Here is a 72,089-nt window from a genome sequence, read left to right on the forward strand (position 1 = left end):
ATGATAGATAGATGATTAGAACCCAGGAATGACTATAAACAAACTGATAAAATGCCCCAGTTTGACTAGAGTTGACCTTGAAGGATATAGCATAAAAATTAGGTCGAAATGAGTAGAAAGGTGATTTTAGACATGAAACAGTGAATTGAAGTAGATATGAAGTATGGAAATGATGAAGACATGAAGAAATGAAGATGCCCCAATGATGATTCAGAGATTAGACCTCAAAAGGTCAGCTAACTGCTTAGAAGAAAGTAGAATTTTAAAAGACAATTTTGACCATCAAGATGAACTTGAATTTGGATCTCGATCCTGAAAATGAATCTAGGATGTTGAAATTATTTAAGAGGTCAAAACTTTATATAATGTGATGATAAGATAGAAAAGAGATGAAGTGAAAGATTAAGAAGGTGAAAAGACATGAACAAGAAGAAAGTAAAGAAATATACGAAAGGAGTTAGCTGATATGTCCACAAAAAGATGAAGAGAGAGCTCTCTCCATATGAAAGAATGAAAGACTAAGCTAGAAAATGAACCTAAAATGCAAGCTAATATGAAAAGTGGTTTACCAACAAGAACTGTATAGCATTCAGACTCTTAATTTCATCATTGAGCATTTATTAGGGACATCATGAGATCATACAATCATCATTAGTATAACTATGAGGATATGAATATGATCGAGATTAGATAGGTATATGGAAATCCAATCTAAGCATCAAAGACATGTAAGTCAAGATAACTACGCGATTAGATTCCCTAAGTTTAATTTAGCAAGATTACACCTGTATCAAGGCATAAGTGCTAGGATAAACCCTGAGTGCGATCTTGCAAAATAGTCAAGGATGATACATTTGTAAGTCAAAATGTTGAATAGGACAAGCATAAATGCTCACAACACTATAGACAAACAAAGTATACCCACAAGCAGAAATCAAAAAAATATGTCACATGCCCCCAGTCTTCTAGTCAATGACATCTTCGAAAGACAATTAGGGAGGGAACACATGACAACACACAAAGTAGATAAAGGTCAGCATAACTCAATCGTTTAAGTGTTTAAAGTGTGTGTGTGTAAGTGACTTGGCCATTTCTTCAAGACTTGATTTTGATAGTGAGAAATATTGCGACATCGGAGACCGTAGGTAAACTATCTAAAAGTGTTAAAAAACACTTGATGTCAAGGTGGGGGAAGTGTTGAGAAACACTATTTTGTGAGTTGTCCAAGAAACCCTAATGCACAAGAATACCTCAATAGGCTAAGCAGTTGTGCCCCCAAGATGAGGACAAGAAACAATTCCAAGCTACGAAATGTGTAGCAAAATAGGTGATTGAGACTGATAGACAGAGGTGCAAGGGTCTCAAGTAGCACCTGTTTCTAGATTTTCACCACTTGACAGATTTTTTTAGGACTTTTTTCAATTTTTTGTATTTTTGTATTTTTGATTTTTTTGGTGATACATCAAAGTGTCTATTGCTAGGTTTTCACTAAGAAGATCTTTTTTTCAGGACATTTTCTAATTTTAAAGATTTTTTTCAGGATCATATATGATATTTTGGATTTTTTAGAATAATTTAGATATCACTAGTTCTCAAGCAAGATCACATCATTTTCTCCCAATGTCTAGCAAGGTATAGGACACGATGGAGAAACAAGCCGATAGATAAGCAAAGATGCATAAGAAAGGAATGTGAAGCAAGTGAAAGTGATCCTCAAGGACTGACTCCTCAAGAGTACCCAAGCTAGGGAAAGAGGTGAAATAGTCATATGAAGCATGTTTTGGATAAGCAATGGAAGTAATGAGAAAGATAGCATGTAGAATAAGCAGTGAAGCCAACAAGTGAGATAGCATGAAACATGTAGTCCAAAAGAGTAGACATGTCAAGAGACCTAAGAACCATTTTTATTTATCATGATCAAGACCAAGGGATCAACTAGATAGTATAGCAATGGGATAGAGCAATAATAATAAAGCTCAAGATAGAGGCTATGAGTGAATGGGAGAGCACAATAGAAACTCTCATGGATAAGATAGCCAATATGCAAAGATAGCTCAACATTGTCAAGATCAAAGAGAGAAGAGGGGATAGATGGATGGTGGAAGAATTATGCATGATGCCTGTTTGCCAGGTTTTCATCATGGTACTTATCTAAGGTGCCACAAGAAGTAGTTTTCACCATAGGATAAATTTATTTCTCTTCACTTTTGCTACCAAGGTGCCACAAGATGTGGTTTTCACTAAGGTGTGTTTTTATTTTTTTTATTTTTTCTATTTTTTCTTCTTCTTCTTTTTTGAATTTTTAGAAAGAGCTCAAGCTTTTTGAATTTAGATAGTGCTCCTATAGGAAAGATAAGCCATGATAAGCCAAGACCATAGAAAGGTATGCTCAAAGATGTTGGTAGGGTGATGAAAGGGAAATGGTAGTAGGAAGAATATATGGAGGATAAGAGTTCATGTATAGAAAGGAGGTGTAAGCTTTAGAGGATTTCATGTGGGTAGCTAAAATATTGGACAAGATCAACATTGACACACACCTTGAAGGGTATTGGAACAATGGAGGAATCATGGATGAAATAGCTTGAGATTTAGATGTATGAGGTGGTAGAAAAGATTTGGAAAAAAAGTGGAGTGGAAGGCTTTGGAATATTTTTAAGAAGATTTTTGGAAGAAGATGGAATAGAAGCCTTTGGAAGCTTGAATGTCAACTTTGAAGTATTTTCAATATTCAATTCTTTTAAAAGAGACTTGGGAATCCATATAGCTTTAGATTTTTTTTTCGATACTTTAAAACACATTTCTTCAATAATCGGTTTAGGAACCCACATTTGCTTTGATTTAGCTCTCTTAATAGTTGACCTTTGCGGTCTCGTTTGTGAATTCTCCTTCTTAGCATTAACATGTCGATTAGATGGGACATAGTGATCTTTATTTTTCAATGGATTCTTATGTTCATTCTCACTTCCAAAGGACTTGGGATTTGTGGATGAATAAGGCTGATATGACTGGTTTAGATGGATAGATGGGTGAAAATTCATCAAGGATGAGTGTCTTTGTTGATCTTGAGGTATGATGGGAGAGCTAGAAGTGGAAAGTGTAGGAGATGAAGGAACGTAAGGCCCCAATATGGATGGAAGGTTTGAAGGCTTTAGCTCTAATGGATGAGGACCAAGGATAGAATTAGGATATGCAAATGGATAGTGAGAAGGGATATCAACATCTTTAGAGTGAGCAACATGGTAAAAGCCATCAACAGACTCATGAGTAGCTTTGATAGGAACAACATTTTGAATAGAAGCACTTGAAGCTTGAGCACAATTTTGAAGTGGATGTGGAGAAGTAGAACATGAGGGGATCCTTTGATCTTGACAAGTAGCTTTGGATAGCATAGGAAGAGAACTTTTCTCATAATTTTTAGTAAGCTCAAGGGAGATAATGGAAGTGCTATCTTCATCATACTTAGGAGGTGGACAAGATATAGGATATGGAGGGGAAAAATCTTGAAAGAGATGAACGGGTGCTTGATCTTGATCTTTCTTGACATTTATAGCTTTTTCTTTTTGAGAGTCCTCTTGACATGGAGCCACTTCTAAGGACAAGGGAGAATGAAGAGTGAATGGAGTAGTGCTTGGATTAGGCATTGTAGTGCATGAAGGTTGAGGATGTTTAGGATTAGTAGCATGGAAAAGGTTTGCAGCCAAGTGAAGGTTAGCTTGATTTTATTTTAGAGGTAGCCCTTGAGGATACACGTAGTCTATGTCGAAAGCATTAGGTTCTTTATTTGATGGAGGCATGTTGGAAATATTTGAAGTGTTCGGAGATGCACGAGTGTTGGAAGAAGTGGAAGATGTAATAGAGCTGCTACTAGAAATAGGTTCATTAATGTAATCTTGCTCATGAAAAGTATCCTCATCGCATGAATCATTAGAGGTATCAATAATTCCATTATCAATAAGATCTTGGAATTTATGTTTTAGCTCAATGCAATCTAAAGTAGCATGCTCATTATGTTGATGATAAGCACAATAGATATCCAAGAATGGGTTTCCATATGAGCTAGACTTAGGTAACATGATGATCTTATTGCCAAAAAGTTTTTGCAAAGTGTCATCATAAGAATCTTCCAAGGGAGCAAAAGTTCTATTAGAAGTATGTCTAGAGTCCTTTTGTTGTTTCTTGAGTGAATGGTATGCATCCATGTCTTCATCATTATCTTGGTCAAAGATAGTTCAATCATGAAATTTTAGCATAGGCTCAAAGGAGGTATCACTTGCTTGTTCTCTAAAGAGGTCTTTAGATCTAGAAGATGAAGACATTTGATGTCTTGAAGTAGAGCATGTAGACCTAGAAGAAGAGGATGACCTCAAAGAAGGTGACTCACATGCATGTAAAGACCTTAAGGAAGATTCATGTAATGATGCAATCTTCTCCTCTAACCTTTTCTCAAGTTTAGACTTCATTTTTGTCATGCGCTTAGAGAGATGAAGGTAAGAAAGATCATTTGTCTCTTCTAGTTCTTTGTATTGCGCATATAGATCTTGAAACTCTTTAGTGACATGGAGGATATCATGATCATCTAGATTTGGTCGAGGTTTGGTAGCACAAGCTTTGAATTCCATAGTGGTAGACAGATAATCAAGCATGAAGGAGACTAGAGGAAGCTAATAAGGTGACACAAGATAACTTGATGTCCAAACTAGAGAGGTAGAGAGTTCACTTGCTGAGATAGTAGAGAGAGATTAAAGTGACTTGTCGAACAATATGTCCAAGAAACTTACGACATGAATGACTCAAGTCAATAGCTAGGCAAGATGCCCAAATAGCCAAATAGATAGAGCAAGCAGGGTGACAAGAGAAAAACTTTCCCAACCCAAGAGTGCAGTCAAGAAATCAAGGTAACCATTTCAGCCAAAGGATAACTAGCAAGTGGACATAGACCATGAAGACAAAAAGACCAAGACCACTAAAACCAAAGAGCCACTTTAATCATGTTCAAGAACTAGAGAAATAGAAAATAAAAATCAAATTATGAGACTCCTCTTAGCAAGCAACACAAGAAAAATGTTAAGACTTGATGCTTTGACTTGGTTGACAAAGTTTGACAATAATTGATAGCATAGCAAGTTTGATGTTCAAAACAATTTCTTTCCAAGAAAGATAGTGACACATGGAGTAGTCTTCAAACAATCAAGCAAGGGACAAAGCAACCTTGCATGATACAAGCATATGTGAGGTCTTAAAAGAAAGTCGTATAACTATCATCATGTGTATGTTCAAAAGATTTTCACAAGTATACCACATTTGAGAATACATCAAGCAATATCTACCTAAAGGACATGGTTCATTACTCAACAACTTGGCCCACGCTTGATGCTCCTTCACCTCACAGCAAGTGGTTGCCCACAAGTGATATTGGCTTTGTCATGAAAATGCCATAAGCATAACCAAGGGAACACATATGGTGAGTGTAAATCTTGAGGTGATCCGGGTAGTCCACTAGGATCAATCCTTGCACCAAGAAGTTGAGCGGCTAAAAAAGGTAGTTACTAACTTAGGGTGTTTATATAGGGCTTCCGTTCATAGTGTTCCTCTTGCTCCCAATTACAGGACACCTCACCTTGCGATGAGTAACCAATCTCAAGACCACAAGAGTACCTTAAGCATTCTTGCCTAGTGATCTCCATATGGTCGAAATCCCATAAGCGATCACACTAGGCGAATATAAACACTACGTCTACCAAGGTTTTATGTCCTTGATAGCCTTGAGTTTATAGTGGGTTGGAAGAGCCAGGTAATCTGCTTGTCCCCACTTGGGTCGTTCCTCTCAGGTTGTCCAAGAGGAGACCCTCTAAAAGATTCTAAACTACACAAAGAGTGGATCAACTTTTGGAAGTCAAAATTTTTGATTCACCACAAGGGTGAAGAGCATACTCTCTTATTCCAATCATTTTCTTCCAAACATGCCAAAAAGATTTAGTTGCCTCTTACTCTTGAAACCAAATGGTAAGTCAAGATTTCTAATTCACCACAAGGGTGAAGAACATACTCTCCTATCACCAAAAGATCCCAATTGTAAGTTTTAATGTGCCTAAAAATAAACAACTAGTATATGCCACACATGTAAAAGTAAAGAACAAGCAAAATTGGATGTTTATGTATTGGGCAGCCCTGCAAACAATCATTAGTAGCCCTTGTGCATTTGAAGCTTTGACATGCGTTCTTTTTATGCAATGTTTCAATTTTTTTCACAAGAATGGCAACCTGCAATCACAACTTCTCAGCACCACAAGTTAGTGTGAAATAACATTAAAAAAAAAAAAAAAAAAAAGTGGTTAGTTGCCTCAAATATCCAAGTTATCTTCCAATCAAGTGTATGCAAAGAAAGGGCAAACTGATCACAAATGCTCTCATTTTTACTCTTTGCTTTTGATCTAGTCAAAAGAAGAGACCCCTACTAAAAATTAGAGCTCTTTCCAAAAATGCAAGAAATTCAAAAAAATCTCTTTATTTGCTCCCTAGAGATCGATTTTGTCAAAACAGGACAAATTTATCAAATCAAGTTTTTGATCCCTAATATGACCTCAAAAGTCAAAACACAAAGAGAGTAACCCTCTTAGAATTCAAAAACCTTTCTGAAAATGTACGTTTTTATGAAAAATTCACTAATTTGCGATCAGAAACAACTTTTTATGAAAAACAAAGAAAAAATTATAACTCCCAAAAATCATGTCAAAATGCTCTGTAAATCGGATTGAGACATTTTGAACACATACCCAACTTGCAAAAAAAAATTCATAACCAAACTCCAAGCAGTTTAAAAGATATGATCAAATCTTTAAACCAAGTAAGTTTTTAGCCTTCAAACCAATCTACTTATGGGTTGGCCTTAAAACCAAAGTGATAATTCTACAAAAAGCACTTGATTAGATCTAATATGCTGCTGTAAAAAATCAAAGATAATAAATGAAAGCAAATGGAGTTAGAAACTTGATTCAAGCCCCACGGTGGGCGCAAAAAATGTACACTCGAAAGTGTTTCACTCTAAACCCTTCTATCCAAATGATTCCATGAGTTTGGAATGCTTGGATGTCGGCTTAGAGCTCCCTATCCACATAGTGCAAGAGAGTATATTTCAAGAATAAGAAGGCTCTCAGATGAGCCTTAGAGATACTCTTCTTGCTAGTAAACCATGCAATGGGAGGTTCCAAAGACAAGATGCAAGAATGCAAATGTCCCAAGGAGTTCCTCAAGAATGCAATGCAACTAAAGATTAAACTAGAATGAATATGAAAAGTGCAGCTATTCTAAGCATGGATGAGAGTGTTACAATCCAAATATTAAGCTATGTGAGATAGATTATTGCAAAATAAAAGCTAAACTAACATGCAACATGAATCTAAGATAAAATGCTATGGTATGAGAGAATGTAGACAAGAAATAGAAGTTCTCCACAAAGCTCCAAAGAAACCTGTTAGAAAACCTACAACATAACAATATTCAAAATGAGGATAGATCGAGGGGGAAAGCTCTCTCCTTTGTAAAGTTGTACGAATGGTAGAGATCAAGATGAAGATGGTGGATGATCAACGGTGGAATTTGAAAAGAGGAGTGATCCATGTGCACACACAAGTCAACCAATAGAATATAAGTTGACTTGTCATATAAGACAAAAGTCACAAAGCCTTTTCTTTTAATTGCAAAATAGAAAAAGGACTTTATGTGTGCACTTTAAGTGGGTTAGAAGAATGGGGTCTTTTATTTAATTAAAAGGGGACATGTTCTTTTAATCAAATAATAAACTTAGGATAGCATAGTCAAACTATAGGTTATAATCAAATAAATTGATTATTAGCAATTTGGTCTAGGTAAATGATTAAATTAATTTAGTCAAAATGTTGAAAAGGGGGCTAATAGTCTAGATGACTATTTTTAGGTGATTACAGGAGTCACGTCATTGTCTTCTTTGTTTCTGTATAATTTTAGTATATTCCAAAGAAACTTTGCGTATTTCAGCCAAAGAGTTAAGATGTAGAAGTTCTAACTCCAGTGCAGTTCTCAAAGTTTTATATTCAAATTCAATGGGGAGAATTGCTACTTTTCCATATAGGAGCTCAAATGGTGTGAATCCTATAGTAGTCTTCCATGTTGTTCTATAAGCCCAAATAACTTATTGTAATCTGTTGGTCCAATCCCTATGGTGTAGATGAACTGTTTTTGTTAAGATGTTCTCCAACTCACGATTTGTGACCTCTTCTTGTCCATTAGCTTGAGGGTGATAAGGACTTGATTTCTGGTGCCTAATGTTATATTGTTTCATCAATTCTTAGATTGGATTAGAGGTAAATCGTGCATCTTGGTCAGTGACTAGCTCTTTGGGTACACCATAGCGAGTAAAAATTTCTTCATACAAAAATTTTGCAACTTTTTTGTCATGAGCATGCTTCATGGCTTTGACTTCAACCCATTTTGTCAAGTAATTAGTGCACACAAGGATATAGGATTTCCCATTAGATGGAGGATCAATTGGACCAATGAAGTCCATGTCCCATTTGTCAAATGGTGTTAATGCCATCTGTGGGTTAAGAGGCATTTCATCTATTCTTGTTGGTTGGCCCATCCTTTGACACTTATCACACTTCTGTGTATAGTTGGCTACATCTTTGTAAAGCGTAGAACAATAATAACCAGTTGTCAAGATTTTCAAGGCTGTTCTTTTTGTTGCAAAGTGTCCTCCACATGGTTCATTATGACATGTATGTAGAATGTCATATGTCTCATCCTCTCTCTCACATCTTCTCATAACTTGATCAAGTCTAGTGTAAAACAAGAGATTATCTATCCAAGAGAAACATAAACTTTTCTCTACAAGAAGCTTCTTTTCCTTATAAGAAAAATGTTCTAGTATTTTATTAGCTGCAATGTAATTAGCAATGTCTGCATACCATGGAGTTTGAACAGCAATATGAAATAAATGCTCATCTGGAAATGCATCATCTACCAAAGTAGTGTCATTATCATCATGATGGATTCTTGATAAATAATTAGCTACAACATTTGCTCTTCCAGGCTTATCAACAATAGTTACATCAAATTCTTGCAACAACAGTAACCATCTTGCTAACCTGTCTATTATAGCAGGTTTGTTCATGAGATATTTAATTGCTGCATGATCAGTATGGACAAATATGGGATAGTCAGTTATATAATGCCAAAACTTGTTCAGGGCATAAACTACTGCTAGCAATTCTTTTTCAATCACTGTGTAGTTTAATTTTGGTCCATGAAAGCTCTTGCTAATATAATATATGGCATTTTCAAGATTTTGAGATTGTTGTGCTAGAATTGCACCTATGGCATAGTCAGAGGCATCTGTATATATATGAAAAGGTAAATTCCAATCAAGGCCTTGTAAAACTGGGGCTGTAGTAAGAAGTTTCTTAAGCTACAGGAAGGTTTCATCACATTCGGATGTCCAACTAAATTTAGTTTCTTTTGTGAGTAATTTATACAAGGGATTAGCTATTTTGCTGAAATCTCTTATAAAACGTTTGTAATATCCAACATGACCTAAAAAAGATCTTACATCTTTCGATTTTGTAGGTATGGGCAATGTTTGAATTACCTCTATCTTAGCTGGATCCACTTGTATTCCTATAGCTGATATGAAATGACCAAGTACCACACCTTCCTACATGAGCATGAAACATTTTTCACTATTAAGTGTCAAATTATGTTCTTGACACCTTACCAAAACCTTTTTAAGATTCATCATTGCTTTCTCAAAAGTGACTCCAAATGTTGTGAAATCATCTATATATATTTTCATACAATCATGTGATATATCAGCAAAGATGTAAATAACAGCTCATTGGAATGTTGCAGAAGCATTACATAGACCAAATGGTAAAACAAAGTATGCAAAAGTACCCCATGGGCATGTAAATGTGGTTTTGTCTTGATCTTTAGGAGTAATACTGATTTGATTATAACCACTATACCCATCTAGAAAAGAAAAATACTTCTTTCCAGCTAGAGTGTCTAGAACTTGGTCTATAAATGGTAAAAGAAAGTGATCATTTTTGGTGGCCTTGTTCAATTCTCTATAATCTACACAAATTCTCCATTTTCCTCCCTTTTTGGGCACTATGACTAGGGGTGACACCCATCTACTATCAGATATAGGATAAATAAAACCAGCATCAAGCAATTTTTGCAATTAAGTTTTAACTATCTCCCTACGGCTTGGATTTATCCTTCTCTTGGGTTGACGGAGTGGTAGATAGCCTTCATTGATGTATATCCTATGGGTGCACAATGTAGGACTCAACCCTTTCATATCACTATAATCCCATGCAAAGGCCTTTTCATGCCTTTGAAGCAACTATGTTAATTGTTCCATTTGTGTGGGTGTTAATTTGGGATTAACATGGAGATTATGACCTTTAGGCAGTTCAACAGTAGTAGTAGACTCTATCATAGCAGCTTCAAAAATTGGACTTGCTTCTAATTCACATAGTAAGAGTGGATGAAGAATGTCAGGTTCTTTGAGAAAAGTACAACTCTCATCACATTCTTCATATGTGATTAATTCCAACACAAAACTTTCAAATACATCTTTTTCTACCACACAACTGTTAGTAAGGATATTCTAAAGTACTAACTCTTCCTCTTGCAGCTTTAGTAAGGATTGTCTATGTAACATCATGAATTGTACTATAGAATTTAACTCTTCTTCTTCATCCCCTAAACCTAACCAAACAGATGTGCTCAAATCTGGTAATGGTTGTGCTAGAGGATATAACTCAAATTTCTTCGTTCCTTGGCCATTGGATATGGTCATATTCCCTGATCTACAACTTATATTTGCATCAGTTGTGGCTAACCATGGTCAACCTAGGATGACAGGGTAACCAGATAGATTAACTTTAAGGGATAGAATCATGAAGTCTGCAAGATACTCTAGAGAATCTAAGGTTACAACTATGTTTTCTATCATCCCATTAGGGGTGACAGTAGAACTATATGCAAGTTGCAAAATTGTTGGAGTAGCCCTTAATCCTTCTATTTTCAACTTCTTCATAGTGTCCTTGGTCATGACATTTATAGCAGCGCCAAGATCTATTAAAGCATTTTTAATAGACTAACCATTTATATTGACATTCACTACTGGACTACCTGGATCAGTATATTTTAGTGTGATCAATTTTCCTAACATAATGTCAACCAATTGTCCCACAACATGAACTATGGTGGGGTCCTTTTTCTTCCTTCCAGGCTTCTTCAGGCAAGCATCTCTAATGGCTTTTCCATAGATTGGAACATCTTTAATGGCTTGGAACAGGGGTATTTGGACATGTATGTTCTTCAACTGACCAACAATATCAAAAGGTTGTTCCTCTGCTTGCATAGGTTTGCTTTGTATAAACTTTTTGGAAAAGGAGGTTCCACTGCTGGTTGAACTTGGGTTGACATGGTGACATTGGTTTGGTCAACCGTTTCAGCAACTGAGGGTTCTGATGTTGCAGGAGTATCTAGTATTTTAGTTATAAGAGGCGGTTTAGGCGCTGGTAAAGTTGTACCAGATCTCATATGTATATCTACAACACTCAAAGCGTAAGCAGGATATTGTTGAGCATTAGCACTATACATGGGTTGTTGTGGCTGTTGGTTATTTGGATTTGGCTGAGATTGTGCAGGTAACTGTGTCTACTTTTGAGGTCCAGGATTTGCAGGTGGTCGCATTAAAGCAAGTTGTTGAACTAGAGGTGGTAATTGTGGAGTACTGGTATTTTGGTTAGGCCATGTTGAGATCCCCTCCATTGGTTTGTAGATTGCCAATTCCCTTGGGGTGGTTGCCATTGGTTCTGCTGGTTTTGCCAGTAGTTCTGTTGGTTATGCCATTGGTTATTCTGTTGGTTGGGCCAAGATGGTTGGGAATTCTAAGGCCATTGGGATTGTTGTGGATTGTTATACCCAGCATTATTCCAATTAGATTGATATTGTGGAGGACCTTGGGGATTATGATTTTGCAATTGATTACCATATGAATTTGAATTTTTCAAAGGGTCTTGAGGCATACCTTGACATTGAACCCATGGCCGGCGTTGAGCAACAAAAAATACTTGCTCATCATCTCCATCTATCTTGAGGTACTCACTTGGAAGATGTTGATTCTCCATACTTGCAACCAGTTTACATTGAAATTTTTTCTTTTGCTTCTGGCAATGAGGGCAGTATTCAGCTTGTTGTAACTCATCTTCTGCATACTTCTTCTTTGCAGTCATTGTGTCAAGATGTGTAGTGACATCATTGATGATGTTCCATTTGAAATCTGACAATAGGTTAGATATCTCAAGCTTTGAAATACCTTGGTTGATTCCTTTAGTGACTGTGGAATGAGGTCCTCGACCTTTCTTCATGGTTGACCTTGAATAGTTGTGACAGATCTTCTTGAGGTCATCCCAGGAAGCTTGATATACATCACCACTAGCCATCAAGTCTAGTGCTTCTAGACAGTTATCATTCACACCTCTTAGAAAGACTAGCTTTTGTGAATCCTCAGACAACACATGCTGAGGGTTCTTTTGCAGTGTATATAAGAAACGTTAAACATGGTCTTCCAATGTTTCTTCCTCCTGTGATATCCTGAAAACATCATCTCCTCTTGAACTAGAAGCTTTTCAATACTCTTTATACTTATCTAGAAATAGAGTTTGCATTTCATCCCAAGTTCCTGTTGCATTAGCTCTTAAGACCATGAACCATTGTAGAGCCGATTCTTTCAATGTTGTTGGAAACAATTTGAGCTAATGGGCATCAGTGTTGTAGTCAAAACTATGACAAAGTATGTCAAATTCAAACAAGAGAGTATCAGGGTCTTCGATTGCAAGGCCATAGAACTTTGGAAGAGCAGTTGCAGGTATATTCTTGAGATTATCAATATTTATGAGGCTTGGGAGAGGAAATGGAAAAGTAGGCTATGCCATTACTGGAGGTATTAGATTATGAGGTTGCTGAAAAGGGACATTGGGTACTGGATGATTAACAACTGGTGGATTCAAAGCAGTATTATCAAGGAAACTGGCCAAAACTTCAGTAAAAGGTTGAAGACCACTTGTATCTATTGGTTCTGCTCTTGGAGATGATGTTGTAGAAAAAATAGGGCTTGTCTCTTCAAAAGACAACTCAACTTCTTCTTCTTCAATTTCTTCATTCAAATTAACAGACTCCTGTGGAAGAAATTTGCCATATTCATGTCGTCGTCTTCCTCTTCGATGCATGCAATTGAACTCTTCACACTAGTAAAGGAATCTTCAAAACTAGAAATTTCTTTGAAAACTTTATCTAAGAACTATGATTCAAAAATGCTCCTAACTTGACACCATCCTCGGCAACAACACCAAAAATGGTCCGCCTCACAATAGGTATATAATAATCATGCTCTAGGCCATGCTTAGGAATAATGTATTCAATCTAAGGATTATTTTTCCTACTATGAGGTGCATTTAATCTTGTCAACCCAAGGACGTATACTTGAAATGTTCGGCATAGTATGTGCACCAAGTCTCCTAATGAGTCACTATGCTTATGTTGCAAGAAAGTAAAATGCAAGGAAAAAAAATTTACACTAATGCTACAAGAAACTAACACACTTAACTCTTTATGAAACGAATACTGGAAAGACAACGAAAGGCTAACAAATATTCCAACTTAGTTCATCTACTATAACTGTTCTCCTAGATGCTGCAAGAACATTCACAAAGTATGATGCTACAGAAAGGAACTTACTACTTCTACTTGCAATACTAAAAATGCTTGGAAATAAATCTATACTATCCTAATCTAATCCACCTCCCAAGTGGGCCCCCTTGGTCAACTTCAACTAAACTACTAACACAAGATAGAAGCCAAAAACTATTTCATTACATTTCATAAATTCATTACGTAGAAACAACAGAGAACTATAAAAACAACTCACTGCAAAAGTTAATAATCTGTTCTCATAAACTTTCTCCTTCTAACTAAACTAACACACTTGGTCCAATCCCTATATATAGGAGATCGACGCTTATTCCAAAACAAAAAAGTAGACAACCTAGCTATTAACTCGCGGGAGAGAAAGAAGGAAAATAACAACTCAAGGCAGGAAGAAGTGATAACGGCTCAAGGCGGGAATAATAAAGTCTAAACAACAGCTTGCCATAATAATAATCAATGCAGAGAATGAAGTAAGTCTTCATAGCTCCTCCATACTTGTTGCCATGTCTTTTGGTACCATTATGACTTTTCTCCACCGTGGCTACACCTCAACGTTCTTTTCTCCTTGAATGCTATTGGCTATCTTCAACATTCATCTTTGAATTCTTTCAATCATCTTCTACTTCATTGCTAACAGGTTAATTATAATATAGAGATAATTGCAAATAAGTATTTTCAAATTAAATTCAAATATAAGAACACACATTTTGATAATTATATGAAATACTACATCATATATATGATATTGGCAAAAGATGAATACTATCTACCCATAGGTTAATCATTGGTTTAGGTAAACATAAGTTCACAAATGTCTTGATGAAAATGAAACAGAGTATTAACAAAGTGTTTAATAACTATCATAAAATAGAGGCAATAATTAACCTCATCAATAAGGACCTAAGATGGATAGAAGGGATGAAGGGGAAAGTGTATGTTCATAGTTAGATTTAGAATGGAAATCAACATCTTGAGAGTGGGATATGTAACAACAGTTATGATCATGAGGATTTGTTTTGATGTGGTAGGGTTCTAATATACCTTGTTCATGGAGGTCTAACCCTTTGGCTTGATAATGCATGCTTTGATAAATGTTTCTACCAATAGGATACTTGTTACTTTGGAAACAAGAAAAAGTCCATCTTGGGGTGGATATGATATGGAAAAATAATAGGATCACGAAGTAGACTAGATCAAATGAAAGTGTAGGAACTCATTTGATATGCAAAGGGTTCATGAACTTATGTAGAGATGATGGGATCATGGGAGGGATTATGTGGAATATTAAGATCTTGAGTTGGAAGAGGAGGAATGACGAGATCACTTATGGAGATAAGATCTTGTGGGGGCATAAAAGATTGGTATGTGTAGATGAAGGGATCTTGAGGAGGATTTGAAAGGATGGTGGATATGAATGTGAATGGATACTTTGATCTTGAGTTGGAAGGGAGTCGTTGCATTCCATTTTAAGGGTGTTTTTCTCTTGACTTTGAATGGAACCATAAGGAAGAATGGAAGGGGCATTGTGACCTTGCTTAGGAAGTGGAATGTCAACAAGACTTGGAAGGATCCTTTACTCTTGAGATGGAAGTGGAGCGTCATGAGATTGGAACATATGATCTTCGTCAACAATTGGATGAGAATAGTTACTATTGGTATCTTGATCTTGATTCGTTTCAAGGTTCATTTCTTCATGCTTTAGATCACACTCTTGACATGAGGTACGGTTTTGAATATGTTCAAAGGATTTTGGAAAGGATTTAATATTTTGACATGCAGGAGGTAGACTTTGAATGGGATTCTAAAGTTTGTGTTGGGAATTAAAATATGATGAATCATGTAAAGAACTTACGTCATGAACTTGTTGGTATTGGGCTAGCATCCCTCACAAGGTTCGTGACATGGCTTAATCGCCTCCTATGATTCTATATGACTATTGGTTGTATCGAGCATTAATAGGTCATTTTTTTGGTGCAACAACAACTCTGGCCTTTCTAACACTTGGTATCAGAGCAAGGTTATAGGTTTGTATCCTACAAGCCACAGCGAGAGCGAGTGATACTGGAAGGGGTATTGTTGGCAATGGGCCAATGTCCCTCGCAAGGTTCGCGACATGGCTTAACCGCCTCTTGTGGTTCTATAAGACTATTGGTTGTATCGGGCATTGACAGGTCGATCTTTTGGTGCAACGACAACTTTGGCCTTTTTAATAGAGCGGGATCAATTTAGAAATGTATTATAGATAGTGCTTGGGAGGTTTCATCATTGGATGTATCATTTAACAGAGATGGTGTAGATTTTGTGAAACTTCAACGGATGAAAGAATAGTGAAAAATATGGAAGGTACTTGAAGGCCAATTTTTCCATGGGAGGTGGGTGTGTCATTGGTGTGACTAGTTTGGAATGGGCCACTACTAGACTCAGGTAAAAAAAATCATTATGCTCAAGAATGGTTTCTTGTATTTCTTGATGCTCAATCCATCTTCATTGGTGATTTGGTTAAACTACCACATATAGAAGACTATTATATGTTATAGGAAATCTTTATGTAATGACATTTTTTATCACTTCTACACAAATGCTACAATAAATTCTATATTTCATTAACATGGTGATGTTTCATCTCAACTTGAAATTTGTAGCCCCTATCCAAATTCAAGAATTTTGAGCCAACAATTTCTGACTGGAAGATCCTTATGTCTAGAATATTGTGTATTTGCAACAAGTTTTTCAAACTTATGGGTTGCAATATATCTTGTCAATGAAGCATTCAAAAATGTTTTTGGTATTGAATACAAAAGTGGGAGTTACCCACTAAATCTTCCACTCTTTCTTTTCATCAAGATTCAACTTTATGTGTGTTCATATTCCACGAGATCTACAACTCATGTCAATTGTTATGGTACTTGTAATAGTTCTCACCAATCCTCAATTAAGATGATGTGGCATGACAATTCAGAATTCTAGGGTCTACATTTGAAAGAGCACCAATTGGCATCAAAAACATTGCTTGCTAAAGCCTTGTGTTCACTACTGTGTAATATGTGCAACATCTTTATAGTAAACTAAAATCTCCTCAACTATCAATTAACCAAAATATGCATACAAGATAGAGCATGGACCCTTCAGGAGTTAAAAGGAGGATTATCTACACAATATTAGTATTAAATTTCCAAACCCTTCCTTCAATCATGTACTCAATCTCCTTATGTGTGCAAAATACAAAATGGCTACCATTGCCACATACAATGTTATTATGTTTCTTTCTATTCTTCAGATTGGTTCAAAATTGGAATCATTATAGAACCTGTCAATGTAACCATTGCATATTACAAGCAATTGATAACATATAACACTTTCAGATAATCAGCATAGTTTGTCTTGTGATTCACATGTCAGATCTGCAGATTTAAATGGAGACATGGATTTTAAATTTTGACATGTTGAAAATAGCCATAACTAGAACTCACAAACAGTCTTGATCATTCTCGTGCTTCTGTAAACTACAAATATTGGAGAATTAATAATAAGACAACGCTTTTTGGATATCCACACCATAAATGAATGATAATCTATCATGTCTGAATGTTGCATTTGTCAAAAGGAAAATGACTAGGACTCTCTAACAAGTGAAACATATTTTGTGCACCACAATTAAATGCATTATTTTCAACTATATCTGAAACAAGTAATCAAATAAAAAATTTAATGCCTTCAAGGAAAATGACAAGGACTCTATAACAAGTGAAACATGTGTTATGTGGCACAATAAATGCATTATTTCCAACTATATCTAAAACAAGGATTCAAATATAGATTCAAATTTCTTACAGCCCAAGCTCAAGACTGCCCCAAGTAATTATAAATAAACTTGCAAATTTTAAGTAGAACTATCAAGCTCATTTAAATGTATTTTCCACATAATTCATAATTTGAGATATACTGTTCAATTTAATGAAGGATGCAGGATTCCCAAAATGTCAATAAATGTCCCTAGCGCTATCATGGTCACAAGATTCTGCTAGCAAACCTCCTAATTGGATTGGGCTTATTAGAATACAAAAACAATCATCATAATATGCAATATTGTATCTTTGCAATGGTGTTTGCTCTTTAAAAACTTAGAGTCTACTTGGTTTGAGTAAAGAAATTATTTAACGATCATTGGGATCCTTCCTAAATTAACATCCATGTTTTTCCTCTAGAATGACCTCTGCCAGCTTTGCCAACTAAATTGATCATCACTATACAATTTTCATGAATCCACCATTGTCCCCTCAGTTTAAATCACCCTTTTGCTACCAGGTCTATCTGGAACTTCTTGGCTTGTTACAGAATTAGCAGTCTCGACAAATAGGTAAAGATATTTTTATCTATCAAGCCTGGAACAAGCCACATTGTAACAGATTGCACACCTGCACTATGCTGAGATCCAAAGCCAGGAAGAATTTTCACCTTGCCCACTAGATAAACCCAATATGCTGACTGTTACCAGTTTAACACCTTTTCATGTATCCGCCAATTTACCCAGTTCGAGATACCTGTCTGGTCATTACTACATCTAATCAGTTTCATTATCTTCAAATCCCCATTTTAATTTCATACAAAAATCTATTCATTGCAAAGATATTCATCATACTTTATATGACTCACATTAATCTCACTTCAGTAGGAATTTACACCTCTACACATTCCATTGCCATTCCAGTACATTGTAATTCTCTATGTCAGAAAAATATGTACTGGACTTTCCTGAATCTTAAATTCCTTCCCTGAAAATTCCATAACTGTTCGTCCTTGTTCCAATTCAATGCTGTTCCATGGTATTTAATGAGGCTCTGAAGAACCTCACCCTCCTTCCGTTCCATAACCATTTGTCTATATATGCTTGTGAATTTCAAAACATATCATTCAGATACATTCCCACCTACACAAATAAAATAGAACAATTATAATAGTACTTCTACAGTCATCGAACTAGAAATGATGCCGAAGTGTACAAAATCTGTCGAAATTATCAAATAAGTATTTGTCATGCAGAAAGTTTGGATACTTTATAGCTGAAGGCCTGATTTTAAAGAAAATGTTTCACTGCAGGAGCACAAATCTCTAGTATGAACAAAGGCTGCTTCGAATTTTTAAAATTAGCCTTAACTGGGTAGTAAACAAACCGTCAATGGAAGGAATGATTACACATCGAGAATGTGAACAGAATAAATGGCTGCTGTTGTAACACAAGTTCAGCTGAATATAAGCACATGCAAATATATATATTCATGGGTACGCATTATTTTATATCTATAACATATGCATACATAGCATGTGTGTAAGTCTATCTATTAAAGATTCACGTCACTCTGATTGGTAATTCAAATTTTAGCCAGTCAATAATGGAAATGTTTTTAGATGTTTAGAGCAAATAATGAGCATTTTAAAAAAGGGTCCAGTAAAATATTATTTTCACAAAATTTCCACTAGGTATTTGGGTTGTAGTGAAAGAAGACATGATGTCGTTCTGAATGGTCCATATATTGGTAATGAAATTGGACCTCATAGTGATCAGACATTAAAAACGACGACTGAAACACAAGTTCTACATTTTCTGAAATTTCTTATCACTGACTTGTAAGCTTATATTTTATAAGATGGATTAAACTCGAATATCATTTTGATCCAGTATTTAGCACTGTTCCATTGGGGTGCATCCCCATGGGACTGGATGAAGTCCTACATGTTTCCTGATGATATGCTCCATGGGGATGCATCCCCTGGGCTGGTAACCCCAGTGTGATATCCCAAAATTTTGAGATCTAAATAAATGGGCAAGGGAAAAAAAGAACATGCCTTGTCTTTCTATATATTTTGCATTTTCATACAATATAGAAATAATTCTATGATAGTTGAAGTAATCACCAAGGCACCTATCCATGAGCTATGATGATATCTACAAGTGACCCAAGATGATCACTTGTAAACACCACCATAGCTAGTGAGCTATATGATGGACCAATGACTTGATGATTGGTTTTTGTCAACCATCATCATGTAATCACCATCATGTGTGCACTATGTAAATGCATGCATCCATCCATGACAATCCATACACTCCATCATATACATATTCATAACATTTATCTGTCATACATACATACACAATGGGTGCATAACCATGCAATACATAGATACATATACCTATGTAATTGCATGATCATGCCATTATAACATCACTGCCTCATTTCATTATTGCTGCATCATAAGTCATAATTGCATTGCATTAGCATACTTAGCTGATCCATAACATTGCATTATCATTATCGCACTTAGCGATCCATATATCATTGCAGCATCGTGTATATTCACACTCAGCCGATCCATCAATTACTGCGCTGTATTGTATTTATACACTTGGGCTGATTCTCATAATCAAGCTGGCATTAACAATTCATAACAACATATGATTAATGGCATCCACCACAATAGATCATCCTCATTATTGCAATGAATATTGGTGACTCTTCATTGTTATTATGATATGAGGCGACCATTCCATCGTGCCTCCTTAGTTGATGGATCATGTATATGTATGGATATTATATCATTGCAAGAGGATATTATTAAATATAGAATTGAGAATTTGTAGACTGCTCTTTTTAGAGCAAACAATTTCCAAGTGCAATTGAAGGTGCAAGCATTTATATTTATATCAGAGATGGCATTATCCCAGGAGCATAATCAATTCAAGATATATCAGAGACGGTTTCATTGTCTGTACATAGAGATAAAGATTGATCAGACACAGCCTGTACAATACCCATTCATTATTGTACCTCATAATCTCGACATTAGAAACAGCACTGCATATCAGCACAGATCACGAGCACATATCAGAGACAGCAATTCAGGTTATCAAGCATACATTTCATTGCCATATCGGATACAGCATTTGTGATTATTGTTAAGCAATCATTACAATTGATTGGATGCATATGCATTTGGAATTTAATATCTACTTCCATTGTATTCTGCGTATGCATTTGAAATTTAATATCTACTTCCATTGTATTCTGTGTATGCATTTGGAATAAATATTCATTTCCATTGTACTAAGCATTTGCAATTGAAATTAAGTGTTAAATAAAAGCATTTTATCATTTTTAACTTGAGTTATATTTACAGAATTAAGGGAATTCACAGTGTGTCCATCTGGATAAAATGGTACATCACAACCAGTCCCATACCAAGCATGGTATGAAGACAGCTTTTCAAAGTACCCTGCCTGTCCCTTTTGTGTGCAGAAATCTGGAAACATTTAAAAGACGCCTCGGGGAGTGAGCAGGTATGTAGGGGATGGTCAGAAGTCCCCAGGACGGCCAGAAAACTCCTGGGCATCACCTAGCCATCCCAGGGACTTTTAGCTATCCCCAACGGCCAATGCCACTTTTGAACGGCTAAAATTTAAACAAAAAACACATTTTTTATTTCAATAAAAGGCTGAAAAATGATGTTTCATTGCTGTTTGTGATGTAGATAGGTAGATCTGCATAGAAACTATTCTACAAATTTTGTAATGTATTAGCTCCTCATGCATTGCCTGCAACATACCTATATTGATCCTATGCTACAGCTAAAATATCTCCTTTTCAGCTTGACTGGGTCTGTGTTCAAAAAGCTCATCAATTACAAATTTTCTCAAGAAATTAGTGCCATTGATTTCCTTTTGTATCTGCTGGCAAAAAGGGTCAAAATATATTTATTTATTTCCTCAAATAGTTTTGGTCCATTCTGAACATTCATCACACTGCCACCTGATTGATGACAAGTTGCTTTGGTTATCCTTAAGATTTTAAACTTAAAGCTTTATGTAGTTTTTGATATTTTATCTATGTTGCATAGAGTGTCTACAACAGCAATGGCAGGATGGCATGATGTGTTTGCAGGATGGAAGCCTTTCTTTTGGGGAGAGTATTTTTACAAATAGGGAAAATTATGAGCAATATAAGAAATTTCAATTATTTCATTGTGAGGCATTTGTCAACATTGTACAACCATTTTACATAACATTAGGGCTGAATTGAGGATTCACAAGAAAGCTGACAGACTGTTGCATTGTTTTTATTCTCAATGTGCCTGCACAACAAAAGGTTAAAAGACTCCAACTGTAAAAATGTTAAAATGTCAGAAATCTAAAAAACAATATACCTGTGTAACTCTCAACAGCGATGAAAGCATAATATGTAAGCACATTGACATGAAAGCATTTGAATTTTGTTAATTTGTTTGTTGATTCTCATGTGAAATCTCAATTCAAATCTGATTGTATGTATCAAGCTTATACAATGTCTATGATAAATGCTTTATCAATATTGATATGCATGTTTGAAATTTCTTTTTATATTCAAAATTCCCCTACTTTTGAACAGCCATCCCCTGCTGTCGCCAAAAAAGGGCCCCATGATGTCTTGGGGACCTGGAATGGATGTCTCCTTTTTCAAAACTGGACAGACTGCTCAATTTGGCGCCAAAAATGTTTACTAAGTATTTCTTTTAAGGGAAACATTGTTTAAAAACCCTAGAAAGCTAAAAGCGGGAGGATGGTCATTGCAAATTTAGCACTGCAGCAGTGCATGGTTTTATTTTTTAATAACAATCTCCATGGCACCCCACTGCTGTTCCCCAAGATGGACCAAAAGAAAAAAGCATCCCCATGCCAGAAAGTCAGAGAAAATATTTAGCCATAAATTCAGATATACATGTCATACCTCATCATACAGCCTCTCATAATAGCATTTAATATCACAACCCGCCCCAACACATCAATTTTGAAATGTTTTATAGGCCAAATCACTACAAGAGCAATGTGGCTGATCTACGTGTTCACACATGGTTGTTGCAGTTTATCTCATCTACTATAAGATATCAAAGAAAATTAAGAACCAAATATAATTAAATAATAGAAAAATAGGAAACAGTTCATCACTTCAGAAAATTGAACACATTCTCTTAAAATAAGTCCAAGGAAAACTTACCACTACCAGCTGCAAGATGATATGCCCTCTATATTTTGTCAAATAACTCGATACATATTTTGCCTTTGACGACCTAGATGTCTTTCTCCAGAATGAACTTCCAGATCTTCTCCTTTCCTCTCAAACCTTTTTGGTTCAAATTCACGGTTTCACTTCCATTGCTCTTATCCGTATCCTTGCCCAAATTACATGCGAACTGAAACCCTGCCTTTATTGAAATAAGATTATCAGCATCTCAATAGATATAAATAAAAGAAAATAGATGCCTAATTTACCCATTTGAAATACATTTAAAAAGGGGGTTGACTTTTGCATGCAGTTTCTGTGGAGGAAAAGAGTGGAAGCTGTGAAAATTTTTAATGTACAGTGCACATGAGGCTCTTCATAGTAAGTGATAATTATAGAGGTTTTATTCTACAAAGTCTTCAGCATTTTCGCAGTTGAAAATCTACCCAATTTTCTGTTGGCAATTCCAGAATGTCTCTTGTGCTCCAAATAATATTTCTTAATTGAATCACATAAAGATGCAAATTAAAACAAGAAAATGGAAATTCTTTGGTATACAATATGAGATGGGTTATGTACATAGGAAGCACTGGAGATTCTAACGTTAAAGATGGAGCTTAAGATAAATCAATCTTGAAATATGCTGTACATGATAACCCACCTTTTGTTAGCTACAAAGGTGCATCATACAACTCAATAATTTCCTAAACAGCCACAAATCATTTTCAAGCACTTCACAGATTCAACTTGGTTGACAACTTAACACAAAGTATGACAATCTACAAACTAATATCTGCAAGGCAACATGCACATAAAATGCATATAACATATATTAAGCTCCTTTTGGTGGAATGTTGCCAGAACTGCTAGGAATTATGAAGTCACATTTTCATTACAATAAACAACTTCATACGCAAGGAAACAATTTAGAAATTCCATTTGGACTCTTTTGGTTTCAAATAAATCTTACATTGCATAACTTATAGCATACTCGATATTTAAACCTCAAGCCCTAAAGCAACACTAGCATTGTAGTCATCACAAACATATTGTAGTATGTAATAAAGTAATGTTGTAGTTAGAACTAGTTAAGCTTTGTTGGGTTTGGGTAGTTAGGAAGCAAGGCCCAACCGACCAACCATTATATAAGAACTTTGGAATATGGATGATGTACTCATGTTTTATGGTAATCAATAAAGTAATAACATTTCCTTGCCATTTTGGTATTTAGTACTAGTAATGAATGTTATGTTGGTACAGTTAAATCCATGCTATATTGTTCTCTATATTGTGCATCGATAACCATTCTACATTTTGGCGTTGTTGCCTAAGTCTGAACCTGGAGGTCGTAGACTAGGCAAGATGAAGTAATGGGAAGACCCTTCCTACCACATATACAAGTAACAACTAGTGACGGAGAAGAGGAAATAACAAGAGAAGATTAGGTGACACAAGATCTAGTGATGGCTTAGGAAGTTTTAGTCGACCATTATGTGCAAAGAAAAGCTCGAGAGAGAGAGTGGTTCCAGAGAGCACAGCATGAGACAAGCTTTCGGTACCACTAGTGGTGTACAATCTACTTGGAAAAATCCCTCAAAAATTGGAAAGAAATTTGGGACGCATGAAGGAAGAAAGAGTTCAAATGGAGAGATAGCAAAGAAGACAACAAGCGCTCCAACAATTCGACGAGAGAACACAGAAATCGGAGGAGCGTGACAATCCAAGGAAGATACCCAGACACTAAAACAATGCATGCCCCTACTTCGAAATAAATATCACAAGCGAGTGCCAGAAGAAGAAATTGAGGAGGAAGCCGCCCTACGAACTCTGTGTCTCCACCAATTGGAGGAAAGATGTTGCAACTTAAGGGGACTAGTGAACCACTCCCGGAGTACAAATCATATCAAAGAAAGGTTAATTGAAAACACAATTGAAGGTTTAGCCAACTTGGCTATTTCGAAGGCATCGAGAAAAAAGGGTGGAAGAATCTTGAAACCCTCGCACAAAGAGAGCATCGACAAGAACAAAGGTCAAGCCACACAAAAGGAGAATTACAAGGGTAAGGAGATATTACTGGACCAAGAACCCGGGAATCTAGTCCATCAAGAGGGGGGATCCCAACAAAAGGGGCATTTTGGTAGGAGGGAGCATCCTAGCAGGAGGGAAGAGCGGTAGGAGAATGGTGTTAGACAAAAATATCCCTAAATTTACTGAGGAAGGATCAGAGGACCCCGCACGTCATTGTAAAACATGTATAACTATATGGCAGGCCAATGAAGAAAATGATGCCAATGAATGGTTAAAAGCATTCCCACCCACACTAAGAGGAATAGCTATTGACTAGTATGTAAACTTGGAGGCTACAAAGAAGACTACATGGAAGGACCTTTGTACCGCCTTTGAGGAGGAATTTAGACTTCTACATGTGTAGTGCCTGCCCCTAGTTTACATTTTCGAGCTACATTTCTGATATCATTGCCAAACTCTTTTAGGCCAATTTATGTTTGATGATTAGTATTATTATTTTAGAGATTATCAGATGATGTTTACACTCAGTTTATTATATAATGAGATTACTTGGTACTCTATATTTCATACATGTATGATGATTATTCAATGGTTTCAGATATCGATGATGATTAGTTAGATGGTTTATTATTCCATGTGCTTCTTATGGATACTTACCCCATACTGCATGTGTATGGTGTGCGTGTTGTTTTATTTATGTATGGTGTTTCTGATATGGTTAAGGAAGGGAGTCGTAGTCACCTGCTAGTCGGGATCTACACGATGCACCACTTCCTGCCATTGTCTGTTTAGCTTAGAATATTGTGTTTGTACATGCGTGGATTTTATGCAGGTTGCAGGTACCGGGTATCGACTTCCCTGAATTATCAGGATGAGCGTACCCTATCGCACTGTCTCAATGGTAAGAGAGGGGAGATAAACTCTTAAGTCCAAATCCTAAACCCTTTAGCCAATTGTCTTAATTGATAATTAGGATAAGTATCTGAGTTAAGTACCCTCCGAATGCATCAAATGATGTAATTTCGTAATTATAACCCTTTTGTTTGATTTGGTATGTATTTTTCTATGATGGGTTTTCGTATGTTGCTTTATGAGTCCTTGGTGTATTTTCTATTAATTAAGTCTAATTAAAAAGATTAATTAATGATTTAATTTAATAGAGAATTATTATGATATCTTTATATTTAATTAATTAATTAATTAAATAAAAGAATTAAATTTGGAGATTAAAATTCAAAGATGAATTTAGAACAGAGTAATATTTATTTAATTTAATAATAATATATTTGGAGTTCATTTTTAAATAAATGCTAAATATTATTGTTATTTAAATTAATTAAATATGTTATCAATTAAGTTCTAAAATAAATTAAAAGTTGAAAGATATTAAATTATTAAGAATTCTAGATCGCATGATCTAAGCATGAGTTTAAATATGAGAATTAAATTAAAAGATTAAATTATAGAAATTAATAATGTTATTTTAATTTCTTAAAAGTGCACATAAGATTTAAGTAATAAATTAATTAAGAATAGAAGTCAAGTGGAATTTTAAATAAAGTTATTTAATAATTCAACTTAATGTGCATGAAAGTTGAATGCAAAATAAAATAAAAGATAATAAAGGTTAATTTGGAGTTAACTGAGTTGTGCAAAGAGTCTTCTCGAGTAAACGCACAATTAGTGCCCCGATTTGAGGAGAAATTGCTTATCACAACTTTGGGGGGGTTCATTTTTGGAGATAGACGAATTTGGACGGAAAATTTTGAGAGACAATTTTTGGAAGCAAATTTCAGAAGGCTGATACCAAGAAAGTTTTCCAGAGGAAGGTTATTGAGAAGAGCGAATTCTCATACAGTTCCTGGAGATTGCATAATAGCATCAGGATCAGGTAGGGTCTTGTGTTTTTGATTATCCATTAAATACGCAATTATCATTTCCTGTCTTCCTCGTGTCTGGGGTTTGTAGTCTGAATTCTCTATGATGAAAGTTTTAACTTTTCAATATTGTGAATTTATTAATTGCTCTTCAATAATTTCTATATCCATGGAGACTGGAAGAATTATTAGAACCCTCGTTTTCTAGATTAAGAAATTAAGACTTAATTTGGTAAGGGTTTTGTTTTGAAATTGAAAATTCTAGATTAAAATATATATATATATATATATTTCCTTTGGAGGAAATTGTTTTAATAAAATTAAACAAAACTAATTAAAAATAAAACTTCATTTGTTTTTAAAATAATGATGAAAATTTTAAAAAACAAAAAAATATATATAAAATATATTGGAGTGGGGCGGGGCCACCACTTCCCACGCCCCACACCCACGCTGTCGCGGCAGGTGGTACTGCTGCGCAGCAGCAGTAACACCTGCGGCCGTAGGGTATGGCAGGCCGGCGGGCCTTTAAACACGCCAATATTTTATTAAAAGAAAATAAAAACGATTTAATTTTTATTAATCGTTTTTTTTTAAACGTTTTAAATTGTTTTAATTAATATAATTATTATTTAATTTAAACTTTAATAAATATTTTAAATTATATAGAAATTTTATTAATATTTATTAATAATTTTATAAATAAATAAATTATTAATAAATGTAATATGGTCCTTTATGTATTATTAATTAATTTTATTTAAAGTTTGATTTAAATTAAGATTTAATTAAATCGAAAATTTGTTTAAGCAAGTTTAATATTATAATACTATTTTTAATGAAAGTGTAGATCATTATAATCAAAGATCAACAAGTATTATTATTAATTTAAATATTACCCTTAGATTGTTTTAGGACTTTGACTTAAAATCAACTAGGGGTAATTAAGTGTTTCATTTGGAGTTAGGAACGGGATAATTTGTAAAGGTGAACTATGGATTCTATTTGTTTAAAACATACGTTCAACTGGAAATGGAAATCTCACATTAACTCAATAGTATATTATCAATCAAATTGAACTATAAAACTTTCTACTTGAATATAAACACTGAAAACTGAAACCTTATTGTTTAACTCATCTGTATGTTTTCAAATCAACACCAATTGTGAGACTATGATGTTTTCTATATATTGTCTATGCTTTGAGTGTTATGGGGTTGGTTTAGCTTTGACCAGTTTAGGATGTTACCAGAGGCTCGGGGTTTGTGAATGTGAGGCTAGGATGATTTGTTCTCGATCTTTTCAAACCAACCAAGGTAATGTGATAGTATGCTCTATGATGGATGTATTTACTGTTTGTTATTGCTTTCGAGTTTCCTTGTGTGAAGTTGAGGTGTATGTATTTGAGATACCTAACTTAACCATTTTTTAGTCTCGATCAGTTATATTTGATAACCATTTCTGAGTCTCGATCAGTTATATTTGATAACCATTTCTGAGTCTCGATCAGTTATACTTGTATTACCTTCTGGTTGCTTAGACTGAAATGTTTGTTATGTTCTTGATGATGTCATGTGTGACTTGACCATTTGGAGTCTTCGATCAGTATTGTAATTTACTATTGAGATACTTTCTGGTTGCTCATTGGAGAACCATTGGATTTTGTGACTTATCATTGATGTCTTCAGTTGCTGATAGAGAACTGTCGTGATCATATGATTACTATTTGATATTATCTGTTGCTCATGAAGAACTGATGTAATTTTGTGGATTATCTTTTATGATGTTTTTCAGTTGCTTGTATAGGACTGAGGTGGTTTTATTATGATTCTTTGATTTATGATTTCATGAGCTTAGGGTAGGTTATCTATGTGTAGAGTCGGGAAGTGGCTTGCAATGGGGGTCGGAGCCCTAAGAGGCTGCCTTGAGAAACCCATTGTAAGTTGTTTTTAATAAGTGAAAACATTTACACTAAATGAGAGAAAATGAACCTAACAAGATAATTGTATGTTCTCTCCCATGCCTTGAGTGCTAGTACAGGCTAGGATGGGGTAGAGAGGACGCTTGGTTACGACCTTGCACTCCATAGTATGCCTTGTCAGTACGAGAGGATACTAGTGGCCGCAAGATCAGTAGGGACCCAAGATTCCTAAGGGATTGCTCGGGTAACTTCTACATGACTTTTGCGATGACACTTTCCCGCTTGCATATTAGGTTTCCTACGTGTCTTGTGGTACCTCTGGGATTTAGATGTCGATCTTTTTAGAAACCCTTGAGTTAGCATACTTATAGGATTTCCTGGACTTAGAGAGTATTTATGATTATAGGTTTTGTTATCCTATTTGGGACTTGAGACTATCTCCTCAACGCGGTGGGAGTGGACCATTTAGGTTCCACGCGGTCGGGTGGTAATGCTTTTACTCTTACCATTGAGATCCGTTCCGTGGTCACCGTGGCTGGAGTTTTCGTGATTGGCATTTACCTTCACTATATTCTTGGATTATTATGATGGATGGTTAGATTTTATGATAGATGTTTTATCATTATGGATGTATTGATGTATCATGTATGGGAATAGTTTCATATATTTTTACTGTACTTTGTATCATGGATTTGAGGATGTTGTATCTTGATCTTTACATATGTATATTCTTTTAAGCCTTTCATACCCTGTGACTTGTACAGTGGATGATTGAGCATTCCGAATTAATTTGCCGAGAGGCATTCGGAACAAATGTATATTATGGACATGGGACTTTCTGATTATTCTTTCATATGTATGTGATAGTTGTTAGACTTAGATTTTATTAAATTTAAACGTGACTCAACGTCTTGGGATCTTTAAGAAATGTAACTTGCAATGTATGTTTGTCGATGATTACATGATATTGCTTCCGCTACTATGTGTTTGATATGTATGTTATACTTTCTTACTTTAAAAAAAAAAAATGTTTAGCAAACTTAGTGAAACTTTAGGTTAATTCTTTTGGATCCCTTGGCGGGGCGTTACATCTGGTATTAGAGCCCGAGTTTCTACATTGGGAGCTCTGGGTATATTGGAACGCCACGAGTGTTTACTAGTTGAATAAAAATGCAAACCTTAAACTGAAACTTGAAACTAGTTGAACTGAAACATTATGTAAACTATTAGTTACCTATTTTTCATACTTCAACACTTAGGCTTCAAAACTGAAATTATACTTAAACTGAAATTATAGGTAAACTGAAAATTGAAAATATCTTATTTGCAAAACATGTGTCTTTTATCTATGTGTTTCAGTAGCATGTTTCATGGTTATTTTAGCATCTTGTGTCTTGGATATTATTGTAGGATGGTATCTGGAACGAGATCTTCCGTTAGAGGCCGTAGCCTTGGCCGTGGCAGAGGCCGTGGACGAGGCAGAGATATTAGTGTTCATGAGTCTATCCACGAGAGCCCCATTCAGGAAGAGAATAGGGAAGAGCATGTCAGTGAACATCAGGAAGAGAACCACGAAGAGGGACATGCCGACTCTGAGGAGGTTGATCTGAGGCAAATGATGTGAACCCTTATTGATCGCTTACCTCCTGTTCTTGAGCAGGATAGAGCACATCAGGCAAGACATGAGCATAGACACAGGTCTAGGAGTCCTCAGAGGGATCGACATAGATCCATAGTATCTTCTCAGATGAAGGATCTTCAGAGGTCCAAGATCAAGCCCTTTAATGGGCAAGGTTCTGGGTATGTAGATGAGCAGTGGCTTATTGCCCTTGACAGGATTTTTGCTATGCAGGACTTTGACAGTAATGTCAAAGCGAGATTTTCCATTACCAATCTAGAGTTATTTGGGGCCACCTGGTGGACTATTGAGGAGAAGAAGTTGGGCATTAACATGGGTAGTGTCACTTGGGAGATTTTCCTGGAGAGTTTTCATGAGCGATTCCTACCAGAGGAATGGAAGCAGCATAGAGCAGATGAGTTCCATAACCTGAGACAGTTCACTATGACCGTTGTAGAGTATGAGCGCAAATTCTATGAGCTCATGCCTTTTTCGGGATTCAGTGACAACCCAGCGCAGTTGGCACAACATTTCATTCGAGGCTTGAACAACCGTTTTATTGGGGGTGTTAAGGTATTTGAGCCTAAGACCCTCAAGGATGCGGTACATCGAGCTATCCTGGTAAAGCAGAGTGTCAACTTTGGGCAAGGGGGATTTGTGGGAGCGCCTATTATAGCAGGATCTAAGGGCAACCACAACTCCGGTGGAATCAGGAAGCCTCCCTTCCCTAGGCGGAATTAGCATTCTCAGCAGCATAAGGGATTTTACCCTCAAGCACAGAGTGGTGGCGGTGGATCCAACTCTAGGATCAATCGCAATGCTCAACGTAATAGACAGAATCAGCAATCTCGGCCTGCACAGAGCAGCCAGTCTTTTGCTAGCAGGGGTAGCCACCAGCGGTCGAATGCACCACCTATAGGGAGAGGATCTGGTAGAGGCACGGGATGTTATTCGTGTGGACAGATTGGTCATATTGCAGCGTACTGCCCACAACGAGCATCTCAGTATTCAGGACCTAGGCCAGCAGCATCTAAGCCTACAGTCGGAAATGCAGGTGGATCTCATAGAGTATTTGCAGCGGTGGATCACCGTCAGGCAGACCATCAAGGGACAGTAGTTGAGACTACAGGAGCTATCCGAGGTACACCTCTCTCTGTATTATTTGATTCAGGTGCTACAAATTCTTTCATTTCTCCATCTCTAGTTGATAAGTGTAAGCTGGAGTCGGTTAAGCAAGATCATGGTTGGCAAGTGGAACTAGCCTCAGGCGCTAAAGTTTCCACAGATTCTGTAGTTCATAAGTGTGGACTTAGCATAGGAGGGTTTGAGACTTCAGTCGATTTTCGAGTTATTCCTCTTGGCTCTTACGATGTGGTCTTAGGTATGGATTGGCTTGGCTCTCATAGGGCTAGTATAGACTGCAGAAAGAAGACCATTATGTGTCAGGATGACCAAGGGAAGGATGTTGAGATTGTGGGGATACCGAGGCCTATATCCCTACGGATGATCTCTGCTATGCAACTAAAGCGAAGCTTTCGTAAGGGATGTCAGGTATTTGCCGTTACGGTAAATGAGCTTGATGAGGAAGACTCTACGAGGAAGACCCTAGATCACCCTATTTTACAGGAGTATGCAGATGTCTTTCCGAGTGAGATTCCAGGCATGCCTCCGAAGAGAGACATTGATTTTAGCATTGAGCTCACTCCAGGAGCGGAACCTATCTCTAGAGCTCCGTACCGTATGACCACGCAGGAGTTAAGTGAGTTGCGTTTGCAGTTAGAGGAACTTTTGGCCAAGGGTAGTATTCGACATAGTGTATCACCATGGGGAGCTCCAGTGCTCTTCGTGAAGAAGAAGGATGGTTCTTTGCGCCTTTGCATTGATTACAGACAACTGAATAAGGTGACAATAAAGAACAGGTATCCTTTACCAAGGATTGATGATTTATTTGATCAGATCAAGGGGGCTACAGTGTTCTCTAAGATTGATCTTAAGTCAGGATACCATCAACTTCGCATCAAGGAGGCTGATATTCATAAGACCGCCTTCCGAACTCGCTACGGGCATTATGAGTTCACAGTGGTACCCTTTGGACTGACGAACGCTCCATCAGTTTTCATGTGCTTAATGAATGGGGTGTTCCGTTCCTATCTTGATAGATTTGTTCTTGTGTTCCTCGATGATATTCTGATATATTCTAAGTCCCAAAAGGAACATGAGGAACATTTGAGTTTAGTTTTGCAGTGCTTGAGAGATAATCAACTTTATGCCAATGCGGCAAAGTGTGATTTCTTTCAATCAGAGATACAGTATTTGGGACACGTTATTTTAGGCGAAGGTATCTCTGTAGACCCTACGAAGATCCAAGCAATAGTAGATTGGCCTGCACCCACTACTGTGTCAGAGATTCGTAGCTTCATGGGTCTAGCTGGGTATTATCGCAGATTTGTTCAAAACTTCTCCAGAATAGCACACCCTATTACCTCCCTTCAAAGGAAAGGAAAGAAGTTTCTGTGGACAGAAAAATGTGTAGAAGCATTTCAGAAACTCAAAGAGCTTCTGACCAGTGCACCGATCTTAGCAGTACCTGATCCAGAAGGTGATTTCATGGTGTGTACAGATGCTTCCCTTGAGGGTATTGGAGCAGTTCTAATGCAGAATGGTCGAGTGATTGCATATGAATCACGCAAACTCAAGGATCATGAGTTGAATTATCCTACACATGACCTTGAGTTAGCCGCAGTAGTTCATGCCTTAGTGAGATGGAGACATTTCTTGTTGAGACACAGATTTGAACTACATAGCGATCACCGTAGTCTTCAGTACATATTCACGCAGCCTAATCTGAATGCTAGGCAAAGGCGTTGGATGGAGTTTTTGTGCGAGTATGACTTTGAGGTAAAGTATATCCAGGGAAAGGAGAATGTTGTAGCTGATGCTTTGAGTCGCAGGAAACATGTGATATCATCTATGACTCTTAGTGTCGATTTGAGGTGTCAAATACTTCAGGCACTCCCCACTGATTCATGGTATCTGGAGGTGTGCAGTGAGATCAATTCAGGGAGACCCTTGGAGAGTAAGTTTTCAGGCTATGTCCTAGAGTCGGATGGCCTTTTGAGACATTCAGGAAGGATCTATGTGCCGCTACTGGATGAGCTTCGCATATTGATCCTATCAGAGGCCCATCGTGCACCTTACTCGGCACATCCAGGTGTCAAGAAGATGCATGCAGATTTGCGACGTTTATTCTATTGGTCCGGGATGAAGCGCGACATTGCTGATTTTGTGGCTAGATGTCTTGAGTGTCAGAGAGTCAAGGCAGAACACCAACATCCGGCAGGACTTTTGCAACCGAATCTCATTCCTTCATGGAAGTGGGACATCATCTCTATGGATTTCATAGTAGGATTACCTATGACTCCTCGTCGTCATGATGCTATCATGGTCACCGTTGACCGGTTGACTAAGGTGGCACATTTTGTACCAATCAGGTCTTCCTACACTGCAGCTTCAGTAGCTAATGTCTTCATGCGTGATTTTGTGAGACTACATGGTATTCTCCGAAAGATCATTTCGGATAGGGATCATGTTTTCACATCCGCATTTTGGACATCACTACAGCATGATCTTGGAGCGCAGCAGAATTTCAGTTCAGCATATCACCCAGAGACAGATGGGCAGACAGAGAGAGTGAATCAGGTTCTCGAAGATATGTTGAGGATGTACGTAATGGATAGGCAAACCCATTGGGAGGACTATCTCTATCTAGTGGAGTTTGCTTACAACAACGAGTATCACAGTTCTATTGGCATGGCACCTTTCCAAGCCTTATATGGACGCCCTTGTCGTACACCTTTGAGTTGGGATAGTCTTGAGGATCGCATCCTGTTGGGTCCAAAGATGCTTCGTGACATGGAGCAACAGGTTGTGCGTATCCGAGAGCACTTGACAACGGCACAGGATAGGCAGAAGAAGTATGCTGATGCACATAGGTCAGATAAGCAGTTTGCTGTGGGAGAGAAGGTTTTCTTGAGAGTGCGTCTGCGGAAGAGTCCGATCCGTTATGGAAAGGGCTCAAAGCTAGCACCTCGCTTTGTGGGACCATTCGATATTCTTGAGAGGATTGGTCCAGTTGCCTATCGTCTTGCTTTACCGCCCAGCCTTGCTCGCATTCACGATGTTTTCCATGTTTTTGTACTTAGACAGTATATCCCTGATGTTGTACATATTCTTGACTGAAATGCATTGCAGGTAGAGGACGGGCAGCTGGCTTTGGAGCCAATTCGTATTCTGGAGCAGCGGGAGTTGACCCTCAGGGGTCGAACCATAGAGCAGGTAAGGGTCCAATGGGACCCTGCTGATGACTCTTCAGCTACATGGGAGGATGCATCCGGATTACGGGATTTATATCCCTATTTGTTTATAGGCTTCCAGGAGTAAGCCTAAGTCTAGGGGGGGTGGATGTAGTGCCTGCCCCTAGTTTACATTTTCGAGCTACATTTCTGATATCATTGCCAAACTCTTTTAGGCCAATTTATGTTTGATGATTAGTATTATTATTTTAGAGATTATCAAATGATGTTTACACTCAGTTTATTATATGATGAGATTACTTGGTACTCTATATTTCATGCATGTATGATAATTATTCAATGGTTTCAGATATCGATGATGATTAGTTAGATGGTTTATTATTCCATGTGCTTCTTATGGATACTTACCCCATACTGCATGTGTATGGTGTGCGTGTTGTTTTATTTATGTATGGTGTTTCTGATATGGTTAAGGAAGGGAGTCGTAGTCACCTGCTAGTCGGGATCTACATGATGCACCACTTCCTACCATTGTCTGTTTAGCTTAGAATATTGTGTTTGTACATACGTGGATTTTATGCAGGTTGCAGGTACCGGGTATCGACTTCCCTGAATTATCAGGATGAGCGTACCCTATTGCACTGTCTCAATGGTAAGAGAGGGGAGATAAACTCTTAAGTCCAAATCCTAAACCCTTTAGCCAATTGTCCTAATTGATAATTAGGATAAGTATTTGAGTTAAGTACCCTCCGAATGCATCAAATGATGTAATTTCGTGATTATAACCCTTTTGTTTGATTTGGTATGTATTTTTCTATGATGAGTTTTTGTATGTTGCTTTATGAGTCCTTGGTGTATTTTTTATTAATTAAGTCTAATTAAAAAGATTAATTAATGATTTAATTTAATAGAGAATTATTATGATATCTTTATATTTAATTAATTAATTAATTAAATAAAAGAATTAAATTTGGAGATTAAAATTCAAAGATGAATTTAGAACAGAGTAATATTTATTTAATTTAATAATAATATATTTGGAGTTCATTTTTAAATAAATGCTAAATATTATTGTTATTTAAATTAATTAAATATGTTATCAATTAAGTTCTAAAATAAATTAAAAGTTGAAAGATATTAAATTATTAAGAATTCTAGATCGCATGATCTAAGCATGAGTTTAAATATGAGAATTAAATTAAAAGATTAAATTATAGAAATTAATAATGTTATTTTAATTTCTTAAAAGTGCACATAAGATTTAAGTAATAAATTAATTAAGAATAGAAGTCAAGTGGAATTTTAAATAAAATTATTTAATAATTCAACTTAATGTGCATGAAAGTTGAATGCAAAATAAAATAAAAGATAATAAAGGTTAATTTGGAGTTAACTGAGTTGTGCAAAGAGTCTTCTCGGGTAAACGCACAATTAGTGCCCCGATTTGAGGAGAAATTGCTTATCACAATTTTGGGGGAGTTCATTTTTGGAGATAGACGAATTTGGACGGGAAATTTTGGGAGACAATTTTTGGAAGCAAATTTCAGAAGGCTGATACCAAGAAAGTTTTCCAGAGGAAGGTTATTGAGAAGAGCGAATTCTCATACAGTTCCTAGAGATTGCATAATAGCATCAGGATCAAGTAGGGTCTTGTGTTTTTTATTATCCATTAAATACGCAATTATCCTTTCCTGTCTTCCTCGTGTCTGGGGTTTGTAGATCTGAATTCTCTATGATGAAAGTTTTAACTTTTCAATATTGTGAATTTATTAATTGCTCTTCAATAATTTCTATATCCATGGAGACTGGAAGAATTATTAGAACCCTCGTTTTCTAGATTAAGAAATTAAGACTTAATTTGGTAAGGGTTTTGTTTTGAAATTGAAAATTCTAAATTAAAAAATATATATATATCCTTTGGAGGAAATTGTTTTAATAAAATTAAACAAAACTAATTAAAAATAAAACTTAATTTGTTTTAAAAATAATGATGAAAATTTAAAAAAACAAAAAAATATATATAAAATATATTGGAGTGGGGCGGGGCCACCACTTCCCACGCCCCACACCCACGCTGCCGTGGCAGGTGGTACTGCTGCGCAGCAATAGTAACACCTGCGGCCGCAGGGTATGGCAGGCCGGCGGGCCTTTTAACACGCCAATATTTTATTAAAAGAAAATAAAAACGATTTAATTTTTATTAATCATTTTTTTTAAAACGTTTTAAAATTGTTTTAATTAATATAATTATTATTTAATTTAAACTTTATTAAATTTTAAATTATATTGAAATTTTATTAATATTTATTAATAATTTTATAAATAAATAAATTATTAATAAATGTAATATGGTCCTTTATGTATTATTAATTAATTTTATTTAAAGTTTGATTTAAATTAAGATTTAATTAAATCGAAAATTTGTTTAAGCAAGTTTAATATTATAATACTATTTTTAATGAAAGTGTAGATCATTATAATCAAAGATCAACAAGTATTATTATTAATTTAAATATTACCCTTAGATTGTTTTAGGACTTTGACTTAAAATCAACTAGGGGTAATTAAGTGTTTCATTTGGAGTTAGGAACGGGATAATTTGTAAAGGTGAACTATGGATTCTATCTGTTTAAAACATACGTTCAACTGGAAATGGAAATCTCACATTAACTCAATAGTATATTATCAATCAAATTGAACTATAAAACTTTCTGCTTGAATATAAACACTGAAAACTGAAACCTTATTGTTTAACTCATCTGTATGTTTTCAAATCAACACCAATTGTGAGACTATGATGTTTTCTATATATTGTCTATGCTTTGAGTGTTATGGGGTTGGTTTAGCTTTGACCAGTTTAGGATGTTACCAGAGGCTCGGGGTTTGTGAATGTGAGGCTAGGATGATTTGTTCTCGATCTTTTCAAACCAACCAAAGTAATGTGATAGTATGCTCTATGATGGATGTATTTACTGTTTGTTATTGCTTTCTAGTTTCCTTGTGTGAAGCTGAGGTGTATGTATTTGAGATACCTAACTTAACCATTTTTGAGTCTCGTCAGTTATATTTGATAACCATTTCTGAGTCTCGATCAGTTATACTTGTATTACCTTCTGGTTGCTTAGACTGAAATGTTTGTTATGTTCTTGATGATGTCATGTGTGACTTGACCATTTGGAGTCTTCGATCAGTATTGTAATTTACTATTGAGATACTTTCTGGTTGCTCATTGGAGAACCATTGGATTTTGTGACTTATCATTGATGCCTTCAGTTACTGATAGAGAACTGTCGTGATCATATGATTACTATTTGATATTATCTGTTGCTTATGAAGAACTGATGTAATTTTGTGGATTATCTTTTATGATGTTTTTCAGTTGCTTGTATAGGACTGAGGTGGTTTTATTATGATTCTTTGATTTATGATTTCATGAGCTTAGGGTAGGTTATCTATGTGTAGAGTCGGGAAGTGGCTTGCAATGGGGGTCGGAGCCCTAAGAGGCTGCCTTGAGAAACCCATTGTAAGTCGTTTTTAATAAGTGAAAACATTTACACTAAATGAGAGAAAATGAACCTAACAAGATAATTGTATGTTCTCTCCCATGCCTTGAGTGCTAGTACAGGCTAGGATGGGGTAGAGAGGACGCTTGGTTACGACCTTGCACTCCATAGTATGCCTCGTCAGTACGGGAGGATACTAATGGCCGCAGGATCAGTAGGGACCCGGGATTCCTAAGGGATTGCTCGGGTAACTTCTACATGACTTTTGCGATGACACTTTCCCGCTTGCATATTAGGTTTCCTACGTGTCTTGTGGTACCTCTGGGATTTAGATGTCGATCTTTTTAGGAACCCTTGAGTTAGCATACTTATAGGATTTCTTGGACTTAGAGAGTATTTATGATTATAGGTTTTGTTATCCTATTTGGGACTTGAGACTATCTCCTCAGCGCGGTGGGAGTGGACCATTTAGGTTCCACGCGGTCGGGTGGTAGTGCTTTTACTCTTACCATTGAGATCCGTTCTGTGGTCACCGTGGCTGGAGTTTTCGTGATTGGCATTTACCTTCACTATATTCTTGGATTATTATGATGGATGGTTAGATTTTATGATAGATGTTTTATCATTATGGATGTATTGATCTATCATGTATGGGAATAGTTTCATATATTTTTACTGTACTTTGTATCATGGATTTGAGGATGTTGTATCTTGATCTTTACATATGTATATTCTTTTAAGCCTTTCATACCCTGTGACTTGTACAGTGGATGATTGAGCATTCCGAATTAATTTGCCGAGAGGCATTCGGAACAAATGTATATTATGGATATGGGACTTTCTGATTATCCTTTCATATGTATGTGATAGTTGTTAGACTTAGATTTAATTAAATTTAAACGTGACTCAACGTCTTGGGATCTTTAAGAAATGTAACTTGCAATGTATGTTTGTCGATGATTACATGATATTGCTTCCGCTACTATGTGTTTGATGTGTATGTTATACTTTCTTACTTTAAAAAAAAAAAATGTTTAGCAAACTTAGTGAAACTTTAGGTTAATTCTTTTGGATCCCTTGGCGGGGTGTTACAACATGATGATGATGTAGTCGCATAAGTCTATAATACATGACAAGGGAAAAATGAATCTATTAGAGCATATAGCAAGATACTCAAGGAATTGATAGGAAAGTTGGACAACAAACCTGCTGATGGATTGAAAAAGAGATGGTTCACCGAAGGGTTAACCTCATCCTTAAGAAGAAAAATGAAAATTGTACCACCATCATCCTTTGTCAACGTGTGCACCTGTGCAATGGATATAGAGAGTGAGAACAAAACCTCTAAAGCCAAGAGACATGGTAGCGGGAGTGAAAGTTTAGAAGAAAGCGGGGAGGAATCTTAGCCCAGAGGAACCTAATGTTGCATAACAAAGCTGCCCTTCCCTGTAGCCAAAGACATACCGAGAACAACTACCACAATTTTGAGGAAAAATCAACAAATCCTTCGAGCTTTGAAAATGAGCAGGATGCCCCAAACCAGACTGCAAAATACTATGATTTTAAGTTTACAAAGCATCGTTTTTTCGAGAAAATTTGACGAAGACTCAACACAATTTTTAAGGTGAAAATTTGATCAAAATCAAACAAAATCTTAGACACGGATAACAAAAAAAACTTTTTTTTTAGGAAAACTGGTAAAACGCAAAAGATAATTTTTGAGGAAAAAATAATTAAAACCTGTCATAAATTTTTGAAGGGAAAAAGTTATGAAAACCCATCAAATCATTTTTGAGGAAACCCACCAAATGATTTTTGACGAAAAAATAATAAATTCAACAGATAATTTTTGAGAAAAAAAGTATAACCCAATAGAGAATTTTTCAAGGGAAAAGTTATAAAAACCCATCAGAAACTTTTAAAGGGAAAAAATTATAAAAACTCATTACAAATGTTTTAAGGGCAAAACTTACAAAAAACCCATCAAAGAAACCTTTATGCAGCAAAACACAAGATATCACATGGTAAAACAACACATGCAAGCAACATGCAAACAACATGCAAATACATGCAACCCTAAAAAACGAAGACTTTTGCTCATACCAAGAAATCATGCAATCAAAATTCTCGACCAAGCTCACAATATTTAGCGAAATTCTTCAAAGATGAACCACAATTTCTTTCATAAAATACTTCCAACAATTTTTATTTAAAAAATTGAAAAACAATTTTTGGGAAAAATATCCAAAACAAAAGAAGCTTAAATTTTCCTTCAAAAAATTGTCAATTTTTATAAAATCCCATCAACCTGCTCTGATACCATGTTATGGTAAATCGATGTTGTTAAATATAGGAGATTTCGGTATATTTTACTTTTTGTTGATGATTTCAGTCATAAAATGTGAGCATATATTCATTAGACTTTAGGGGTGTTTGTTTTGTTTCAAAAGTTCAAAGCATTTGTCAAAAAAGAGTTTGGTCAACATATAGTTATTCTTAGAACTTGTTGGTGTTTTAAAACTACTGAACAACAAAATGCTCAATAACAAATTGATATTACTCACACAACCTGAGGATTAGCCAATTCCTATCAACAATTACATGTGCAAAACATTTGGACCCAACTTCAACAAAACCAAGGATGGTTTTCTACTCTTTAGGCTTTGCAAAACTAGGGTGGGTATACCCAGGGGATGATTCAGGCTGAATGCTATTGTATGATAATTATTTTAGTTTCATTATGATTCTCATCTTATATCCTCAAACACATACATATTTTGACATTTTATATAAAACACACCCCATATAGCAGATTTGGTCACAATTCTTCTATAGATTTGCAAGTATTCCCAGCAATAGTGGCTAACTAAGGCTAAAACATTCCATGCAAACAAGTGCTGACCATCTTTGAAAATCTTCAAGAAAAGAAAAATAAAGTTGATTGTGATTTTAGATTTGATGCTTATTCATGGTATACCTATCTGCAGACTGAATTAATTTGATCAGTGTTTATTCCATTGGGATTTAGAGTCTATTCCAATTTATAGATCTAATTTGTTGCATTACAACCAGCAATTCTTACTGAAATTCATCCTTACAGACATCCTTTCTATTACCATAGTAATCCCATCAAATTCATCAAAGCCTTTACTTAATTCATTGAATTAATAGTAGTAATGAATTGACATACAACCTAAATGAATTGCATTCAATTGAGCGACCTTTACTCACACAATCTCAAAATAACCAGGTAACATCAAAGGAGACAAAATTCAACAAGAACTAATATGAGGACAGCTCAAATTTGTATTAATTTTCCTTGAAAATTGTATGCAATTGTAATAAAATTAGAATGACTCTGGAAAGAAACACAAAGACCATTCAACATTAATGTATTCTCAAAAAATGTGCAGAGAAGATACATCATAAAGTTTGCTCAAAGACTGGACCGACAACATCCTGAGTATAAAACTAAAAATGCATTAGAAATCAGACCATTCTCTAGCCCTGGAATCTCACTTATATAATGTGAGATGCAACAAGCTTCAGGCATAGAGAAACTGACAGGTGTCCTTTTACAGAAAATATTTACATTTGCTAAATAGAAAAAGACAAAACTTTATGTAACAGAATGGTAACATTATATCGTTCTCTTGGTAGGCCCCCTTTTCTGTTACATCTTCACACGCTACAAATCCCATGATTGGTCTTTATTTACTCTGAGTCTTCGGCATATGTAGCTATCAAACTTGCCAGCGATGTGTCAAGCTCTAATTCGTGCAACTTCACCTCTACTCTGGCATATTCACTCATACCATGTATTACCAAGGTCACAGTTACACTTGGTTCCATTTCTGCTACGTCATCCAACTGATCCATTGTATCTTTCGCATGAGATGACTGCCCTCCTTCATCTTCTTCTTTCCCAGATGCTGATGGAAGTGAATCGATGATTTGTAATTCATCTTCATTTATCTCTTCATCATCAGTTTCAACTTCCTCTAACTGTTCACCAAAAGCAATATTTGCCTTCCACTTGTCATATAGCGTATCATCTAGCCAATCAAAATGTAGAATGTCCTATTGCTTTCTGATAATATATTCAGCTTCTTTGTCAATATCAACAAATTCTTGTTTCAAAGAATCAAAGAATATCTGGGCTTTCACCATTTCTTCTATTGTGGTAGCCCACCATGCATGCCCTCTCTCATTGATGATTTTATTCATTCTTAAACAGAATAAATCATCTAATTCCTTGGCCTATTCATCCTTATTTTTCAGTTTATTCCTTCTATCCAAGGCACGAGGAAACAAATCAAATTTTTGACTTTTATACTTACTTAAGTAGCCTACTATTCTTCTCTGTAGGTGAATCCTCTTATTATCAAATTCTAGAAGATTAGTAACAACATCATAAGTCTTTTCAATTTGATCATGTGAAAATTTTATGACAAAATAATACAAAAATGTCATTTCGTTCTTTCTTTTTACCCATTTATTCCCAATAGGCTTTAGAGCCTCATCATGGGCTTTCAATTCATCCCATATGTTTATTGTCTTTGTTAGTTGATCATAAAATAGTGGCCACTCAATTTTATCCCCCAAATATGTGAGAGCTTTCCTCAATTTGTCTTTATATTGTACATTCAGTTCTACATGTAAGGCCCACAGTTTGTTCTTTTCTTCTTCAAAATCTTCAGCAGTATAATACTGTGGCCTTTGTGAGGTATCTAGCAATTCTATGAGGAGTGGATTTAAAAGGTTCCACTAGAGGACGGGGATATGTTATTCTTGGTATTGTACCCCTCCCCATTACTTTATTTTCAAGTTCAATCCTCTTTTGAACTTCTTTATTGTAAGCTTCCAGAACACTCTCATATTTGCTCTGCAATTCAAACATGGCCTTCTCTTCCTTTTCAGCAGGGGCAAAAACAAATTGAGATGTATCCACACCCCAGTGTGCAACATGCACATGAGAAGTATCAACTACCCTTCTTACAACAATATTTCCCATCAATTCAAACTCGCCTGGCTGTGATGAGGTGGCTCTTGATCCCTTTCTCAATGACCATATAACCAGAGCAGCCTGGTCTTCACTGAATGCAGTCCCTGTGAATTCCTTCTTGTTTGGGTCTTGCAAATCCAGTTTATTTGAAACAAAATTAAAAATTAAGGCATCAGCAATATCCCAATTGGGTAATAATAAAATATTTGAGGCCTTTACCATTTGTCTCCCCTCTTCAGGGGTTATGTTTTGAAATTCTTGCATCATCTTTTCTTTGATTTGATTTTGCAAGGCTGCCTCCTCCAGCTCAGGATGCTCTACACTTAATTTATTGCATCTTTCCTCAAATTTGCCCATATTGGTTCTCCATGCAAACTGGCAAAACGCTCTAGATTTAACAAAATTATCATCTGACAAAAACTGTTGACTTGCTTGCTCTAAAACAGGGTCTAGTTCCCTTCCTTTATAATCTACAACTATCAACTCAAAACTTGGCACAGGAGGCTCCTGGGGGTTTCCTTCATCTATTTCAGATTGGGTGACAAAAACTCCACCTTGGGATCCCAATTGCTCAATTTGCTCCCCAGTGAGTTGTTCTTCCTCAATCCTCAAAGGGGTTTGCGAAGGTGAATATTCCTCAACATGAGAATCCTCCTCCCTTATTATTTTCCGTCTCTTAGGGGAGGGCTCAGGAGGCCTCTCTTCCCAAACTGCACTAGTGGACCCAATTATTTGTTTACCTTTGTCCATAGTGGCCTTTTTATTTTAAATGATAGTATAACCTGGCCTCTTCTGGACAGTCAATTGGCCTGCCCCTGTGTTGGGAGTAAATCCCATTTTCCTCATTACTTCCTTGGCCTTATCTAGGAAAGAATTAATAAGAACCTGCTTCTTTTCATTCATGGTTTCCATTGTTTTAGGAAAAGTGAGCATAAGCTTATTTATTTTGTCTGTTGTCGTAACAACATTGCCTAGAGGACTGTAATCTGCATCAAAACAATGAATGAAATCCAAAACTTTTGAGAAAACTCTCCATTTTTCCTTTTTAGTCTCCTACTCTTGCAGGGAATATTCATTTCTTATTATGTCTTCAAGAAAATAGAATTCATGTTCAGTTTTACCCAACTTAACCCTATGTCTGAAAGCCAAATGATAAAATCCCTCAATGTCGCAAAAACAAGGGCGAAAAACAGCCATCTTATAAGAATCCAAAATCTTGTGCAGAGAAAGCCAACCCCCTTTTGTGATTACAAATTGATGGGCCACTGTACAAGTGGGGAATATTGACCCTCTTGATCTTTTTAGCAAATAGGTTTCCTCCAATCCTCCCAGCTGCCACAAAAATTCTACTACTCCTACTTTTAAAGGCACTTGGTAAGGTAACACATAGGGAGTGCCTCTAAAACCATAAATTCTGATGACAGTTGAAACTGAATACGGAATGATGTCTCCCCAATTGTGTGAAACCTTCAAACCAATAGGATTGTCTAGGGGCCTATTAAGACCTGCCAATGCCTTGGGTATTCTGGTATTGTCACTCAATAATAAACATCTCAGCTTTGAAGCAAAATATCTATCAAATTTGACAAAACTGGCTTTCTCTGCTTCCCAGGTCATATCTGCACTCCATAATTGGACTGACAGTGCTTCCCCATCTTGTTCCCTGCTTAACTTCATCCCTTTTCCAAAATATGTTATTCCTTTGAACAAAAACATGTGCATTATCAAAGAATAGTGACCAAAAATCTTTTCCACCTTGCCCTTAGCAATGCCAACTAGGCCATTATGAATTTCTTCAGCTAAATAAGAAGCAAAATCAAAAATTATGTCCACACCAAAAGAGGAAATCTAAATAATCATGTACATAAAATCCACAAGCATAAACTCCTCGTCATCTTTCCCAAAAACTTTGCACAGAGTCCTGTATGCCTCTATAGCCCTGGCATTGAAGTATGCTCTTTTGAAAGGTTCTTTTGAGGCTGTTGTTATTGCTGGTAGAGTTCCAATTTTACCTATATGTGCCCTTAGTGCACCTTGCCTAACAGCATCCTTCTTTGACATGTACTCTTTTTCTAAGCCTTTTAAATCAATTGGCACATGGTAGTCAGTGAGAGGCCCTAAACCAAATACTTGCCTAATTTCCTCCGGGCTGATTGAGATTAGAACTTCACCATCAATTCTCCTCACTACTCTAATTGCTTGGTCATAGTTTTTTGCTACAGCCTCAAGGAGGTCATAATCCATAAAGACACAAGGAACCACCAATTTCCCTAAATCAAAATTCCAGATATTGGCATGTGGGGCAAACAAGTTTCTCTCTGAAAACCATTTCTTAAATAAATCTAGACCACTCTGAGAAGTGTTAGCATCCCGAACCCAATTTCCCTTATCATATAACCCATCTCCGACTCTCAGCCTAGGGTTTAATGAAGTTAGCTTTTTAACTTGTATAGTTTCAATGGTGGATTCAAGGAGCAATTCAAGCAGGTCATCATGGATGTTCCTATCCAGATAATTCTCTTGCCCAGAAAACACCTTCTTTGGAGGCATCTTGACTTTAATTCACAGAAACTAAAATGCTACAGAGGTTATAGTGTATAAGTACTTGCTTGTCTGCTTGTTCTTCTCTGTAATTCTGCAATAGCTTGCGAACAATGTGAAATTGCTTCACGTTTTTGTTAGACTCAACACAATATTCTCAGTAAGCTCTTGTGCTCAGAAAACTTGAAATCTTTGTTCGCATGAGATAAGAATGGTGAGATCTTCTGTAATATACTCTGTCTTTTCACACGCGAAGCTTTCAATCCTCATAAATGAACTATAGTGGAAAAAGAATGGCACCACCTTCTACGTTCAAATTTACACTGTTGATCTTTGAAAAATCCTACGATCCAGGGATGCTAGCAGGAGTGACTCACGTTCTACTTGACATGTTGGCAGTCAATCCAATGATATTTTGCCATGTGTACCTTTCCCTCACTGTTGGCACTTCAAACTGGACCCACTAACTTCTGAGGACACATGTTGTTGAGTCGCTACCTCGCTATACATAAAGAGTGAGCATGTTGCCATAGTGAGGAGGCGACAACCTTTGATCTGATCTTAATCTGATGGTAGGCGCTTTACTGTATTTTTATCACTAGAGTGGTGAGTCCCTCCTTGTTCACTATGTCGCTATACATAAAATTCGAGCAACTTATCATAGCAACACTGCGACAGCCATAAATCTGGGCTTGATCTAATGGTGAGGAAACTTGCATGACGTGCATACACTATGGTGGGTCCCCAGTCGCTATGTCGCATAGAGTAAATAGTGGACATCTTTTTATAGCGACAAGGCGACTATCGTTGATCTCATCTTAATCTGGCGATCACAATTCTTCATTCGGCCTCTGACTGGAGCGTGGGTTCAAGTTATTGCTGACGTGAGAACGTACTGTCCAGCTGGCTCATAAATTAATATTTTAATCCTTGTTATATTACCTCGTGGCTTAGGTCCCACCACATGCCCACTTTCCGGCTAGGTGCTATGTCACTAACGGCGAGGCGCAAAGTTTTTTCAATCGCGACATAGCGACCTCTGGTGTTCTCAATTTTTCTAGTGCATGACATGTATCCAGCTGGATGCCACTGTGTCCAAAGGTTGCGTGAGTCATATCTGACGAAGCAAATGTCTGGGACCCACATTTTAAAACTGTTGTTGCGCTATCATTTTCCGTCGAGGCGCTATGTCACTAATGGCAAAGATTGTTCATTTTTCGATCGCAACATAGCAACCTCCGATGCCTTGTTAAAATCTGGTGCTAGAAAGATAAATACATGTCAAATCAATATTATCCTAATTAGTGCTTCTGACAGAACAATAAAACCGCACGTCCACCATGCCACTTGGGAAGTTTATGGTCACCGAAAAACTTAAAAGTAACCGTCATCTGTATTTTCTGTTAAGGTGCCATGTCGCTACCGGCATGGCGCAAAATTTTTTTGATAGCGAAATGGCAACCAATCGAAAAAATTTGAATTCTGTTGACGCCTTTTGTATTTCGTTGTTTTGGTTCCTTTTTCAGTTCTAACAGCTCTGACATGAAAAACGTGATCAAAACACTTTTGACGCAATGCATTCTCTAATTGCCACACCTCCGTTTTTCGACATCGCCCCATAATTTCGCGACAGTCGCTATGTCGCATAGGGTAAAACACTTGCATCTTTCGATAACGACGATGCGACTGCCATAGATCTTACAAGGATCGGATGGTGTGAAACAAAAAGGAAAGGCGCCACTTGGGGGCACGAAAGATTTGAATTGGACACAAAATATTCACATTTTAAAAGTTTTGCGCTCGAAAATTTAAAAGGAACAAGACATAGGGTTTAACCAAGTTTTTCAAAGATTAACAAATTTGTAGGACCAAAGACCAAAAACCCTATTCTCCATAACGGACTCGAGTCTGATTTTTTGTACCTAGATTGGGGAAATTTTATCTTGCAGAAAATCAAACCAACATAACTGACAATGGGGGAAAATTGTGTTCCTCTGCCTTCTCTCATTCTTGTGAGAACAACTCAACATAAAGCCACCAATTAACAACACCCTACACTCCTAAACAAAACAGTACTGCTGATAAAATGAACCACATGATCATTGAGATTGCAAGGTCTATGCTTGAAGGTAGGAGTGCTTCAAAGAAATTTTGGGCTGAAGCAGTCAACATTGTCATCCATCTTCTCAACCCCTCTCCTAACTTAGCTATCAAGAAACGAACTCTAGAAGGGGCCCGGTCATGTCATAAGCCCAAAATCAATCATCTCAAAAAAATTGGATCGATTGCTTTTGTCGCCATCCTTGATGCTAAGCACACCAAGTTGGATGCCAAGAGCCAAAAATTCATGCTAACCAGCTACAATGATAATCACAAAGCTTGCCAACCAGTTAACACCAAGACAAATCGTCTCATCTATAGTCATGATGTGGTCTTTACCAAAGAACAAGGGTCATTCCAACTCTCTCCTCTAGTCATGGATTTAGAGGATCAACCTCTCAAGGCTGAAGGCTTGGATGTCTGTCTTCCATTAGGTCCAGCTAATGGGGGGCTCTGGTTGCTCTTGTTCCTATATCTCCTCCAGTTGCTTCTCTAGCAAGATCACCCAAATATATAGCGATACCCCCTAATTTTCCTCAAGATTCATCCAATTTTTTGTTTGATGAGCTTGATCTTGTTGCACCTCCTACTAGTGATATTGGCACTTCAACTTTTCGACCTAAATGGTGGGATAAGACACTTGGTGATTTTCATGATGATGAGCCTATCGAGAGTAGAACTGCTTGGGAAAAAACAACTTATAATTCTATCAATCTTTCTCTCATTGCCAACATTCACATTGTGTATGAGCCTCAAACATACATAGAGGTGAAAGGGATACCTGAGTGGGAAGAAGCTACCAAGACTAAGCATCATAGTCTATTGAAAACTAACACTTGGATTCTATCATATCTTCCCTGAAGGAAATTAAGCTTCTCTTAGGGTGAAGGAATTGATTATGAGGAGACCTTTGCTCCAACAGCAAAGATGAGCACCATCAAATTAGTCCTCAACATGGAAGCTTAATGTGGTTGGAAGGTCCATTAAATGGACTTAAATAGTGCCTTCCTGAATAGTGAGTTACAGGAAGAGGTTTACATGATGCAATCTCTTGGATTCAAGGTTGTCAGTAAAGAACACCAAGTACTCAAATTGGTAAAAACATGTTATGCCTCAAAGAGGCTCCTCGAGCATGGTGCATGAAATTAATAAGTACCTCACAGATTAGGATTTCCAAAGGAATCCTAACTCAAATTTGTATGTCAAGACTGCTAGTAATGATATCATCCTTTAGGTAATATATGTTGATGATTTGATAATCACTGGCAGCTCAACATCTTTGATTCAGTGAATTAAACTGAATGTATGCTAGTCTTTTGACATGACCGACCTTGGGCTTCTCCACTACTGCCTAGGTGTCAAAGTTTGGCAGCATTCTCATAGCACCTTCATCTCTCAATCTAACTATGCAAGAGCTCTACTAAAAATATTCAAAATGTAAGACTAAAAACCGGTATCTACACCTATGAAGTTTGGTTTGAGGTGGTCAACCAAATTTGGTTCTCCTGTTGAGAATGAACCCGTATTCAGGCAACTAGTGGGCAATTTGATCTATCTCATCGCCCCTAGACCTGATATTATCTTTACACTTAGTTATATATCTAGCATCATAACAATTCCTACTTCAGATCATTGGGTTGTAGCAAAGCCCATCCTATGCTATGTCAAAGGCACTCCAGACTTTGGTATCCTCCACAGACGAACCAAAGATCCCAAACTACATAGATTTGGATTCGAGAGGCTCTATTGATGACAAAAAGTCTAATTTCGGGTATGTCTTTAGTTTGGGCACACGTGCTATCACTTGGACTAATAAGAAGCAACAAGTTGAATCTCTTTCCTCACCAAAAACTTAATATCAAGGAACAGTCAAGGCAGGTCGTGGGGCAGTTTGGCTTTGAAGAATGTTTTTTGACATTCACATGTATCAAGTAGGCCCATCACCCCTCTTTAGCGACAATCAAGGGGTACTCAAACTTGTCAAAAATCCAATATTCCAATAGCGAATCAAGCATACTGACATTCATTGTCACTTCGTCTATCAGCTAGTTAAAGATGGAACCATATACTTATAGTATGTTACCACAATAGACCAAACTACACATATTCTCACCAAGTCTCTCCTTCCAAATACGTTTTGTTAAGTTTAGGGAGCTCCTTAGTATAGTTGAAAGATTGACCATTAAGGGGAGATATTAGAATAATATCTCTGTAATATCTTGTTTATTATTATTTTAATGGTCAATGTTGTAAATCTTGTAAATATTAGAATATTTCTAATATTTTTATTTGTTTGTTATTAGAATAATTCTAATAACAACGATTGTTTTGTAATAGAAACATCATCTTTTTAACTATAAATGAGTGGCTTCCTCAATCATTAATTCATTCATTTATTTTACCAATACCTTGTAATAGTTACTTAGAACAACAAAGAAGTAATGTGTTTATAAGTTTAAATTAGAAATAATCTAGGTTATTGTATTCGCTCCTGAATGGGCAAAATCGAAATTCAATTCGCATTAAATTGAAGTCAACCCTGGTTCGATCTAAATTCACCAAATGTCTGCTAAATTCCCTGTGGGTTCTTCATTTCACACCTTGGATGAATATTAACCAATTTTGAGCAAATTTGGGAGTCAAACAAAGAACCCGGATGGAATGACAACGAATTTCGAGCGAATCTGGGCATACAACAAAAAAACGTTTGACTTTTTATGGTTTGGAAAGGTGTTTTACTTTATTATAGTCGTTTTTTATCTCATATTCACACCCAACCCTAAAATGACGCCCTCACCCATATTCGGTGTTCGCACTTCTTATTACGACGGTTTGTTTTTGTGTTTCAACTTTCTGCTCGCGGTATATTTTTTCATTTGTTTTTGTGCGTTTGACTCACCTTCAAGCTTCAGCTGTGTGCATTTGTTCTTGAACCAAAGGTCCAAAACGTTGACTCCAACGGCAGCAATTGCAAAGGTAGCAGTTTGTATTTGATACATTTTCTTCTCCAACTCTAGAGATAAAAAAAGAGGTAGGGAAAAATCAAAAATTGCATGCAACTTGTTAGATTTGAATTGTTCTAACTTCTTACAAATTGTTCTTAGTTTTTAAATTTTCATTCTGAACTTACTAATATATGCTAAGTATCCAATATAGTTTAGTTTGAGTAGATAAATGAGCTTTTTTCATATTTAATTTTTTGTTTTATTTATTGTGTAATTTTTTAATTTTTTTGTAGATTCTATCATGGCTGCAAGTGATTTGGTTGGCAATAATCCCCACTTCAAAATCGACAAATGTTCCCCACTTGGAGACATGTGCAAATGAATCGACAAATGCCGGGTGGAGGAGGTTATGTGTGAATTTGTGGCCATTATAAGGAGCTATTTAGTAGCTCTTACAATAGAGTATAAGTACATTTGTGCTTTATTCCTCAAAAAGGCATCAAATTTTGCAGTAGGAAGCCAAGAGTAAACGGAGTGCTACCTAAAACATTTCTTCCAAATCACATCATAAACAAATATATTCAAGAACAAAAGCAATCAGAGGAAGTTGTTGGGAGGGCAAATTCTTCACATCCATTGGAAAGTGATAAACCTCTAAAAAAAAGAAAAACATCATCTATGTCTTCAACTACCTCTCCTAGTGAACCACTTGCAAAGAGTCATCCATTCTTGAGTCCTCCTCAACAACAGATTGTAAGTAAAAGAGTAGCGGGACCCTTGGAATCATCATTCCAAAATGAAGCTAGAGACATTGCTGATCAAGCCATAGCCAGCTGCGTTTATGCAAATGGATTGTCATTTAATATTGTTCACTCACCATATTGGCAATACATGGTGAGGGCAATTAATGTGGCTCCAAACGGGTTCAAGGGCCCTAGGTATGAGAAGGTACGCACCACTTTATTGGATGATGAGGTGGCCCGTGTAGAGAATGCCATGTTGCCCATCAAGAATGCATAGGTCAAAACAGGTGTGAAAATAGTATGAGATGGATGGAAAGACGCAAAGAACCATCCTTTGTTGAATGTTCTTGCAGTGTCTACAAGAGGTGCAATGTTTCTAAAAGCAGTGGATTGTGAAGGAGAGGTAAGGGATGGTCCTTTCATTGCAAACATTCTCCTCCAAGCTATTGAGCAAGTTGGCCCCTCAAAATGTTGTTCAAGTAATAACCGACAATGCGAAGAATTGTAAGGTTGTCGGCTTATTGGTTGAGGAGCGGTACGAACACATTTTTTGGACACCTTGTGCGATGCACTCACTCAACCTAATGCTGAAAAAAATTGGCACTAAGGTTGAGTGGATAAAAAAATGTATGAAGAAGCTCAAGAGATCCAAATGTTTGTCACGAACCACCATATGATGCAAGCCATATTCAGACAATTCTTGAAATTGGAGCTCTTGAAGGTAAGTTGAATTGTTTAAAATTTTACCATGTTTTAGAAATCTAGCCACTTTAGTAAACTTTCTATGTTTTCAAATTTTTTATCTATTACTGTTTTGATTGTAAAATAGGTTGTTGAGACCCACTTTGCCTCCAACACTATTGTTTTGAGGCACCTTATCAAGGTTAAAGACGCATTGACTATAATGGTAACTAGTGCTAATTGGATCGTATGGAGGCAATCTAATAGTGATAAAGCAACTGCCATAAGGGGATTGATACTAAATGAATCTTGGTGGGATCATCTTGAGTACCTTCTGAAGATCACCGAGCCTATATTGAGCATGATCCAATACACTGACATGGATAGGCCTTGCTTGGGTAAGGTATATGATGGCATTGACTCCATGATTGAGGACATTAGAAATATCATAAATGAGAAAGAGCAAGATCCTGATGAAAAGTTCTTCAAGGAGCTACAGTTAATCATGATATAGAGATGGAACAAAATGACTACCCCTTTGCATCTACTTACCTTTGCATTGAGCCCCAAATTCTATAGCCAATCGGTCCTCAAGGGGAGTACCACTAGAGTTCCCCCATACAAAGATCCTGAAGTTGCTCAAGGGTACAAGGCAGCCCTTCAAAGACTCTTTCCTGAGCACCTAAGGCCTGTAGTGAGGTCTGAATTTATGAGTTTTGCGAGCACCAATGATTGTGGTCTTGACGCTCTTGAAGAAAATAACCATGTTGATGCTCATAAATGGTGGTACTTCCATGGCCAAAAATACCAACACTTGCAGCCCATTGCCATCAAAATTTTATCACAGGTTAGTTTTTTTAGCTTAACATTCTAATTACTAGTTTCTTGTTGGCAATTATTCAAAACTCTAATTTCTAGTTTATTGTTGGTAAATTTGCAAATCTTGATAGGTTGCTAGTTCATCGTCATCTGAGAGGAATTGGAGCACATACTCCTTCATCCACTTGATAAAACGCAACCGACTAAACTCCAAGAAAGCAAATAACTTGGTGTTTGTGCATTCAAACTTGAGGCTCACAACTCACAAAGAGAATATGTACAAAAAGGGGGAGGCAAAACAATGGGATGTCAAACCAAAGGCCACAAAGTTGGAAGTCCACTTTGATGCATTTGCGATTGAAGATGGTGATCCTGAGATACATAGTACTGATGGAGCTGATCTTGAGGCTATGGCTGAGACTACAATTGAGACCGCTGATGCTAGTGGCACTAATTGTGCTTCTAATCAACAACGGCCTAATGATAATGAATTATTTGATGATTTTTGATGATACATTGATATTTGTCATTTGATCACATATGATGTCTATGACTGATTACTGATTACTGATTCAGTGATTAGTAATGTTGACATTGTTGTTTTAAAGATTAAAGTTTTGAACTGAAACATTCATATGGTATTATGGTGGTATATTTTGACATTTTGTCATGACAATCGAACAAATCATTAATATATGTGGTGGTTGAATTTGCTAAATTGCTTTAGATTAGCATAGTGGTGTATGAACTGGTATGCTGCAGCATATATATATATATACACACACTTGTACAGACGAACCCAAAATGAACCCGAACCCAGTCCAAAAAAAATTTTATCGAATTTTGAACCCGAATGTCGAACCCGCATCCGAACCAGAATCCAAACCGGCAACTTAGAAAATAATTATCAACAAAAATCAACAATTAGCTTACCTGTTAAGTTGTATAAAAGAATATTTTGGAGAAACTTGTTGCCAGCACCTTTGACTTGTAAAGCATCGTAAGGAATGTCAGGAGTCCCATGCATCCTCCGCTGTCCACTACAGTTTCATAACTCTGAGATGGAATAGAAGTTTCATGGAGCTTATTTTTCCTTAATAGCAATCTGTACCCTTTTAAACAGTCTCTGCAATGTGCTATTGTTTAGAATAGGCTTACTAGAAATGCCTTTCTTTGCACTATCTAGCATAATGCTACAAGTTGAGCTGTTTATGTCATTTGAACCAAGGTTACTAGGTACTGGATTATCGTGACACACTAAATGATTTACAAGTAGTTTATAAGCATCATCTGGTCTGCCTGTTGTGCACAGACCATCAACAAGTAACCCATAAGTTACTTCATTAGGAACAAATCCAGATTCCAACATTTTCATGAAGAGGTCAGAAGCTAAATGAACAAGACCGGATTTGCACAAAAAGTTTATCAAAGTGTTGAAAGAAACTGTGTCAGGACCAAAGCCTGCACTATGCATCTTGTCAAATATTTGCTTTGCTGCTTCTATATCTCGAGCTTTGCAAAAGCCATCCAGTAGAACATTATATGTATAGCAGTTTGGAACCACACCACTGTTGCACATCTGATTATACAACTCATGGGCATCTGCAGGTCTACCAGCCTTAAAAAGTCCACAGATAATGACCGTGAAAGTAACAACATCAACAGAGCTCTTTGATTCTAAGGCCCTCCTGAAAAGTTTCATTGCTTTGTGTACTTCTCCTACTTTCATAAGATGATCAAAAAGTATCGTATGACCGTGAGGATCAAAATCCAAGCTGTTTTGAATAATCACTTGATGGAAACGGACAGCATCCATCTCCCTACCTGATCGAACAAGTCCCATCATCATTGCACTGTATGTATGTCGATCCGCATACCCCTTGGCCAACATATCTTTGTAAAGATCCAGAGCTTTGGACAAATGCCCTGCCTTACAAAGACCGCTAAGAAGGGAATTGCAAGCAATAGCATCCATTTGAAAGTCTCCTTTTGTGAAAAGTTCGAGTGCGGAAAAGAATTTGCTCGATTTACAAAGACCCGACACTAATGAGCTGAAGGTCACAGAATCTGGCTTCAAACCCCTTTTCTGCATTTCATTAAACGTAGTAATCGCATCTCCATGTCTACCTCCTTTGCAAAAACAATGAATAAGGATATTGTACGATACCACATCTGGAACGTATCCTTTCAATTCCATCGCATCCCATACCTCCAGGGCTTGGCTAAACATGCCAGCTTTCCAAAGCCCTTTGATGAGACAAGTATAAGTGACAACAGTTGGAATGTTTCCACTTCGTCCCATACTGCAAAATAAATTACAGGCAGCCTCAACTTGACCTGCATTACAAAGCCCATTAATCAAAATACTCCAGGTAATGACTGAAGGAACATAACCGTACTTCATCATAAAACCCACTATAGGAAATGATTCATGAACATCTCCATACTTAGAAAGACCATGAATGAGTCTCGTATATGTGCCAAAGTTGGGGACATAACCTTTACTGATCATGACCTTAAGGACCCTCTGGGCCTCGTACATGCTGCCTGCCTTGCAATAGCCATTGATAGCGGTGGAGAAGGTGAAAAAATTAGGAAAACGTATCGACCCAAATGCTGATGAGGCCATATTTACCTGATTTGTTTTAAAAAAGACATCTACAATTAAATTTTGAGCTAAAATGTCGGTCATACATCCAAAGCTATGCATTTGCTTGATTGTTTCGAGGGCTTCTTCAACCATACCTGCGTGGCTGTAGATTCTAAGAAGCGTAATAACAGTCTTCACGCTCATTGCACAGCCAATGTCACGCAATTCTTCAACAACTCCATTTGCATTGCGATGCTTGTCAATCATCCTTCTTATCACTCCCACCATGTGATCATAAATGTGTGAAGATGGTTTGAAGGCCTTCTGTTTCCCGAACCAGATGAATAAGTTTAAGGCCATGATATCTGATGGGCATTCCCCTATGACCCTGCTTAAAATTTCTGAACTAGTTTTCTGTCCCTTTCGCTTAAAGTTATTATTCGAAGTTTTTTTAGTATGTAAGAAATGAGAATTACAGGGCCTAATGACAAAATATATATTGATTCTGCAGGGGAGTTTTCTAAAGAGTATCATTTGCTCTGTTTGCAGGCCACCCCAACGTTGGTTTGGTAATTTCCTGCGGCGGACGGGATAAACCCTAAACCCTGAGGTACCGTTGAAATTTAAACCCCATGGGGGTAGAGAAATTTCTTTGAAGCATAAATCGGGTAATGGTGGTAAGCTTGCAATTTGAGTTTTCTTCTCGATCCTAAATTTCTTTTCTTTTTTAAATTTAAGAGTCTAATTTTCGGCGGAATACTTTTGCCAAGATTACAGATTTAGCCTTATCTAATTTTTAAGATTCTAGGCATAGCCTTTGATCTAGTTTAGGATTATAGATGTAGTCTTTAATCTAGTTTTAAGATCATATGTATGTATGAAGAGAAACTACTTAAAGCATATATCGGGTAATGGTTGAAAGCTTGCACTAACCTATCTTGTCACATGATTGGAGTTTTCTTCTCGATTTTAAATTTCATTTTTTTTTCAAATTTAAGAATCTAATTTTCACCTGAATACTTTTGCCAAGATTACACATTTAGCCTTATCTAATTTTTAAGATTTTGGGCCTAGTCTTTGATCTAGTTTAAGATTATAGATGTAGTCTTTGATCTAATTTAAGATCATATGTATGTATGATGATTTAGTATAAGATATTAGTGTAATTTGAATTCACATTAATGTTATGTGTATCATTTATTTTCCATTCAAATTAATTTTAATTCCTACATCTATACACTCAATAGATGTAATGTATATACTAGCACTTGTATCTAAGAAGGTTTAAGGGATTAGTTCATAGGAAATTATAGGTAAAATTTGAAAAATAAAAATAATTTTTTTCTATAAAAATATAAATTTTGTATATTAGTTAAAATATTTATAAAATAATTTATAATTAAATTATTTTTAATATATTTTTTAGTACATTTATTATTTCATAAAAATATTTAGAGACTATGCACAAAATAGATTCAATGAAATAAAAGAAAATCACTTGTCTTTAATTAATGCAAGAGACTTGAGCAAGATGATTCAGAGCATAAGCATTTGTCAAGATAAGGAGAGTTTGATGGGTTGTACATATTGCAACTGTCAAATCTTTGACAAATATGCATGTAAAATACGTAAACATTAAACAAGGTGTGTAATGTCTCTGTTTTGGTTGACATCATTTTGTGTTTCGGATCAGTCTATCATGGACTCTCGTAGACTAGTGGTTGTGATGAGAGAGTCATTTTGGCGTTTATTTGGTGATTGGATGGCTCATTATGCTCTTGGAGATATTATTTTATTTATATTTTATCATCACTTCTTATACAGGGCCTACATGTTATAATTCTAAGCTGAGTTGCACTTTTATTTTACAAAGTTATTTATTATAAAAAAAAGTGCATTATAATGGGAATTTATAATGGATGTTTCTAGAAGTTCTTAGTAACTTCTTAGAAAAGGATGTTTCTAGAAGTTCTTAGTAACTTCTTAGGAGAGTAGATAAATAGAGGGTTTGGGCTCTCATTTGGATACATCGGATTTGGTAACTCAACTACACCTTCTATGAGCATTTGTGGAGCTTGATAGTTTGCAAATATTCAGCATAATCCTTGAGAACGATACCTCTCAAGAGATTGCATAATTGAGGAAGTGAAAGGCCTTCTGAAGGGTTGCACTTTGGAAGTGGTATTCAGCCATTTCAAGTTGAGCTTAATTTGTATACTCAGACTACCTAAGGGTTTGAATTTTTGGAAGCAGTCTGAAAAAGCAGATCCAAAAAAGCATATCCAAAAAAGCAGTTCGAAAAAGCAAAGCAAAAAAGCAGATCTGAAAAAAGCAAGTGAAAAAAGCAGATCAAAAAAAGCAAAGTAGAAAAGGCAGCATTGGAGAAAATTATTACAGCCATCTACAACTAGGTTCCTTTGTTAGCATTGCATTTTAGGTGTTATAAGTTTCAACTGTAGGTGTGCATTATACCAACATTATCATTTTTGTAATCCATGTAAATGCCAAAAGTCTTGACCATATTTCATGAGCATTGTATTAGAAATTTCATTGCAATTAAGGAGATAATAGTTGTTGGTGTCATTCGAGCAATTCAATATCAGTATTTATTAGCTAGTTAGTTTGCATACCAAATGTTTGTAAAAATGCCAGTTGGTTGTAGGTGTTCATTTCTCATGTTTAGATCATATATATGCATTGTATATTGCCAAAATTAGTTGCACATTCATGTTAAGTCATTGTTTAGTCAATTCAGAGTCTGCTTGCAAGCATTCTTATTGATGCTAAGTGAAGGAAAGAGCCATAAAAGCAAACTAAAATTTTATATCAGTCATACGACCCTTGTATGCAAAGTGTTTTCTTGAACCTTTATCATCATTTTGGAATTAGATTTGAGCAAGGTCATTACAAGGTGCATGAATAATTATTATGATATAATTAATTTTTTATATAATAAAAGCAACATGAGGGTGTTAGCTTGTGGAACAGGCAGAACTAGCACATTAACTGTAGCTAGCACAATCACAACATATGATAGCAACCATATTCTTACCTCTATCAAAAACATAGTATGAACCATAGTGTGAAGTTTAAACTAGTAGCTTATAAGTCTTTAAACTAAAAATTAACATAATCACTTTGCCACATAGGGCGAATAATAAAAATCTTTTTTTAAAAGTTTCTAAAGCCACATAGGCTATTACAAACTATACTTGAGAAAGTCGGATGACGAGATGAAAAATCAAGCAATGGTTCCATTCTTGATCTAGATGTTGTTAGTTTTAGAAGTTTCCAAAATGCATGTGCACTTTGCGTGGATTTTAATTTATTTGATTTGATTTTAGAAATTAGAAATATATGTGCACATAAGTGGGGACTTTATTTATTTAATTAGAAAGGAAATGTTCTTTCAATTAAATGATAAATAGATCTAGGTGATCAAACTTTAGGATATGATTTGATCTAATGATTAGTGAAAATTTAATAATGTAAAAGAGATTGTTATGCATAATCGGGTTGAAGATTAATTTTATTTAATTATTTCAGGATAGGGGCACATAGTCTACTAGACCAAACTTAGGTGATTACATTTGCTCATCTTTGATTCATTGCACGAGCAATGCGTTGTGTAATGCCCACCTCTAGTTTACTTTTCATGTCATATTGTTGAATTTTTTTAGGCCAGTTTTATGATTATGTTTTATGATTAGCGGTACTTGGTTACCAGATTGGATTAGATCTTATTTCATATATAGTTGATATATTTGATGAGCTACTTGATACTCAATTTTTCATGTGTTCATGGTTATTTCAGGTGTTTATGGTTATTCTTTTGATGATGATATATGTATGCTCATATATTGATTTTAGTTATTTCATGATGATAGATAGATGAATCATTTATATGCAATTTCTATGAATACATATCCCATACTTGCCTGTGTATGGTGTACTTGTATATTTTACTTTATGTTTGAAATTTCTAATGTGGTTGAGGGAGAGAGTCGTAGTCACCTTCTACTCGAAATCTACACAATGCACCACTTCCCGCCATTGCCTGTTTAGTTTAGAATATATGTATATGTACATGCTCAGATTTTATGTAGATTGTAGGTACCGGGCATCGACTTCCTTGAATTACCAAGATGAGTGTGTCCTATCGCAATTTCTCAATGGTAAAAGAGAAGAGATAATTCTTGAGTCCAAATCCTAACCTTAAGAAAATTGTCTTAGAAAGTAGGACAAGTATCTGAGTTTTACCCTTCTCAATTCGTCAAGTGATGTGAATTCATAATTTTGACCCTTGAATTTGATCTAGTACTATGTTCTTTATAATGAGTTTTTGTTTTTAGTCTTGTGGATCTATTGTGATTTTCAATTATAATTAAATCAAATTAAAAGATAATTTAATGAAAATTTTAACAAAGAAAAAACAATATTTAATTAATTGAGAAATTAATTAAATAAAAAATTAAATTTAAAGATTTAGTTAAAGTTTCAATTTTGGCGTAATCATATTTATTTAATTTAATAATAATATAATTAGGAGTTTCATTTTTATAATAAACTCTAAATATTATTATTAATTTAATTAATAATTATTTTTATTAAAAACATCTTGTGATTTAATAAGAGAGAAAAAGAAGTAATTTAATAAAGCTTATTTTAATTAATTTGCAAAAGGTTGCACATGAAAATTAAAATATAATAAAATAATACAGAAAAATGTTTCGCGTGATTGCAAAATTGAAGCCCTAGTTAGAGAAAGCTCTTTATTAAGAGATTAGAGCTCATTTATCCACACACATATTTGGAGGAGCCAATTTCTGAGAAGAGGATTTTTGAAGGAAAATATATTTGCTTGCAAACTTTGTTCATCTGTTGTTTAGCATTAAATCCAGGTAGGATCTTGTAGGTTTTGCACAGTAGTTTTTGTTCTTTGAATTCTCTATCTTCTCCATGTTTGTTGTTCTGTATTTAGAATTTCAATTGGGTTGAAACCCTTGTTTGTATATTTATTATTTTTCATTTCAAAAACCTCCACAAACAATTTGAGATTGGAAACCCTTGTTTGATTAATTTGGGGATTCGTATTTGGATTGTTAAAATTTGAGATAGGGGTTCTAAAAAGAGAAACAGGTTTTTATTACTAAATTTAATTGTTTCAATTTCGTTGCCCTATCAGATATAGATTAAAAAATTATTTTAAAATATATATTTATATAATTACCATAGTAATTTATAATTACTGTAATAATTATAAAAATTTAAAATTTAAAAAGAATTTGATTAAGAAATTATATTTTAACAGGGAAATGACTTTGTTTTATATTAAAAAAAAGTTAATAATAAAAAATGTGGGAGGTAGAGTTTTCACCCAACAGTGTGAGAGTAAACATCACAAGGCTTAGTTGACTAAGGTCTTGGGTTCGAAACACCCGTCATTCTCACTATTCCCACCATGCTCGTTGTTGACTATGCTTGCTACATTTGCTTCATGTTGGTTTCCACGCTTCTTTCTTTGGGTTTATGCGTTTGTGAAGTTGTCACCGTCATCTTGTGTTTAGGAGTTATAAGGAGAGTCGCCATGGAGTGATAAGGGATTGGGACGTATAAGGAGATATGATTGGAGTGATAAGGTGATTGGCAGTCCGAACAATGTTGACTCTAAGTTGATGTGATTTCAGGGTTAATTGTGAAGTTAGGTGTATTTAGAGCTGAATAATAGAGGTGTTGGAATTACCACAAGATGGGGCCCCCAATTGTGGCTCCACTGGTTCATAGCTCCAGTCAAAAGCAATTACCAATAATAAAAAAATTGTGGGAGGCAGGCCACCACCCCCACCTCCCCTCCCTTTTTCTTTCCAGTTGGCAGCTCCCATTTAAGGGGCTATGTGCGACAGTCCTACTATTGCAATAACAAGTATTGCTAATGCAATACCCTATTGTTGTGTCAATAGGGCTGCACACGGCAGCAGCCTATGGGCTTAAAAGGAGTTTGAGGTAAGTTTGTTTAATTTGATTTTTTTTTAATTAGTATTTTTAAATATATTAAATTTTAAAATATGGTTTTTATATAATGTTTAATATTAATTATTATTATTAAAGTATTTAATAATTCTTATTATTAATAGATAAATAGTTTTTTTATCAGTAAACGGCCGAAGCCTAGATTCATTATTTTTATTTGTTGTAATTATTTATTTTATGTGTTAAGCAAATTCGAACCCAAGATCTCCTACATGAGAGGCTCACAAGTTATCATTGTGTTGTAGGCTCTTGCCTATAAATAAATGAATATTATTTATTAGTGATTAATAAACATTATTAATAATAATTTAATAATTAGTATTTGATTTTAATAAATCTTTAATTGAAGAAAAAAAATTATCGGTAAATGGCCAAAGCCTTAGGATAATATTAATTAAAATAGAGAAATTACATAGTTGAGTACCTCCATTCAAACAGGCACTGGTAGAAAAGAATGGAGAAGAAAACCTCCAGTCTAGATTGGGAACATTGTCCTATATAGATTACAAATGTAAAAGGGGCATACCCCAATTCTTTACAATATTACATTGATTTTAACTACTTTAATTATTTTTATACTTCAGAGCTTGATACATTTGTTATTAGGGAACCATTCATCCTAAATGTTTATGGGATCTTATTTTGAAGACTAGTTCCTCCATTCTTCTTTCAAAAAATCTAGGCATTTTGATCAGATACTGAATATAGAAGATCTACAATCACAACCACTACATGCTTGTATTAAGAGTTAGAACTTATTATATAAAAATTTATACACTATATTACTTCAAGGCCAGAACTCTTTTAGTAGTAATTGAAGTTAACTAGAGAACATCTTATATATCTAAATTAGAGAGATAAACTGAAATATTCAATTCTTACAAAATCCTAACATTGCAGAGACAAATTTTAAAAGCTAAAGTATGTTTGGATATAAACTCGAATTACTTTTGTTTAAATTTAAATTTATGATTTATATTAGTATTGAGTACATTTACTTAAGAAATGCCTAATTGACAAGTGTGTTAGATCGTAATCTAGCTATATTTGAATTAAAATTATATACTGTTCGAAATAAAATTGGTCTAGATATCAATAACCCATGAAGTCTAAATGCAACTTTATAATTTAATTTAACACATATGTACACACCTAGCTTGAAAGAAAGAGCCCATATTGAAGATTCTAAGGGCTTCCACCCCTCTAAACGGGAAGACGGAAGAATGAAAGCAGAAAAAACAAAAGCAAAAAAAGCTAAACAAGAATGGATCATGTCAAACCTAAAGATCATAATTGAGATAACCTAAGATGAAAAGAGAGATCACAAAATCATATCTAAAATAAAATAGAGTGAGAATCCATACTAGAATGCCTATCAAACCTAAACTCTTTAGAGCTACGATTCTCACAATACTACTAGTATTGGATACTTTGTTAAAGATAAAATTGTTTTAGATTTGTAATTTCTACAAACTAAACTAAAATTAGAATGTTAGAGCACTTTATACCAAGAAAATTAAACCCATGGGAAAGAGAGGCAAACAAAACAAAAGCATTATCTATTTATGTTGTTGATAATTGCAGTACATAAGTATCTCTATGATAGGGAAGACGTCCACTATCTATAAACATAAACAAAAAAGGACAATATACCAAGACACCCAGAAGAGGCACAAAAACAACATTACAGTAAATAGATAAAACCCTAAAGTTGTAATAAGATGGTCTAATAAATTCCAAAAAATAGGGAACCTCAAACTGAACTATGCCTCCTCTTTCGTCCAGCAAACCTTGATGATGTCCACAGCTTTGTCCAAATCATTTGCCTTAGACCCTAGAGGAAATGCGCATGCCAGTTGTTCTTTGTTGGATTTTATCATATTAGGTAAAGTAAATTCAAGATTTTCAAGATCATCAAAAGAAACTCCAGGCTTAATGTAAGCCTCAAACAACAGGAGAAAATGGGTTAGCCACTCCTTACTTTGGTCTACTACAATTTCCCTCCAGCGAAGCAACAACTAAATACTAGCCTCCATTTTTGGCCAAGCAGAGAAAAATTGGAAGTTATCCTAAATATACAGAAAAGGCCTCCTTGCCACACTAGTGAGCCTGAGGCTACCCAAAGGATGAGCCATATACACTTCAAGAAGTAGGATTTTGAGTTTTTGGTCTATATTGAGCATTGCTTCCTTCGGGCCTATTAACTAGGTTAGGTCAAAAACATCATGATAGAGCTAAATGATCTCTCCACTACCTATGGTTGCCCTAGCTAGACAACCTATACAGGTACCAATTATATAGCTATTGGTGTGCCAGGTGTAATCATAATTAAAAGCCTTCTCATCTATGGCCCAACTAATTGTAAACCTTGACAAATCATCAAGTGGGTTAAGGATCCTATTGCAACATTCAGGCTTCATTGACCCCCTTAACACCATAGTTCTGACCTCTAGCGAATGAAATAGTGAAATGATAGACTCCATCTAAACTCGAAGGGAGGCAGAGACGAGACAAAATGCAACAACCTTTAGAGCTGAAGAGGCCCTTTAAATAACCTCTAGGTCAGAAGAAGAGTCTAGAAACGCATACAAGGAAAGGCTAAAACACATTTCCCATGAGATCGCAACCTGGCGATACGTAGGATTAACTAATCATAATTATCGTGTCACAAATTATTAAAGGTTTAAGTACTTTGAAGTTAGGGATTACCCATAAATGATAATACTATAATTAATAAAGAGCACTAAAGATGATGATATAATGAGATGGAGAGTTAGTTGATAAATAGGGAAAATGTCATTCAATTAAACTAGAAACTAATCATGAATATTGTAGGATAAAATCCTCACCTTCAACTCCTCTATTTGCTAACTTATCTACCTCTATATTACCTTCACGATGTATATGTTGAAATCTGATTTCTTCAAATAGGTCAATTAAACTAAGAACGTCTTCGAGTTTAGAATTCATCACTCAGTTCAGTGTTTGATATTCTCTAATAGCATTAATGATAATTTGAGAATCTCCTTATATAATTAGTTTTGTAATCTTATTGTTTATACTTAATTGTAATCCTTCCCGAAGAGCTTCTATTTCTGCTATATTGTTTAAGGCAATCAACAGAGGTTTGGATCTTTTGGTGATCCGCTCTTCTATTTCTAATCTAATAATACATCATATTCCTGCTTTTCTTGGATTACCTCTAGATGCATCATCAAAATTCATTTTCATCCATCCCATTAGATAAGCTTCCCATTTACAATTTGTCCTATCTATTTGATCTTGTTTTCTCATATATTAACGGGGAGTTAATGAGATGAGCCCAATTCTTTTTCATTATCCCATCCCATTCATGTTAGTTTGTGGTGATCGATCAGGGAAGTACTATACATACTTCATAAACTCTTTTGGGTTTAGAGCACTGCCATTAAAAAATGTTTGGCTATTATTTGCCAATTTATGGCCAACATGTTGTAACTAATTTAACCCTAAAGTGGCAAAAACACTTGTATAAAAGGGCTTAGGGTTAGGATTTTTTTATAATGTGTGATGTGAAAATTGCTTCTTGTGGTAGTATTGAGCTGTAAAGGGATTAGGGATTGTAATCAGGTTGTAATCACTAGATCATAATAATATTGGACTTGTTGTTTGGTGGACATAGCCTAGGGATTGGGTGAACCACGTTAAATCTTGGTGTCTTGTGTTCTCTTCTGTGCGATCTATTATTTTCTGATAGTCTGTGGTCTTATCCTAACAATTCAAAGAAAATCCCTTTAGTTTTTGTTGTTTTCCTTAGATAGCTATTCATAACTTCAATAATGCTTGCTTCAACCTTATTTAAAAGAGATTGCATTCTGAGTCCTGAATTACCAAAGATGTGCCTATTTCTTTCTTTCCAAATTCTCCACATTAGTATTATAGGGGATATATTCCAAAGCTTATCATAAACACTAACCCTATGCTTAAAGGGTCACCCTAATAAGTGTCCATATAAATCCTCAAGGAGAGGTGAAGACCACATAAGTTTATGATGAAGTCAATGCCAACATTCTTGAGAGAATGGGAAATTATAGAGAAGGTGTTCAGATGTCTCAGAATTTTCTCTATAGAGACAACATCTAGATGGTTCTTCAAATCCCATTTTTATGAATCTATCTATTGTTAGGATTCGTTTTTGCATCATAGTCCATAAAAAGATGTCTGCATGCTGCATCCCAACATAACTTTCGAGGTATGTTGAGGTTTTCCCATCTCTGAGAGTCAATAATTTGATTATATCCTAGCTTAACTTTGTATAGTCCATCTTTGGAAGCTCCCCACATAATTTTATCTGCCATGTTTTTATGATTCACCTGTCGATCCTTGAGAATGTTTTCCACATTTTGTTTATCTATAAGAGATATATCTACATTCTCTAGGGTTTTCCAGGCCCAAGTGTGAAGCTCATTAACCTTTTAAAGATATTTATAATTTTCTACCTTCAGACCCCATAGATTGATAAGCTCATTTTTTACCTCTTCAAATATATTGGTATTGATCAGAGGGGATTGACCGTCCTAGGAATCTTCCCAAAAGAGAGCATCTTCTCCTCTTCCAAGATCCCAAGTGACAAATTTACTAATCACTGATTGACATATTACCATAAAATTCCAAGTTTCTGATCTAACTGGTGGATTCTTGATTCTAAATAAAGATGTTGGATCAGTCAAATTAAGTGTTTATTATACAAAATCTTAGCCCATTTTTTTTTCCCTTTCTTGATACATTCTCCATACTAATTTTGCTCCCAACACCTCATTTTGCCAACTAAAGTTCCTAATCCCTAAACCCCCTTGGTCTTTTAGATGACATATTTTATCCCACTTTATTAATGCTAGTTTCTTTTTTTCTTATGTTCCACTCCATAAGAAATTTCTGAGTTTTCCTTCCAATTTCTTATTTACCTTCTTAGGTAGAGGAAGGTAGGACAATTGATAAGTAGGGATAGCTGATAGAACCAATTTAATTTTGTACCTCTACTTGCTTTAGTTAGCCATTTTCCTTTCCATGTCTCTATATGTTTATCTATTTTATCTAAGATATTGTCCCATCCTTTATGCTTCCTTAAACCTTTTTCTAACTGAATCCCAAGGTATTTGTAGTGAAAGGTACCTTTCTTATATCTTATCTGATTGCATATATACTCTTCCATTTCTCCTGGTATGTTAAGGAAGAAATTTTTTGATATCTCCATATTTACTTTCTGTCCAAAAGCTGCAATGTATTCTAGTATAATTTGCTTGGAAGATTGTGTTTCTTCCTTAGAGCTGACACCTAGGAAAATAGTGCCTTCTGCAAACTATTTATGAGTTATGTTTGGAATATTATCTACCACCATGATTCCTTTGATTTTACCTACCTCTTGAGCCTTTTTTATTGATCTCCCAAATGCTTCAGCCATAATAATAAAAAGGAAGGGCGAAATTGGATCACCTTGTCGGATCCCTCTCGAGATGTTAAAATATCCTTTGGGGGTTCCATTAATTGAAAGAGAGATCATAGGTGTTGATATGCAATTAAAGATTACATTAATCCATTGGCATGAAAAACTAAGGGCCTCTAGTGTTTAACATAGAAATCTCAAATCCACTACATCGTATGATTTCTGAATGCCTAGTTTCATAAACATACATGCTTTCTTGTTGTTACTACTGAATGTATAGTTTCATGTATTATTGATATCCCATCCATGATAGATCTTCCTAGAACAAAACCAGTTTGGTCTTCTAAGATAATTCTTGGGAGAATTATTTTAGTCCTATTTGTTAATGCTTTAGAATAGACTTTATAGATAGTATTGCATAGCACAATAGGTCTAAAGTCACATGGTGAATCTATTACTTTTTTTTTTTGGATCAGAGTAAGAAAAGTATGATTGATCTTAGTTAGCATTGATCCTCCATTTCTAGAAGCCTCAATTTCCCTCCATTGCTCATATCCTAAAATATCCCAAACATTTTTGAAAGAAAAAGCCTGAAACCCATCAAGCCCTGGGGATTTATCTGAGTTAAGATTGAAAAGAGATGACTTTTCCTCTTTAGTGAAAGGTTTGTTAAGTGTTGTGTTGTCTACTTCTATTACCACTTTGGGAATAACCCTAAGCACCTTTTCTCGAGTAGTTTGATTAGAGGAATTGAAATTGTTGAGTAGGTTTTCATAATAAGTTATAAAGGTTTCGGCTATTTTAGATGGGTTGTCTACCATATTTCCATCCCCATCTTTTATTTTAGTAATTGAATTTATACTTATATTATGTGTAGACACCCAAAAATTGGCAAAGACCTAAATTACGCAATTTCAATCAATCAATGCAAATTAAGGAGGAAATTAGAAGAACAAAACTGACTTTCAAATCAAAAATCACAACAGGTCATTAATCATCTATCAAATCAACAAGACTTAAATCAACTTTAAAAAGAGGAGAAAAATAATTCAAAATCATAAAATGAAATTCAAAAAGGGAGAAAGAAAAAGACAAACTTTTGAAAATAAATAGAACATCTATTAAATCAATAAAGTCATTTATCCTCACAAAAGTGAAAATCTCCCTTTTTCATTTAAAAGAATTGGAAAAATCCTCATTTATCCTCAAAACCAAGTCTGTTGGACTCTTCCCCCTAGTCTCTTATGAGATATTTTCAATTTCACCTGCATCCACTACTAAAGGGGAAAATCCTAATTCTTACCCCAACCCCTTTTGAAATCTTATCAATAGAAGGGAAATCCAAGAGCCAAGGGACCCAAGTCTTAGGCATCAACACTATAGGCACATTTTAAGTTATCATTTTAGCATTATCATTATAGCAAGTTCATAGCATTTTAGCATTGTTTTTATGTTATTTAGCATCATTTATTACATGTTTAGCTCATTGCATGTTCATTTGATAGCATTCTAGAGTTGTCATACACATAATCCACATTTAGTCATAGATCTTGCATACATACTTATAGATTCGCATCCTAAGCATACTCTTGTTCTAGAATAGTCACTGAGATGCTGGTCTGAGAGCTTTCTTAGCAATTGTAGTTAGGAAAACATGAGAGACTTGTAGAGTTTACATTTTGACAATGATGTTTTGGGTTTAGTGTAGTTCGTTATCATTTTATTTGCATTCTACATTAAAGTCTCATGAATGCATGAATATACCTTGTACATTATGTAAAGTACTATTATGAAAATATTTGGTATTTCTATATCCTTCTGCAAGCCATTTTTCCCTTGATTTCTACCGCCAAAAAATCTCTTCTTTTGCTAAAATATCTTCTTGTTTGGCTAGTAGTTCTTTTTCTTCATGAGAATTTTCATTGTCCACACCATTTTTTAAAAATTCTTCATTTAAGTTTTTAAGTTCTTCTTTGGTGTTCAATTTTTCTTTGAAAATGTTATTGAAATGTGTTTTATTCCATTTTAATATTTTTTCTTTGATCTTTTTTTTGTTTTGAAACAAAGCAATACATTTTCAAACCCTTAAAATTACTTGCCACCATTTTTTGATGTTATCCATAAAGTTTTTATTTAGAAAAAAAAAAAATTTCACACTTAAAATGATTCTTACTAGGTTTTTTAGGTTCTATTAAATCTATTCTAATCAGAAAGTGATTAGAACATGCTATAGGATGGATATCTGCTGAAATTGTCAACTCCAGCTCTGCTAGATCTCCTCTAAAGAAAAATCTATCCACTTTATCTGTTATGTAGTTAAAGTCTTTTCTTTCGTTGTTCCAAGTAAAAATTCCATTGTTGGTTGGGAGCTCTAATAGCTTATTTTCCCTAACCTAGTTCTTGAAGTCAATAGTTGCCATTATAATTATTTGGGTTCCTCCAACTTTCTCATTGATATCTAATATAGCATTAAAATCTCCTCCAATGATTACATATTCATTGGAATTTTGTGCCAAGAATATACTGATCTCATTCCAAAATTTCTTCTTATCTATTGTTTGTGTAGGTCCATATACATTAATAATCATTAACTGGAGGTTGTGTCTGTTGTTGATTACTCTACTTCCCATCCAATTGGTATTGGATTTAATAGTTTCGATATCTACTATCTACATATTCCATATAATACCCAATCCTCTTGAAGCCCTATTTGATTCTTTAATTTTTGTTTTCCATTAGCCTAGTCTCTTCCCTAATCTATCTCTTTATTCTATATTTAATTTAGTTTCTTAGAACAATATTATGTTTTATTTGAATAAGCCGAGGTTGCATTTTAAAAACTATTGCTTGCTAGGGACATTCGGGCCCCTAGAATTCTAAGTTATGATCCTCGTTGATCACTAGGAAGGCTCTTCCCCTTCCTTTTCTTTAGTATTTCACATATATATTTTCTACTCCTTTTCTTGTCCATCTACTTCTCTTAATTCCTTTAGAGATTTCTCTCCTTTCTTCATTTTTTGCTTGCCACATTTTGGAGTTCTGAAGCCTTCCTAGTTTATAGATATGCCTAGATTATCCATTAAATACTGGTTATTATTTGAAATTTCTTCTTCCTTGTCTTCACTTTCCTTTATTAAATCTTTAATTATCTATTCTTCTAGTTCATTATCCTCTTCATTATTATTTTTCTCCTCTACTTTACTGACCTTCTTTATTCCCTTTGGTTCACTTATCTCATCTAATATCCCAAAAACTTCCCAGTATTGTCTATACTCAATATGCCTTGCTACTGATCTTTCCTCCTCATATGTCAATTTATTTTCCTTTTCTTGTTCTTCTTTACTTATAAGGGGATTGCATAACCTTTTGATTTAGATTTCTCTGTACTTGTTTCTCCTCCGAAAATATCTTTCTCATCCCCAAGTGTCTACCAAAATTTATAACTTTTTTTCTTTGCTTTCTTCCGAATGGTTATATTGCTCCAATGAGCTAAATCTACTACAAGAAGTGGACTTTCAACTTCCTGATTCTCTCTTATCTCTTCTAGTCCATTAAGGCTTATAGATCTATTTTTTGTAACAGTATTTTGATTAATATACTAAACTTGATTGGTTCCTTGGGAGGCTATAATTTCCATTGTTTCTCTTGGGTTCTCTTTATTAATTGCTACCTAATTTTGCATTTCTTTTGTTCTTGTTTCTGCTAATTCATCTTGACTAATATTGTCCTTTGATATCTTCCCCATTACTTTTGAATCCCTTGTTTCATTCTTTTTTCTTTCACTTTGAATTTGGTGTGCTCTGGAGTCATGTTCAAGATGGTATTGTTCTCCTAACATCATTTGATCTTCAATGTTAGTTTGTAGAAGTAGGATATCATGAGTCATTTTATTTAAATCTTGTATACTCCTTTTTGTTTCCTCCAGTAATTTATTTTCCTTTTAGAAAATCTTACATTCCTTTAGGGTAGTAATATTGTGTTGAATCTTATGTAGATCTTCTATTCTCTTTTCTAATTCCTCTGCACTACCTTGCTTTCTTTGTGCTAAGCTTTGTCCTTCTGATACTTTTTTCTACTGATTAACTATTCTAACCAATGGCTTCCCTTTCTAGTTCCTTCCCATCTTGCTTTACTTTGTCATTGTCATCATTTGCTTTCTTTTCCTTCTAATCTTTTGAATCCTTTGTGCTTACCTTCCTTTTCTTATATCTTATGTTGCTTAGTGCTTCTTTTATATTAGATATGTTATAGTCTACATTTAGATTAGGTTTAATGAATCCTTTAATTTTTCCTTCATACTTTGTATATTCTAGCTCATATATGGATCTATTTGTAATTTAATTTTTTATCTTCAATTTCCCCTGATCTAACCTTGCTTCTATTAAAAATTTAATGTTACTAGTTTGATCATATTCTACTTCAATACCTAATAAGTTACCAAGAGATTTTACAATTTTGACAAGAGTTTGAAGATGTTTGATTTCTAGTGGAAAATTTTTACATTCTAACCAACTGGTACTTGATTTTCTTTTTCATTTTTCCAATTTGGTTCCCATGCTAGAAACTTAACTAGGAAACCTTTATAAAAGCAATTCAAAATTGAGATTAATTTATTCCTAATTTCCTTATTTTTGTAATGAATATACAGTGAAGAATTTGAAAAAGTATTGATACACATCTATTACTTTCCAATCTTTTCCAATTTCTCTAACAAGTTTTCTTCATACTTACTTGGTCCATTCCAGCATGCATATATGCATAGCTCTGAACATTTTGTCCATTTATCTTCTACATACCTATCACTAATGATTAATATATCAAAAAATAATTTACAATTAGATACATTTTCCTACAATGGAGGTGATCCTCTAACAACAATGTCCTTGCTACTAGTTAATCTTTTATGGGGGTGGAAATGTATAAACTTGGGTTGTGAAGTTTGATTGTGGAAACCCTAGCCTCAATGCCTAGTAAAGAGTGATGTTGTTTATGACCTAATAGAATACAATTTTCTTCTAAAATTATTGCCAATTTTTGTATCCTTGAAATACTATCATCATCAAGTTTAAATTTAATTGCCCTAATCTGTTTCTGCGCATATATCATTTTATTGAAAAAAGCCTCTTGTTTTCTATTAATTGTGTAATGCCCTGCTCGGGAACC

The 72,089-nt window shown here is 35.4% G+C and overlaps 1 pseudogene across 1 annotated transcript; it reads right to left on the reverse strand.

Annotated features, from left to right (window-relative positions):
• Positions 1 to 17,657: 17,657 nt before the first annotated feature.
• On the reverse strand, positions 17,658 to 56,314 carry LOC149548439 (uncharacterized; annotated as a pseudogene). The gene is made up of 4 exons (XR_016354027.1): positions 53,818 to 56,314; positions 22,785 to 22,992; positions 18,412 to 18,685; positions 17,658 to 18,303 (listed from the first exon to the last, which is right to left on the reverse strand). The product of XR_016354027.1 is annotated as an uncharacterized LOC149548439 (transcript).
• Positions 56,315 to 72,089: the final 15,775 nt, after the last annotated feature.

This window comes from Cupressus sempervirens, chromosome 7 (genome assembly GCF_028749045.1).
Source record: "Cupressus sempervirens isolate cs-2001-9-10 chromosome 7, ASM2874904v1, whole genome shotgun sequence".
Lineage (NCBI taxonomy): Eukaryota > Viridiplantae > Streptophyta > Pinopsida > Cupressales > Cupressaceae > Cupressus > Cupressus sempervirens.